Genomic DNA, 72,089 nt, shown 5'->3' with positions numbered 1-72,089 from the left:
CAGTTTACCTGAATCCCAGAGCAGCTGATAAACACTTATTAACACTACTAAACAGCAGCAGGGTATGGTAACAGAACAAGTAGTCAGCACAAAGAACAAGCTAATAGTATAATTGTAGCTGTGTGGTTTGTATTTCCTACAAAATGATAATTTGCATGCACGAGGATACTGTTCCTCTACAATGTATTTTTTGCTGCCAAAAATAAGGATAGTCGATCAAGCTTGCTTTATTTTGATGACTTTACACAGTAGTTGAACATATGTTTGAGGGTTTATCGTAGAGTTTTATTGCGATTTTACTACCATTGCTTGAGGAAAAAGTTTACAAAATTGTGGTAAGCAATTAGTACAGATCACAACAGCGTTTCATTGTCCAAGTTATTTTAGAGATGTGGTGCTATCATAATTTGCTCGATAGGACCTAGCTATTATATTTTTCAAGTGTTTAAACACTGAGTGAGCATTGTGGCAGTCATTTTGAGGGAAATTTTTGGTGGCTAGTCTCATCAACTTCAACAATGCATAGCAAGTTGTGAGCTGAATAAACAAGCTGTTTAATCCATCAAGGAAGAAATACAGATGTAGTGAGTATATATAAGGCTGAACATTAGGCTACATTAAGTGAAAGTTGCTTTTTAGTCCATATATCTCACTTCCGTATCCTGTGAAACGCTATAACCTGTAATCTTAAGGCAGTATTGTAAAACTTTTTCCAGTTTTCACTGTACAATAGACCATTCTTTACTCTCCATAGAAACCGAATTTCAAAGCGCTAGCAGAAGTAATTAGCTCGTTATGTCGAAAAGTGTAAAACCGCAAATAAATCAATTATCATCAAAATGAAACTATTATCGACTGTCCGATACATTTCCATAGATCTATTATCGACTGGTTTAGAAACTTTCTAGTCTAACTTTCTGTGGAATTCATGGATTCCCTAAAGATTTTTACATAATGTGGGGATATCCTTGGGGAGAAAATTACTCGGGTTTGGCTTTGTTGTGCTGTTCTATCATTCTGTAATTACGTTACGGGTTTTTGCAGTTGGTGAAAAACCACCAAACTGTTTGTAATAACTGGGTATCTAGGATCTATGACTAGTAGAAAATATATTACAAGAAATACTTTCTAACACTTACCTGTAAAGAAAGCCACATGTTTTGCTCTTTGTTTAATCCATATACTACTAATCTCATAATATTACTGTTTACGTTACACATGCTGCAATAGTGTCGATACAACTGTCTGTGCAACTGTACGGTCCAACAATGCTAAGATGATCTTGAGGTACTGGGCCCTTCAGGGCTCGGATGATGATAATCCCCTTTTCCCCTAGTAATAGTTTTCCTCCTGTAGCTAGCTGTAGTTTATGTAGTTGTAACAGTTGTTTGTAATTGTAACCTGTGCTCATTAAGTTTCCGTAAAAAAAAAAAAAAATAGTGTCGATAATAGATATGCATCAATGATTGTTCGCTTATGCTAGTATTAACTACATCAGCACCTGATTTTTAGAAGCAGCATAACATCAATTGTTTCTATAATTCCTAACCAAACTTAAAATTCCTAATTTTCCTTATCCTTGTAGCTATATAGTATCACCCTAAAGGGTGTGTATATTTTAATTTAAAAAACAATAATAATACAGTACAGCTTTCAGGTAACGTCGCGAGTATACACATGCGAGTAGTGCTTGTGTCTTCGCGCAAGATCATTCTTTTGCAATGTACAGTACAAGACCTGTGAAAGATCGCGTGGATAAGCACTATCCATGCGAGAAGCTCGCCACGCATGAGAACGCTCGCCACTGAATTTAGTAACTGTGACCGGATCTTCAAGAATCCCATATACTTGTGCAAGCCTACAGTAGCTACAGTAGCTATTATTTTACAGCCAGTAGAATTCAATAAACGCAGGGTTAATTTGCAGGACACAATGAGTGGAATGTTTACAGGATGCAATGGGTGGAATGTTTACAAATTAAATAGAAAAATTTTTTTGTTAATTTTAAAACGCTTGTTTTCCAATGAAGTAAAGTGATAATTCCAAAATCCTTGGTAGCATCGTGATCCCCAAAGCAAGAGGAGTTCCAATATCGTTGTTTCGTGTCAGTACACCAAAGGAGACGGAAGATATGAGCGTTGCTTTAATTTAATTAAATTATTAATTAGCAAAGCTCACCAGGGGCAACACGCTAATGTGCATTACAAATCACAAATTATTTAGCTTATCTACAATGTTCTTAAAAGTGTCAAGGTTAATTGTGTCAATGTTATCAATTTTCAGGTTATTCCAATCAATAATTGTTTTTGGCAGAAAAGAATACTTGTATAAATCAATTCTGGATTGTAGCTGTGCAAATTTGAGGGGATTATTGGCACGAGTTAGTCTGCCTTGCATTGGATGATCAGTTCACTGTCACTTACTGTATTTCTCACGTTTTCGCCTTCGCCGGTTCGCCCTAGTCGTAGGACAGGCCTGGAAGACAAAACTTACCCAGCAATGGATTCGCTTGTTCATGGAGATTCCGATGGTCCAACTTGCATCTTGGTAGAGGACTGCATTCATAAGTCATGATCATTTTATAAAGCGCCTGTAGCTTATTGTCACTGTATACAAAGCGATTTTTGCTGTTGCCACTTTGTAGCACTGTAACTTCGAAAGTTTTTGGCTTATAGAGGGTGGGGACTATTCTACGGAACGGAACGGAATGATGGACTAAACTACGGAACGGAACGCTTCCTCAAATTGAAGTTTGCAACTTACCATTGCTGAAACTGCCCTTACGAGTTATCAGTGGCACCTCCAGTGGGTGATTAAACATAAGATAAAAAGAATTAAAGGATCGATTGTGGGTTCTTGTTGATTGTCATCAGCGGCGGCGGAAGTAGTTGATATGAGGGGGGGCTGGGCTGACCCAGACTTATTTCTATAGTTTGGTAAGGTGAGACCAAAAAAAAAAAAAAAAAAAAAAAAAAAAGGTCGCAACCAACTGACAAGAGCTTTCCACCTCACCAGCTACCATTCCTAGCTGATAAACTACATAAAAATCCTTTCATAGCTCGCTACACACTGACTACTTTATTAGAGTGACTGCTCTATTAGAGTATCTCGATCTTTATCACGGTTTTCAGCCCCACTCCAAGAAAGATAAATAATTTCGGTGTGATATCATTCTGAGGGGGGGCTAAGCCCCCCCTCAGCAGACCGAGGGGGGCCTTTAGCCCCCTAGCCCCCCCCTTTCCGCCGCCTATGGTTGTCATTAGTAATGAAGTATTAATTGTGGGATGAGCTGTATCAGTGATGTTCATCCTTGGTTCATCTACGGATATACCAAGGAGGGCACTTTATGTGAGCTGGTTTGCTCATTTTGACTTTAGAAAACAGTCTGGGCCGCCTTTTCAAGTCATATGTCAGTGTACAAATAAAGCAAGCAGGAAGACACTGGTAACAGGAAAGAGCCAGCTGAATTAAAACTTGAAGAATTTTGTGCAGTGTGAGAGGAGCAAATATTTTGGCAGATCGCAAAGGGCTATATTCTGCGAAAATCACTGAATTGTATGCATGGAGTTATTAACAGCCGGTGCAGTGGACTAATGCTGTATTCAATAGTGAACTGATTTTTTCTGTTGCACAAATTCAAGGATGTGTCTGACTGCTAGCCTTGAATCAGGCTAAATGCCAAAACTCCAAGATCGACCAAATCTCAATTATAAGCCTAGCTATGCATGTGAAACCATGCCCATAGCCACCAGGCAAATGTGATTTGGACCAAGATGTGTGTGTAATTTCAATCTAATCAAAAACAGCCAAGCTGTAAAAAAAGGTGCGGCCCCCATAAAGGCCATGGTGAAAAAAGATGCGAAATCCAAGGTGGCGGCCAAGAAATGGCTGTGATGGTAGGTTAATGGTTACATTTTAATAACAACAATTCAGGTGAATTTGGTGCCAAGACCAAGCGGCACAAAATTCACCTGAATTGCCGTTATTTAAATGTAACCATTAACCTACCATCACAGCCATTTCTTGGCCGCCACCTTGGATTTCGCATCTTTTTTCACCATGGCCTTTATGGGGGCCGCACCTTTTTTTACAGCTTGGCTGTTTTTGATTAGATATCACTTCTTTTTGTATTTGTATACTGCAAAGCCGGCCTATGGCTGGCTTTGGGGCTTTTTTAACCCATGTGTTTTTTTCTTTACCACAGGAAGAAGAAAAGAACTTAAAGAAGAATTTTAGTACTTCAATTATTTTTGATTTTATTAGTAATTATACAAATTATATACATATATTTATTACATGCTCATTATTCCCCACAGGATTTTTTTGCAGCTGATCTCTCTACTGGGTGACTTGAAATGTAGCTGATCTATATACAGGATGGTTTCTTTGTAGCTGAACTCTCTGTAACAGGTGATTTGTTTGCAGCTAAACTCTCTACATGGTGGTGTCTTTATAGCCGAACTCTCTACATGATGGTTTCTTTGTAGCTGAACTCTCTATAAGGTGACTTCGTCTAGCTGAACTCTCTACAGGGTGATTTTTTTGTAGCTGAACTCTCTGCAGGGTGATTTGTTTGCAGCTGAACTCTCTACATGATGGTTTCTTTGTAGCTGAGCTCTCTACAAGGTGACTTCGTCCAGTTGATCTCTCTACGGGGTGATTTGTTTCTAGCTGAACTCTCTACAGGTGAATTGTTTGCAGCTAAACTCTCTACATGGTGGTTTCTTTGTAGCTGAACTCTCTACAAGGTAACTTCTTCTCTACAGGGTGATTTGTTGTAGTTGAATTCTCTACTAGGTGGTTTGTATGAGGCTGAACTCTCTACATGGTGGTTTCTTTGTAGCTGAACTCTCTACAGAGTGATTTGTTTGCAGCTGAACTCTCTACATGATGGTTTCTTTGTAGCTGAACACTCTACAAGGTGACTTCTTCTAGCATGATCTTTCTACAGGGTGAATTGTTGTAGCTGAACTATCTACAAGGTAACTTCTTCTAGCTGATCTCTATACAGGGTGATTTGTTTGTAGTTGAATTCTGTACAGGTGGTTTCTTGTAGCTGAACTCTGTACATGATGGTTTCTTTGTAGCTAAACTCTTTACAAGGTGACTTCTTCTAGCTGAACTCTCTACGGGGTAATTTCTTTGTAGCTGAACTCTCTATATGATGGTTTCTTTGTAAATGAACTCTCTACAAGGTGAATTCTTCTACCTGATCTCTCTACAGGGTGATTTGTTTGTAACTGAACTCTGTACAAGTGCGTTTTTGTAGGTGATCTCACTGTAGGTTGATTTGTTTGTAGCTGAACTCACTAAAGGGTGATTTTGCTTGTAGCTGAACTCCTTGCATTGTATCTAGTTTCTAGCTGATCTCTCTACAGGGTGATTTGTTTGTAGCTGATCTCTCTACAAGTTGATTTGTGTGTAGCTGATCTCTCTGCAGGTTGATTAATTTGCAGCCGATCTCTCTACAAGGTAATTTGTTTGTAGCTGAACTGTCTATAAAGTGATTTATTTGTAGCTGATCTCTCTGCAGGTTGATTTGTTTTAGTTGAACTCTCTACAGGGTGATTTACTTGTAGCTGAACTCCTTACATTGTGTGTAGTTTCTAGCTGATCTCTCTACAGGGTGATTTGTTTGTAGCTGATCTCTCTACAAGTTGATTTGTGTGTAGCTGATCTTTCTACTGGTTGATTTGTTTGTATCCGATCTCTCTACAGGGTAATTTGTTTGTAGCTGAACTCTGTACAAGGTGCTTTTTTGTAGGTGATCTCACTGCAGGTTGATTTGTTTGTAGCTGAACTCACTAAAGGGTGATTTGCTTGTAGCTGAACTCCTTACATTGTGTTCAGTTTCTAGCTGATCTCTCTGCAGACAGAGTGATTTGTTTGTAGCTGAACTCTCTATAAGGTGATTTATTTGTAGCTGAATTCCTTACATTGTGTGTAGTTTCTAGCTGATCTCTCTACAGGGTGATTTGTTTGTAATTGATCTCTCTACAAGTTGATTTGTGTGTAGCTGATCTCTCTGCAGGTTGATTTGTTTGTAGCCGATCTCTCTATAGGGTAATTTGTTTGTAGCTGAACTCTCTATAAGGTGATTTGTTTGTAGTTGATCTCTCTGCAGGTTGATTTGTTTTAGCTGAACTCTCTACAGGCTGATTTGTTTGTAGCCGATCTCTCTACAGGGTAATTTGTTTGTAGCTGAACTCTCTACAAGTTGATTTGTGTGTAGCTGATCTCTCTGCAGGTTGATTTGTTTTTAGCCGATCTCTCTACAGGGCAATTTGTTTGTAGCTGATCTCTCTACAGGGTGATTTTTTTGTAGCTGACCTCTCTTCAGGGTGATTTGTTTCTAGCTGATCTCTCTACAGGATGATTTTTGTAGCTGACTTCTCTTCAGGGTGATTTGTTTCTAGCTGATTGATCTACAGGTTGATTTGTTTGTAGATGAACTCTCTACAGGGTAATTTGCTTGTAGCTGAACTCCTTACTTTGTGTCTAGTTTGTAGCTGATCTCTACAGGGTGAGTTGTTTGTAGCTGAACTCCTTACATTGTGTGTAGTTTCTAGCTGATCTCTCTACAGGGTGATTTGTTTGTAGCTGATCTCTCTACAAGTTGATTTGTGTGTATATAGCTGATCTCTCTGCAGGTTAATTTGTTTGTAGCCGATCTCTCTACAGGTAATCTGTTTGTAGCTGAACTCTCTATAAGGTGATTTGTTTGTAGCTGATCTCTCTACAGGTTGATTTGTTTTAGCTGAACTCTCTACAGGGTGATTGCTTGTAGCTGAACTCCTTAGATTGTGTCTAGTTTCTAGCTGATGTCTCTACAGGGTGATTTTTTGTAGCTGAACTCTCTTCAGGGTGGTTTGTTTCTAGCTGATCTCTCTACAGGTAGATTTGTGTTGATTTGTTCATTGCTGATCGCTCTAAAGGTAATTGATTTGTTGCAGTTGAACACCCTGCAAAGTGTTTTGTTTGTAGCTGATCACTCTAAAGGGTAATTTGTTTGTAGCTGAACTCTCTCCACAGTGACTTGTGTGTAGCGGAATTCTGTGTAACTGAATTCTCTAGAGAGTGACTTAATTGTAGCTGAATTCTCTACACAGTGCATGACTTGTTTATAGCTGAACTTTCTTCAGTGTGACTTGTAATGTTCTGAATCTCTATAGTGGTATATTTGCTTAACTCTCCACATGGTGACTGTCTTCTTGCTGAACTGTCTATAAGATTAACTGTTTGCAGCTGAACTCCTTACAGAATAACTTGTGATGTAATAAAATTCTATAATGGAGTAAATAAATTAGCCGAATGCTCTATTAGGGTGACTGTTCTATTAGAGTATCTCGATCTCGCATTTGCTACACGGAGTTGGCTTTCGAATCATAACTCAGTGGTTTGTAATCCGATTCTTCTGTACTACTGCAAGGACTTTCTATGAAGATTATTCCAGCTATACACCGATTTTCAGCTCATTGCTCTTAGCGGTTTGCCTAGTAGGCGTGAAAACTAATACATTTTTATTCATAAAAATCGATCGCGTAATTGTGACACAGGTTGGGTTTTGTGTCATATCTCCGTGGTCTTTATCTCGATTCCTTTCAAACCACCAAAAGGCACTCCTACGATGGTTACTCCATCTACATAGCAATTTTCAACTCATTCCATGAAGCGGTTTACCCTGTAGGCGTGACAACAAATCGATCTTGTTTTACGCGAATAATCGGTAGAACAGTTTAATAATTGTATTTTTGGACTAGATTTGTTGTAATTAACCCCCTTTTTGTTTTGAGGGTCCCCCCCCCTCCTGGATGTAACCAGCACTGAGTGCTGTCTTTCCAGTATCTAATCATAATCATAATCGGTCATAACTCCTGAACCATTCATCGGATTTGTGCCAAAGTTGATGCTAGGATTCGCCTTTGGACTCCCGTTCTGTGTGCCAAATTTCAAGGCGATCGGAGTACGCGTTTGCTTGTTATAGCAATTTTTGCAAGTGTGCGAAAAGACGAAGAAGAAGAAAAAAAAAAACGAAGAAAAAAAACCAAACTTTGGCAGCTCGTATCTCGGAAATGGCTGGAGCGATTTCCTTCAAATTTGGAATGTAGACTCCCTTGGCTGGCGGGCAACTGTGTAGCAAATTAGGTTCCAATCAGATAAGTGATTACCGAGATACAAAGGTGTGAAAATGACGTTTTCGTTGTTCCTGTCAATATACTCACGGTGTGGCGCGCCGGCTTCTTGGGCTGCACGACACACTACCGTGTGTCTTGATGTATCTAGTCAGACCGGAAATGGAACACTAACATTAATTACATACCACCTAAGAATCCTAGGATTTCTTAAGTGTAACATTTCACATGCTTCACTTCAAACAAAACAAGTTAAATTTGTTCATCTATTTTCAAGTGATTCCCAGTCCAGCTGCATGGTCCATGAAATTATAGTGCGATTGTATTTGTTACAGTGTGGGCTGCTCTGTGTTGGACCTACTCTAGAGTTGAGATTTCAAGGTAGACTGCCAATGTACCAACACTGTTGTAGCATATTTAAGTGGAGGACAAATGAATACAGTATACAATGCTAGATTATTTAAGTATACAATTTTTTCATAATGAAGTTGATATCCCATTTTGATTTGTACCTTCACTTTGCAACATATTCAAGAACAAGAAGTTACCACCCTTTTAATCTCCAACCGCTGTCATTAAATAACCAAGATCTCACCAGTCCTTGTTTTTTTCCATCTACAATTTTGCTTTGGATTTGGAACAATAATTATCTAAAGGCTCTAATTCATATTTAGTATTTAATTCTGTAATTCACCTTGTTGTGGTTTTACTAGTTTTATTCTTCATTTCCTTTGAAGTTGTACAGTATAGGTAAACTAAGATAAACTTTCTCTCCCATCTTATTCTAGGACTGAGAAAAATTTAATTATTTGTATACAGGTTCAAAATTGAGAAAATATAAAGCAAGTAAATTAATATTATACAGTCAGTTTGCTTTTGGATATTTAATGTCTCCAACTGTAACAAAAATTCAATGAATCCATGCATGCATCTCATCGCTGGTTGTCTGAACATTCTGCAAGTGATACCTCACTCAATCAATCATATATTCTGTTTATTAGACTGAATAAAGTCATGATCACCTAGACTTTTCCTGTCACCAGTAACTTTCTGGTTAATTTCTCTGTGGATATTACGCTCTGAAACTGAAGAAATTGAGTGGTCTTCTAAACTATTTATCTTGTCAAGATCACCAGAAGCAACTGACATCCAATCAGATACTGTATTGTAGTAACAAAACTTGCCTTGGTCATGCAATAAATGAATTGAAGAGACTTGCTTGATATATCAGGTAATAGAACAATGCACTGCATGAAACAGCTATTAATATTTTATTATTATCCTATTCCATTTCCTGGAAGTTCCACTGATGAATGCAACTTCAGCAATGATAGCGGCTAGACAAGCTGTAAGTTTTGATTCAGAAAGCATTCCATTCTGTAAAATAGACCCCATCCTGGATTCAACTCACTACTCAGGCTAAGATATCTGACATTATGTAGTCCACTATTCTGTTAATGAATCATTGATGTTCACACAATATAGCCTCCTTGAGGTATCTGAATGTTTGCTCTTCACACACTGCACAAAATTCCTTTAGATTCTGTTTAGCCTGACAGAGTTGATTCAGCTTGTCACCATACTTGTTTCCTTTGTAGTGTAGCTACATACTGCCAGATTTATGCCTATTAGAAAGGCTGAGCCCCAGATTGTACATTCTAAAGTCAAAGTAAGCAAAAACAACTCAAATATTAACAAAAACAAGTCATGCATTAAGTTCCCTACTTGATACATCCGAAGATAAACAGCAAGAACCCACAATCGATCCAGTTCGTTTTATCTTTCTTGGGGTACGTTTGTTTACCAGCTGGAAGTGCCACTGGTAACTTGTACAGTAATGGTAAGCTGCAAGCTTCAATTTGAGAAAGCATTCCGTTCCGTAGTTTAGTCCATCATTCCGTTCCGTTCCGTTCCGTAGAATAGACCCCACCCTTATAGAGCTGTAACTTTGGTTGATCATTAGGTGAGTCCTGTTATATCTCGCCTTGCATGACGTTCTAGAGTAAAGTTTGCCATCATGGAGCATTACTGTAGCCTTGCTGTATCCATGCGGGTCACTCGAGCGCACCTCTCGTGCATCCGGTGCGTGTACATGCGGTGGGGTCTCCATGACATCTTCTAACAAAGCATCTTTACTAGAAGGGGCTACAACTAGTCTAAAGAGATCAATTGAACTAGCTTCTGAAAAGAGAGCTTCAAATTGGTTATCTGTTCTGCCTTTGCAGGAGTACAATTTTTCTCTTCACAAAACTGCCTTCCACGACGCTGTTGCACTTAGATATGGATGGGATCCTGCCAGGCTTCCTCAACATTGCGCCTGTGGAACTAAGCTCACTGTTGAACATTCCTTTACTTGTCACAAGGGTGGCTTCCCTTCTATCCGTCACAACGAGATCCGTGACTTAACAGCAAGCTTACTTACTGAGGTCTACCATGAGGTGGATGTTGAACCACATTTACAATCTATTACTGGTGAGCAGTTGACCTTAGCCTCATCAAACATCGAAGATGGTGCTTGACTAGATATTTCAGCCAATGGTTTTTGGGGTGGCCGTTGTGAGAAAACTTACATTGATGTTAAAGTCTTTAACCCACATGCTCCTAGTAATCGTACCACCAGTGCCAGTGCCATTTACAGAAAACATGAATTGTGTAAGAAGCATTCATACGAAGCTCGCATACGTGAAGTTGAACGGAGTTCCTTTACTCCTTTAATCTTTTCAGCCACAGGAGGAATAGCTAACGAAGCAACCATGTTTTACAAACGCCTTGCTTCCTTGCTATCAGATAAACTATAATTATTTGTAACTATTATATAAATGTATGCATGTATAGTTTTTGTAGTTAAGTAGTTAGTGCTCTAGGCTACCAGTGCAGGACACTGGTAGTCCTTCAGAATTGTATGTCTCTGTAATCACTATAGCCTCTACTGTATGTAATTCCAATTCTGTAAAGCAATTATTAAATTAAATTAAATGGGATTCATATTATGCTGCTGTAATGGGGTGGATCCGGTGCTGCTTGTCCTTTTCATTTCTGAGGTAAGCAATTAGATGTCTGAGGGGTTCTAGATCTTCAAAGGGCTCCTTTTGCCACTCTTTAGGATCAGCACCAATTGGCCTCATTCAAATAGAGTCAAGACTCCCATTAATTAAGCAGTAACTCTTATTGTATTTTTTTCCCCTCCTTTCTTTGTATGTTTAATTTGTTGTTTCTATAATCATTGACTTGAAACTGAGCGTGAAAAAATAATAATAATAATTCTACGGAATGGAACGGAATGGAATGATGGACTAAACTACGGAATGGAATGCTTTCTCAAATTGAAGCTAGCAGGTTACCATTGCTGTACAAGTTATCGGTGGCACTTCCAGCAGGTAATCAAACGCATCCCAAGAAAGATAAAACGAATTTAAGGATCGATTGTGGGTTCTTGTTGGTTGTCATTAGTAACGAAGTACTAATTGTTGGAATAGCTGACTCAATGTGTTCATCTTCGGATGTATCAAGTAGGGAACTTAATGCATGACTTATTTTTACTAGTACGTGAGTTGTTTTTGCTTACTTTGACTTTAGAATGTACAGTCTGGGGCCCAGCCTTTCTAATCGGAATAAATCAGTATGTAGCTACACTAGTACAAAGGAAACAAGTATGGTGACAAGCTGAATCAACTCAGTCTAAGCAGAATCTAAAGGAATTTGTGAGGAGCAAACATTCAGATACCTCAAGGAGGCTATATTGCGTGAACATCAATGATTCATTAACAGAGCAGTGGACTAATGCCAGATATCTCAGCCTGAGCAGTGAGTTGAATCCAGGATGGGGTCTATTTTACAGAATGGAATGCTTTCTGAATCAAAACTTGCAGCTTGGCTAGCCGCTATCATTGCTGAAATTGCATTTTATCAGTGGAGCCTCCAGGAAAATGGAATAGGATAATAATAAAGTATTAATAGCTGTCTCATGCAGTGATTGTTCCACTACCTGATATATCAAGCAGGTCTCTTCAATTCATTTATTGCATGACCAAGGCAAATTTTGTTACTACAATACAGTAGCCGATTGGATGTCAGTTGTTTCTGCTGATCTTGACAAGGTAGTTTAGAAAACCACTCAATTTCTTAAGTTTCAGATCATAATTTCCACAGGGAAATTAACGTGAAAGTTACTGGTGACAGGAAAAGGCTAGGTGATCATGAATTTATTCAGTCTAATAAACAGAATATACCGTATAGTAAAAAACTTTGGCGGTAAAAAAGTGTGACGAAACCCTTCTGTTGAAAAAATTGACGGAATAAACTTTGGCGATTGAAATAATACTCGCCAAAGTTTTTACCGCCAAAAATTTTACTGTACGGTACGTAAGGATATTAAACAACAAGGTATCAACTCATCAGTTAAGTAGTGTAGTCAGTGTATAGGTAGCTAGCGTTGTTGTTGTAGCAGTACTTTTGTAGCTACCGATCTAGCAACGTGGTAGCAAAGGCGCGTGCTTCGCGGCTATCTCCTTCGATTCAGAGAGCGACCGTATTTACTTTTCCAGTGAACTCCAGTAGCAGAGGTTATCACATATATCAAAGCATTTGGCCAAATCCATCGCGAGACGATGAACTAGCTGACATGCGAACGGCCAGGAAGCCGGCCGGAAATTCTATCCCAAGGAGTGCTTACACTGAACAGTGGGACAAATTCCTAGGAATGATCTCATAAGTCAGCTCGATCTTTATTGCGTGGTGGTACGAACTAGCCTTCATCTCAAGTTCTAGTTACTCAATGTGCTCGTAAAATAATTGGCGAAAAAAACTTTGACGAATTGAACGCTATTCGCCAAATTCGTCAAAGTTTTTTATCGCCAAAGTTTTTTACTATACGGTATGGTTGATTGTGTGAGGTATCACTTTCAGAATGTTCAGACGACCAGCGATGAGATGCATGGATTGATTGAATTTTTGTTGCGGTTGGAGACATTAAATATCCAAAAGCAAACTGACTGTATAATATTAATTCACTTTCTTTATATTTTCTCAATTTTGAGCCTGTATACAAATAATTACTAGTAACTTTTTCTTAGTCAATAGAAATCCTAGAATAAGATGGGAGAGAAAATTTATCTTTCTTTACCTATACTGTACAACTTCAAAAGGAAAAAAATGAAGAAAACATACAGACAAATCAATAAAATTAGCACAACTACAATAAGGTGAACTACAGATTTAAATACTTAATATGAATTAGAACCTTTAGGTAATTATTGTTCCAAAGCAAAATTGTAGATGGAAAAAACAAAGATTGGTGAGATCTTGGTTAATTAACGACAGTGGTTGGAGATTAAAAGGGTGGTAACTTCTTGTTCTTGAATATGTTGCAAAGTGGAGGTACAAATCAAAATGGGATATCAATTTCAATATGAAAAATTTGTATACATAAATAATCTAGCATTACTGTATTCATTTGTCCTCCACTTAAATATGCTACAACAGTGTTGGTACATTGGAAGTCTACCTTAAAATCTCAACTCTAGAGTAGATCCAACACAGAGCAGCCCACACTGTAACAAATACATCAGATCCCACTGTAATTTCATGGACCAGCTGGACTGGGAATCACTTGAAATTAGACAAACAAATTTAGCCTATTTTGTTTTAAGTGAAGCATGTGAATTGTTACACTTAAGAAATCCTAGGATTCTTAGGTGGTATGTATTTAATGTGAGTGTTCCATTTCAGGTCTGACTAGATACATTGAAATTACACACACACACACACATCCTGGTCCAAATCACGTTTTCCTGGTGGCTATATGGACCGACATGGTTTCACATGCATAGAAGGCATATAATTGAGATTTGGTTGATCTTGGAGTTTTGGCATTTAGCCTGATTCAAGGCTAACAGTCAGACACATCCTTGAATTTGTGCAACAGAAAAAATCAGCTCACTATTGAACACGGCATTAGTCCACTGCACCAGCTGTTAAAAACTCCATGCATACACTTCAGTGATGTTTGCAGAATATATCCTCCTTGCGGTCTGCCAAAATATTTGCTCCTCACACACTGCACAAAATCCTTCAAGTTTTAATTCAGCTGGCTCTTTCCTGTTACCAGTGTCTTCCTGCTTGCTTTATTTGTACACTGACTTATGACTTGAAAAGCCAGCCCAGACTGTTTTTTAAAGTCAAAATAAGCAAAACAGCCCAAATAAAGTGCCCTTCTTGATATATCTGTAGATGAACCATGGATGAACATCACTGATACAGCTCATTCCACAATTAATACTTCGTTACTAATGACAACCAACAAGAACCCACAATCGATCCTTTAATTCTTTTTATCTTATGTTTAATGACCCACTGGAGGTGCCACTGATAATTTGTAAGGACAGTTTCAGCAATGGTAAGTTGCAAGCTTCAGTTTGAGAAAGCGTTCCGTTCCGTGGTTTAGTCCATCATTCTGTTCCGTTCCGTTCCGTAGAATAGACCCCACCTGTACATGTGACGTTACCCGTGAGCTTTACTGTAGTATGTTATCCCTCGTATATGTATTTAATTGATAGGCAGTGGTGTTGCTGATTTCTATTTGGGATATTATGCTAACTATGATACTACCAACATATCAGTTACATTAACAGTGAGTGAATCACAGCCAGTGTTCTATTCAATTGAGATACCAGGATTGGGATATTCCGATAAAGGAGTTATTGCATCCAATGATAATAATGTTGTGATAAATCTTCCTAATAATGTTATGGTATCATCGATTGATGATCAGAACAAAGGAGTGTACATCATGACTAACAGCAGCACAATGACAGTGTTTGGTCAGAATGATAGGTTTGATTCTAGTGATACATTTCTTGCATTACCAGCATCATATCTACAATGCTCAGAAGAGTGTGTGTATTATGGGATTTCGGTAGCCAGAAGTGTTACAGAACGGGACAGTGATCGGCATCAAAGTTCAATACTAATAGTTGGTATAGAAAATAGCACAGTGATGAATTTAACAGTCACACAATCTGTAAAGGTTCGTGTAAGTGATACCACTTATGACCTCACTCCTGGTACTCAGCACACATTTGTGATCAACTGGTTACAAACAATACTTATCAGATCATTTGAAGACTTAACTGGAACTAAAATTGCTACAGATAAACCAGCTTCTGTGTTTAGTGGTCATCAGTGTGCAATCATGAAACAAGGAGATGGGTCATGTGATCATATAGTAGAACAGATCCCACCTACCACATTGTGGAGCAAAGTGTTTTATATTGCACCATTAGCCACCAGGAAATTATTCACTATCAAAGTTTTGACAACCAATACTTCTACTATAATTGACATATACTGTAATAACTCCAAGACATCTTACTCACTTAATGCAGGAGGTATTGTTTTAAAGAAATACATTCATCAAGAGTACTGTTCTATTCACTCAAACAAGAAAATTTTTGTTGCACAATTTAGTCATGGTCCAGGTGATGATAGTACCAGAGGTGATGTAATGATGACAATGATACCAGCTGTATCTCAGTACACTAACCAGTTTAGCACTTCCACTATTCGAAATCCTCATCGATCACGGTACAATCACTATGTTAACATCATAGTACTGGCACAATATTATCAACCTGACATGATCTATTTGATATCAGGAGGAGTGAACAAGTCACTAGATACGCAGGGATGGGTACCAGTTAAAGTTAACAATGTCACTGAAGCATATGCTACAAAGGTGACTGTATCAGAGGGTGTGGTTGAGGTCATCCATACTAATGCATCAGCTCTGATGACAACAATAGTGTATGGGTTTACTACTGAAGTAGGATATGGTCATCCTGGAGGACTATGTCTATGTAAAGGTAAAGTGTTTTTTGTGTGCTATGCACTGCACATTTCTATAATTGTTATGTCTGTATATCTCTGCATCAACTGGCTAACAAGATGCACATCCACAATTAACTTCTGCATGCTTTGATATAACCACTCCACTATTGCAAATTTTATGTATAAGTGCAATATCAGAATTGCCTATAGAGCCTACGACTTTTGCTATATTGTGCATAGGGATGCAGCGATTATGCTGGCCAGCATAATTTTGGGTATAATAGGTGTGTATAGGAATTGGAAATTATGCTAGCTTTGTAAAGCTTAAACCAGGGGCGGATCCAGGACCTGGCAAGGGGAGGGGCACAAACAAGCCAAGTTGTAGGTGGTTAGGGAGAGTCAGATTCTGTTGTTAGTTACTGCATTTTTGTGCAGCAAATAATACACCTCTTAGTAGTATCTCACTGTTGATTTTTACCATTTTGGCCTTTGTGAAGTCTTAAAAACTGTTTAAATAGCTCTGAATGTCTTAAACAACAGCAACACAATAATTATTTTTAGAGGCGCTTAGTACGCACGAAGGTGCAGGGTGACAATTTCATAGCTAGTTTGAGTTTGGTTCACTTTGGTTTCAGGTGAATTTGTAATAAATGCTAATAAATGTGCATATTTTCATGAGTTATATAAACTGATCTTGGCCTGACATAAAGTTGTAATAGTATGAGAAGTAGCTATGGCTCCTCCACAAGGTCACTGGGGGGGGGGGGCATTTGCCCCAAATGCCCCATCCTGGATCCGCCATTGTAAACAGGAGGAAAATCTGCATATTGCACAATGCCATTAAAAGGATTGAGGTACTTTAATAGAGCAGTCAGATATTCTAACAGAACAATTACACAATATTACTACTCTAATAAATCAGTCACATAAAAATGAAATACTCTAATAATTATAGCAACCAGCTAAAAGAACATAACTATTTGAGCCTGAACATCAATGTAAATGGTCTAATATAGCAAATTATTGGTCATATAATGTGGCTTAATTTTAGGATTTGTCAAAGCATAGCAGGTGATTTTTTAAGTACTGCTCAAATGCATAGTGCTCAATTTTTGGATTGTAATAGCCTCCCATGCCAAATTGTGCAGACATAGCTGTGACTACTGCATTGGGTGTCAGCAATGTATGGGCTGACTTAGCTCTGCAACAACTTGGTAGTGTTCCACCTGTCTTAAAATAATTGTAGCTACTCAAAAACATTATATACATGTGTGTATGAAGGGCTTCATGTTCACTTTAATCTTTTCATGTTGCTAGGCTAATTTTATTTCCTTCTGTACAATTATTAATGGACACACATGGGAAAGTACAAACACTGACAGTGCTTTTGGTTCCTAACTTTAAGCTTTAATCAGTATTGTTAAACATTAGCATAGCTAGCATTTCTGCAACACACCTGTCCATTTGTTTTCATCATTCCTACGTATATACGTATGTTAATGTGACATGTCCCTAAAATAATGCATGTATAGCTGCATATACGTGATGCTTTCAGTTTAATGAACAATCTATTTCATATGTGACCAGATTTTACGAAACCGATCCAAATCGCATATCAGGCAAAATCAAACTACCACCTCCAGTGATAGCTACCAATTAGCACTATAGTTACTGTACTAATAGTTTTGACCCTCACTACTACTTAAACTACTCGAGGTTGGTTTCAACAGACATCTTTTCTGGGTGGTGTGTAGAGCTCGAATGGTGGTTTCTGGTCTTGTGGAGGAACTGGCTTGGCAAGAATCACTGGTTTACTGGTGGACAGCCTCATAATGTTGGCCAGACATTTTTTGTATTGATTTTGCTACATATCAGCCACTAAGGAGCTAGCACAGCCCTGTAATCTCATGTCTGGACTCCAATCGTGGTCTGCCTCCATTTTGAAGTCTACACCTTTCCCATTTCGCCACCCCCACCCTCCACCCCTTTGTGAGCACTCGTGATACTACTTCACTCGTCCAACTGCTCAGATTTTCTATCTTATGCGGTGGGAAACTCTACAAGCAGCTACAAGTACTGGAAGTGGTCTGAAAAGTAATAAATTAATGCATCTTTTGTGTAAATTTCATATGCGTGCTTGCTATCCTTGGCAGGTTATACTGACTTATTCATTAAAACCGTTAATCTCAAAATTTCTAATGTGTGATTTGGATCATTTTCCAAAATCCAGTCACATATTAATTTGTATGCTATTGGTGATATACATGCAAGTTTCTCTAATTCATTGGGCATTGTATTATTTGTCAGATATGATTCCTTGGCACCTTCTCTACCCAAACACTCTATTTTGCAGATAAATAGTATGTCATGTATGATGATACTAAGTCAATGTGTACATAAACACAGTAGTGGAACAGTGTAATTACTGTTTGGTGATATACTGTACACGTCCAAAATTTTATGAGATTCAACAGTTGATCTAGACTCTACCACATGTATTTGGGGATAAAAAACAGTTGCTGTCAATGTGTACATAATGTTTCTAATCAGGTAATTCTGTACAAGTGGTCTGCAAATAAGGTGCTTACCATGGTGGAGAATGTACCTAGTAAGGGAAGTTTCAAAATCCAACTTTCTAATACACAAACCTGTGCCCTGACTAGAAAGAATGTAAACAAGTTGATGATGTAGTATTTCTAAAACCAGGTGCCATGCAGCAAACAAACCTAACTGGAATTTATTAACAGTGCACTAAACTAATATTTATATTGGATTTTGCTTTGTTGCTACATGTACAATTGAATCATCGTATTTAATATTATTTTCGTAATTGATGAAATATTTTGTAATTCTGTAATTATGTTGCTAAGTGCTGCTAAGACTTGAACAAAACGCTTTAACCCACTAATAATGTACTGAAGTATCTTCTTAACTGTTTTATAGTTCGTCTATAACATTTTCTTATGAAAATTCTCCATGCAAAGCCTCAAAGCTGCTCATTATTTCATTTATATATGTACAGGCATGCCCCCTTTTCAACTCAAAGGAATTCATTATACCCAGTAGCCTAGGAGGCTAGCTGTGTTGTTTTTTGGCTGTTTGATGTCCGTAGAGCCCACTGGGAAAGGCCTTCTCCGTGTCCTTATAAACTCGTTTCACCGGTATTTCAAAAACTGGCACGTATTAACCATCTTAAACCATCTTAAACCAAAGCTTACCTGCCCAAAAGTTTAATACAGACTCTATATGGCCTTAATTTATCACATAAAGGCTATTTTCAGCGAACTAAGTTTTGCTCACGTGGGTGCGGAAAGACAAACAAATATACAAACAAACATGCATACATACAAACACACATACACTTTTCGGAAAACAATTTCAATAAACCAGGCTCGCACCCACAGCCAGCCTTTGGCCAGCTGTGGGCGCGCGCCTTGTTTAAAAATGAAATGAAAACCAAAACACCAGTCCAGTGGTCCATTCCAGTGTTTGTACCTTCCCGGGTACACATGGAGGTTTGTACTTTCTCACAATAAAAATATTGTCCAGAAACCAGCCTCACAATACCTTCATGGTGCCTTGATTATATACATTCCCGAGTGCCTTCAATATTACTTGAAACGCTTCCAATAGGTTGCTACATTTTTTTTAAAATTATTAAGTGAAATTTTCTATTGGCTGCCTGATGCCAAGCATAACTGAATATAATGTCCAAGGCTACAGGCTTGATTTTTTTTGCTGTTTGGTGTCGCTTCAGCCCGACATACCACAGTGTGTACAATGCATGCTTCATGGACTTACCTGCATCCTACTCTGTGTCCTATTTATCTTTGCAGATAGAGCAAGGTATTGATTCACAGTTGCACCACACGATGGCTTCCCACATTTGCGATTATTTGTAATAGGAATCATCTGAGTTTTCCATTGTAACTAGTTTGATTGCAGAGGTCTTTTTCGTAGTGTTCTAGTAATGCTGTATAACAGGGTGAGCATAATGGCCACTTTTCTTCTAATGTGGTATGAGTAAGTTCACTGGTCATAATAATGTTGCAAAAAGTAAGCAAATAAATACAAGGAAAAATGTGACTGGATCTGCTACTTGTTAGTGCAAGCCTGGAATGCCACAAACGTAATGGGTAAAATATTTTTAAAATATGAAAAATTGTAAATTTTTGAGCTCTTGTTTTGTGATGAAGGAAGATGTTAATGTCAAAAACCCTAAAGCAAGGGGGGTTTGAAATTTTTCTTTTCATGCCCTATGGACATGGAAGATGTGAATGTTAGTCTTCCTCGTATTGGATGAGCAGTTTACTCGATGATTTACTGTTGCTTTCCTGGTCGCAACAGAGCGTGGAAAAAAAAACTTACCTAGCAATGGATTTGCCTGTTCATAGAGAATAAGTTGCATCTTGCATTTGTACGTAAGTTATGACCTTTAAATTAAGCATATGCAGTTTATTTTCTATATTGTCCCTGTACAAATCAATCTTTCTGTTTTTGCACATGGTAGCACTGTAACTTCAAAAGTTCTTAGCTTCTAGAGCTGAAACTTTGCTTGACCATTCCTTTGGCTATGCCAGTAGATTAAGAAAATGTAATAAAATGGAATATGAAAAATGCGCTAACATTTAGGGCTCTTGCAGATCAGCTCACTAATTAGGAATTGATTTTGACATCAAATTCACTTAAATTGTTGTTATAAAATTTTTACCATTAGCCTACCATTACAGCCATTTCTTGGCTGCCACCTTGGATTTCACATATTTTTTCACCATAGTAGTCTTTTTGAGGGCTGCACTCTTTTTTCATAGCTTGGCTGTTTTGGATTAGAAGATATATCACCTTTTTGTATTTGTATTCCCTGAAGTTGGCCTATGGCCTGCTTTGGGGCTTTTTAAACCTTTTTAAACCTATCCTTTTTTCCATTACCACAGGAAGAAGAAAAAGATTTGAAGCTGATTTTTAATACTTTAACTATTTCTGATTTTATCAGTAAATATACAAATTATAATTATCATACAGTACGATAGTACTGTATGGTAGGGACGACGAAGATGTGGGCATGGTCTACGAAGATAAATCAAGCCAAAATCATCTTTGCAAACCCTTCACGGCCACTTTACAGTATTGGTCAGGTATAACCAAGCCCAAACATGCCTTCAGAACGACCAGAAGCATTTTCAATTAGGTGCTACGAAATTTAAAAAAAAATTATTTTTGCGAATTTTCTACTGCCTGCCTGCCTGCCTGCCTGCCTGCCTGCCTGCCTGCCTGCCTGCCTGCCTGCCTGCCTGCCTGCCTGCCTGCCTGCCTGCCTGCCTGCCTGCCTGCCTGCCTGCCTGCCTGCCTGCCTGCCTGCCTGCCTGCCTGCCTGCCTGCCTGCCTGCCTGCCTGCCTGCCTGCCTGCCTGCCTGCCTGCCTGCCTGCCTGCCTGCCTGCCTGCCTGCCTGCCTGCCTGCCTGCTGCGTTCAGTCAAGCGTAGCGGAAAATTGGCTACAGCTACAGCCTTACTTCTTTGGCAGAAATGCTTCGAATTTCATGGAGATGAAACTTTTAGTATTTTAAATATCCTACAATGTATACGCTATTGCTTACTGATTTTCCTTTGATCCTTCTTTATCGTGGCCATTGCTCAGCAGTAGGGCTTTCATATCAATAGGGCTTTCATATCAATAGGGCTTTCATATCAATAGGGCTTCCATAATCATTGTGAATACACGTGTTATCGCACCAGACTTTTAGAATACGTTTGTGATTTGACGTTTGGTTTATACAGGATCTGTCGTACGTCGTCGACAAGATATACGCGTAAGACATCTAGTTTAGTATTAGTGTGTTTGTTGTTTAGCAGCTAGGTTTAACTGCTGCATTTCTAAATGCATTTCTTTGCAACTAATACATTCTTCGCTACTACAGTATTAACATTTCTTTATGTATCCTTGCATGTGCTTACTATTGTCTACACAGGTCAGCAAAACCATATACATACATGATTGGAATAGTCAAATAACTATCTAAAGCTGTTAACACTATTAAGTGTAAAATGCATATACAAAACTTCTAATTCAATGCATGAATAATAATGTATTAAGTGCATAATCTTATAGAAACCCTGCATATTATGTTTTGTCACAATTCCTTGTCAGTTGTCAGTCGCTCCAGCAGCATCGTCCTTATGTGCAACAATTACTTGTTGTGTTCCACCATATTCCGACTACAATGATCAATGTGTACTGTATAGCTAACCTATGACAGGTACAAAGAAATCATAGTTTATTTGGTAACATCATTGTTAACAAAGTTATAGCTAACGAATGTGTAAAAGGTAGAGTAGGGCTTATCATACAGTACGATGGTAACTGTATAGTAGGGACCACAAAGGAGTAGGCGTGGCCCACAAAATAATATCACTCAAACATCAGCCTCAATTTTCCCTTACAACGATGAGGCAGTATTGGTGAGGTAAAACTAAACCCAAACAAGCTTTCAGATCGACCCGAAATGCTTTCAACAAGTTCTTGATTAAAATGCTGTGTAACAGGTTGAACATAACTGACAACAAAGTGTAATGGTAACTCCACTTTTCACACGATAATTGATATAGCTGGGGCGTGCGGTGCCTTTTCAGATGCGGTATGCGTGGGGCCACCAGCTATAATAAAATTATTTACAAAAAAAGTTAACAAACAAGTACACGAAAAAATTTGGAATTTTCAACTAGAGTAGGGACGACAGTACATTGATAAAACGTACTGAAACAAGTGCATAGGGGTAGTGAACAATACTAAAATACAGTTAAATAATAAGACATGTTATATCCCTACTGTGCTTAAGATGCCATAATGAAATGCACAGTAGGGATATAACACGTCTTATTATTTAACTGTATTTTAGTATTGTTCACTACCCCTATGCACTTGTTTCAGAACTTTTTATCAATGTACTGTCGTCCCTACTCTAGTTGAAAATTCCAAATTTTTTCGTGTACTTGTAATACATATATTTATTACATTCAGTTTATTCCCTACAGGATAACTTGTTTGCAGCTGATCTCTCTACCGAGTAACTTGAAATGTAGCTGAACTATCTACAGGGTGATTTGCTTGTAGCTGAACTCTGTACAGGATTCTCTCTACAGGGTAACTTGTTTCTAGCTGAACTCTCTACAGTATAATCCGTTTAGAGTTGACTCTCTACAGGGTGATTTGTTTGTAGATGAGTCTCTACAGGGTGATTTTGTTTGTAGTTGAACTCTCTACAAGGTGATTTGTTTCTAGCCGATTTCTCTAGAGGGTGACTTGTTTCTAGCTGATCTCTCTACAGAGCAACTTGTTTCTAACTGATCTCTCTACAGGGTAACTTGTTCCTAGCTGAACTCTCTACAGGGTGATTTGTTTGTAGCTGCACTCTCTACATTGCGTCTAGTTTCTAGCTCATCTCTCTATAAGGTGACTTGTTTCTAGCCAATCTCTCTGCAGGTTAACTTGTTTATACGGTAGATGAACTCTCTACAGGGTGGTTTCTTTGTAGCTGAATTCTCTACAAGGTGGTTTGTTTCTATCTGTTCTCTCTACAGGGTTACTATGTCTGGCTGATCCCTCTAAAGGGTGATTTGTTTTTGTAGCTGAACTCTCTACAGGTCACTGGTTTCTAGCAGATCTCTTTACAGGGTTATATATAGTTCGATCAGGATTCAAAGAAATCAAAAGAAGGGAGGTCGCTTATACCTGAAGATATACTAGTGGGCATTTAATCCCCAATTTAGCCATGGGTATAGGCTGAAGTAGGGTTTACATTAAATGTCCACTGCTATATCTTCAGGTGTAGGAGACCTTTCTCATTTATTTCTTTGATCCCTTACATCATATTTTTCCTTAAATTACATCACTAAATAAAATTTGCACAGCACCGAACATGCATTGTTTTATGCAAAATACCATTTTGTTTTACTTTTAACTATTGCCTCTGGAATAAAATGGCCAAATTATATGTATAGCATATCTGTGAAAAAATCAGCTTGCTCAGATTGCATCAGAAGCCATTGGTCAAAAGTTACACAAAATTCTAGATATATTTAGTGCATATAATAGAGCCATAAAGTTTATATTTAAGTGGTATACTAGACCAGCTTACTAGAAATTTAGAGCAAAATCTCAGATCATACAGCTGTATCTATGTATTTATGGATTTTACCCATACATTGATGAATTAGTTATGTGAAGGCACATGCTAAGTTAAACATAAGAGATTACTGTAGCAATAAAAATTTAATCCCATGTGTTTGTTGAAATGTTGAGTTGAACACTTGTTAATCAAAATTATGAATATTATATTTCATTACCCTTCAGTGTACTGCCATTCCACTATCCACTAAATTGCTGATTGGTGTTTAACAAAATTGCTGCCTCAAAGTACCCATTCAAGCTTCACTGCCTTTATTTTGTGCTTTCTACTTACAATTGAGGTGGGACGCAAAAGTTACTGGCCATGCTATTAGGTTATACATCAAAACTGTGTGTGTTATCATTGAGGTTTTCATCTGTTATAGTGTGTCCGTACACATAGTCAGGGCCATTCATAGCTTGTAGTGTCTGTGTTGCAAACCATGACTGTTATGAATGTACATACTTGTGGAGTATCAGTGTAGTATTTATTTAGTTGTGTTTGCATGCTGTGTTTGCTGCAGCCAATGTTGTTGTTGTCTTCAATTTGTGGTTTTGGTGTTACAGAATACATTTGTTATTAATGTTGTTGTGGGTACATGCTTTTTTTGTGCATTAATGTAGTATTCTTCATGTGTGAATGGTGTGCTTTTTGTGGCTGATGTTTCATTGCAAACAATTGTTGCGTATGTACACCTGTTGTGTATGAATGCTATGTTTGCTGTGACCAATACTTGTTGCGTTCAATGTTTGTTGTGTATGAACGTCTGTGGTGTATGAATGTTGCGTCTGTTGCAATCAAAGTTTTTTGCATATGAACATCTGTTGTGTATGGATGTTGCGTTTGCCATGCTCAATGTTGCTGCGTATGAATGATTGTTAGGGACCCGCCGATTATGCTCATAATTTTACCTATTATGCTATGCTGCACTGCTAAAAAATTCACCTATCATGCTTAAATTAATGCTCAATATTTACCTATTATGCTCGATTATGTTCAATGTTCATGCCTTAGTTCATATGCTTTGCTACTAATTTAACACTGTATAGAAAGAATAAAATTAGTGACTGGAACACAAATAATAAATTCTTGCTGCATGTAAGAGAAAATATCGATATACTCTAATAGAACAGTCAGTTTGATGATTGTTCTATTAGAGTTACTGACTGCTCTATTAGAGTATATCGATCTTATTTTGCAATTGTCATTTTTCCAGCAAGAGTTTACACTATCGTACAAATATTTAACCTATTATGCTGGCATTATGCTCAATGCTTTTAGGTATCTATTATGCTCAAAATTATGCTCATAATTTTACCTATTATGCTATGCTGCACTGCTCAAATATATACCTATTATGCTTAAATTTATGCTCAATACTTACCTATTATGCTCAAATTATGCCCAATTATTTATCCCTCAGTTCTCATGCTCTGCTAATAATTTCCAGTTTATGGATAAATAATAAGTGGCTGAAGCACAAACTTACTTGTCAAAATGCATATCACAGAAAATATCGATATACTCTAATAGAACAGTCAGCTATGTGATTGTTCTATTAGAGTTACTGACTGTTCTATTAGAGTATATCGATCTTTCCGTGATAGCTATTTTGATAAGCAAGAATTCATACAAATACTCTACCTATTATGCTAGCATTATGCTCAATGCTTTCAGGCACCTATTATGCTCATAATTATGCCAGCATAATCGGCGGGTCCCTAATGATTGTTGTGAATGAATGTTCAGTTTGTTGCGCTCAATGTTTGCTGCTTATTTATGGTTATAAAATTGTAATATACATGGAGTGCTTGTGTTTATGTGCAATGGTGTTTTATACCAAAGTAAATTCCTTCCAAGTTATGTATACATGATTGTACTATTTGTCTATTAGAATTTTGCAGTGACTGTTCTATTAGAATATCTTGATTTTGCATGTAAAACGTGACAAGTTGCAGTTGCCTTTTATGTTAGAATATGATTTACAGCCTGTCGTCACAAATTTTATTAGCATAGCACTTATTATTATGATTATGATGATGACGATGGTGTGAGTAGTATTGTACTACCCCACCAATCTGTACCAAAATGGCTATAATACCGGCTTTGATTTGATTGAATAATATAGAAGTTGCAATAGTATTGTATTACAGTATTTATTTGATTACTTTTGTGATGCTCTAATAGAGCGCATATTTTTTAAAGGAGATTCATAATAGAACACACATAGAATGTTCTAGAACAATCTATAGACTTTCCATTGGTAGATATATTATGAAATTATGAACTTTTACTATTGAATAGATTTTAGTTTCATTTATAAAGTATAAATTAAGTGAGGTGATTAGCCGTGATAGCAGTGGCTCAGTGGTTAAGGATATAGGTGTTCAGTATTGAGGTCCCTAGTTCAAACGCTGGTAAGTTTTTCATTTTTCATGCACCTTTTACTCCTTGGTGACTGTTCTATTAGAGTATATCAATCCCGCATTTTGCAATTGTTTGGTTTAATTGTAACTGTATAACTGTCAATGTGGTTTCTTTTATATCACAAAAGGTTTGAGCTATGATGGTTGAGCTATGCTGGTTAACCTATGCGCATACCAATTTTTAGGTTATTCCCATAGGCAGTTTACCCTGTAGGTGTGACAACAAGTTGGCCTTTTGTAACGCAATTGTCCACAACTCTATGCCTATTAATCAGATTTGCACCAAACTTGGTATGTGATTGCTGCAATACATTTAAGAAAATCATGTTATGCATTTGCATTTTATAATGGTTTTTGTAAAGTGCACGGAAAAATGAATCTAAGCCCCCTGAGCCCCCTAAACCAGGAGAAAAAACCCAAATAAATTAAGCCAAATTTTGAAGGCTCATATTTCACGGTTGCATTAGGCAGTCTTGCTCAAAATTGGTAAGTGGGGTGCTGAAGTTGGAGGGTGTTTGCAGTATAGAAATAATTCCAATTCAAGAAAGGGGAATGAAGCTATGTACGCATGTGTAAAAACTGTGTTTTGTTTCTTCTTTTAAATATACTCATGGTGTGACATGCCGGCTTTCTTGGCTGCACAACGCTACCATGTGTTTTGATAATATATCTTATGTTGATCAGTGTGTAACATGTATAATATCCTGTATAGTCATGGTGAACATTGAACAGTCCAGTTATGAGACAAGAGAGAACAATAGTGTAGTGACATTAACACTGACACTCAGTCAAGTATCATTTGAATCTTTTGAAGTTGTACTGACTACAATGGACATTACTGCTACTGGTGAGTAACTTTATATTGTTTGTTCAATTTAAATATTTGTATAAGATCCATGTCTTTCTCAAAATACGCTTGGTACATGCATGCGTGTTTTGTATATGTACATTATATGATTGGCTTCTGCTTTTTCATTGATATTTAAACCAATTTCTAGTACATTACTGAAGGTGTGTACCTTGATTGTTAACCAACATGTGCAAGAAAATTTGACTAATTTGCATAACGACAATGAAATTGTACTATCGCTGATTGCTCTATTATAGTAACTAGCTATGTTGATCACATGATTATTGCATGTGATTTTATTAGACTATTTTTTAGTACTCTAATAGAGCACATACTTTTTCTGAGCACTTCTAATACAAAGCAGATAGAATGTCTTAGAATGTCCACTGGTAGATCCACGGGATTATAAAACTTTACAATTCTAGTGTACTATACTAGAACTTCCATAATTATTATAAGGTAGAAATTAAGTGAGGTGTGCAACTTACAGCAGTGGTAGAGTGTTAAAGAGTATGGCATATACATAGATGTGGAGGTCCCTGATTCAAACCTACGTAGACAAACTGTACTTGTTTTGTACATGTTTACTTCTCAGTGACTGTTGTATTAATCATCCTTATATGTTTGGTATTAACTTGATATCTCCTTAGCTAATTTTCTCAGTACTTTAAAATTTGCACAATGATAGTTATTTCATGTACAGACCGATTTTTAAGTGATTCCGTTTCCGTCAAGCACATGACAACAGTATCACTTTGCAGTTTTCAAAATTGTGCATAACTCCTTTGTTTTTAATTTGATGTATATGTATAGCAATTGGACTGTAAATGTGCCACATTATGCTTTTATCACCTTTCAAAAGTGAAGCAAATAGACTAAAGCACATGCGTGTTATTGCAATGTTTGTAAAGTGTGCGAAAAGAAAAAGAAGAAGATTAAAAAGAAAGTACGAAATTAACTTTGAAAGTACATACCTCAGTGATGGCTGGTTGGATCGACTTGAATTAGAAATAGGAAGTTCTCTATCCAGAGAGAGTTTCCACAGTAAAACTTGTTTATTTCCAGTCCAGTATAATTGAGATATATATGAATGTGTGAAAACGACATTTTCTTGGTTCCTGTAAATACACACTTGTATGTAGTGTGCCCACACTAGCTGTACTTGGCTACTATTGTGTGTTCTGATACAAAATACACAAGTGATGTATTTTAATATAATTTATTCACTGCATCAACAGATGTTGAAGATTACAATGGAACAAGGATCACAGTTGTTGTTCCTGCTGGAGTATTAACAAAATTATTTACAATAGACATTATTGATAATGATGTTGTAGAATGTGATGAAGTGTTCAGTGTCACTATAGAGTCTGTTACCACGTGTGGAGTTACTACTGGAGATGTTATCAGTGGTAATGTGACTATAATGGATGATGATGGTAAGTGGAGTGACTACACTGTTGTATCTTGCTATATAAAATTGTCCCCCCCCTCAACAGAAGCAGTATTATCACTGAACCAAACAGAATATTCAGTATCAGAAGACGATGGTCAATTACTAGTGGGTGTTACACTTAGTAGAGTAACATCACAAGATGTAACTGTACTAGTCACTATCACTGATGGGACAACTACTGGTAATATTGTTAACCCAATGACTACATGATACTATTAATGTACTTATCTTTCACAGGTGGAGAAGATTATAATGTAACACAACAACAATCACTACACTTCATACCAGCTGGGTTAATATCATCATTATATAGTGTAGATATTATTAATGATATGATACATGAAGATGATGAGACATTTGATATTACTATAACATTGATGACAACTTGTTTATCAATAAGTGTTGATGATAATTCTACCACTGTGACCATCCTTAATCATGGGGGTGAGTGTGACATTGCTGATGATTCATGTAAAATTATGCAAGGCTCATGAATTGTCATAACCAGTGCATCAGTTGTTTAGTACTAGTATTTAAAAATTAAAATTTAAAAATGAAGTAAGGATCTATACAATAAAAGTAGTTAAACAAGAGATGAATGATGGTATTTCAGCATAGCTCAGTGGGAAAGTCTCTATTTTGGCATTGAGCAAAATAATTGTTATAGCTAATGTGCCAAAGTACAGAATTTACCACTGAGCTACACTGTATACTGTAATACCATCATTCATCTCTTGTTTCACTCCTTTTGTTGCAAAGATCCCTACTTCATTTTTAAATTAACAATTTTTAAAATACTAGTTTGTTTAGTTTTTTGCTGTTAGCTACAATGTAACCTGTGACTGTTCTAATACAATATGACACATGACTGTTGTATTAGAGTATATCTCGAGTCAGCCAAGAAGTGTGCAGCTAGCTAGACCAAGAAGGGGTGAGGTCATCTTGTTTGCTGCTAAGTAAACAGCTAGATTGTTAAGAGGTGTGGTCCCCGTACTCTATCACTATTAATCCATCTAAATCTTTAATTGATGGGCGTGGTCACGAACCTATCATGAACGGAATCCAAATCGTGAACTTGCAGATATCTAGCTAGTATAGTGACTGAAGCACTCCTGAAATTCAATTCTAAAATAATTCTGTGGTGTCTATATGTTGCTGAAAGAGAGTGTTGGTAGAGAATTAATGTCTTGATATGTTTTGGATGAAGAAGAAACAAGCAGAAGATAAAAGAAAAGACAAGGTGTGGAGGACCTACACTCGTCGGAACCCCAAAAGACACATCCCACTGGTGAGTTTGTTATTATGACATAAAATGGTGGCTGTGCACTGCTTCGTTTAGCCTTTAGGTTTATGACTGTGGTTAGTGAGACAGTGAGACTAAAATTCGAGTTTTGGCGATTTTTTAAAAATTCTATATCCCGCCGCCTGTAAGTATTTTATTATATTTATTGCTATTTTATCAAGACACACGGTAGTGTGTCGTGTGGCCCAAGAAGCCAGCGCTTAACACACGTGAGTATATTGACAGGAAGAAAAAAAACGCAATTTTCACACCTCTGTAGCTCTGTGTTGCCTTGATAAAACAAGACCATTTTTGCTGTGGACACTCCCTCCACCTGCAGCACTCCACATTCCAAATTAGAGCGAAATCGCTTCAAGCGTTCCCGAGATATGCAACTTAAACAATTAGCTTAGTTTCTTTGTTTTTTTCTTCTTATTTTTCTTCCTCTTTTCGCACACTTACAAAAACTGCTATAAAACGCGAACGCCATATCCGATTGCCTTGAAATTTGGCACACAGAAGGGGGGATAAAGGCGCATCTCTGTACCAACCTTGGCTAGGATACAATAAACAGGAAAAGAGTTATGATCGATTATTCACGAAAAATAACACCAATATGTTGTCACGCCTACAGGGTAAACCGCGTATGGAAAGAAGCTGAAAATCGGTGGGTGAATAGGTTAACTATTGAACCTCAAATCTTTTGTGGTTTGAAAGAAATCAAGCTAAAAACCAGGAAGATACAACGAAAAAACCAACAGTGTGTAACAATTACGCAATCGAGATTAGCTAATTAAAAAAACGACTACTTGCCACGCCCACCAGATAAACCGCTAGGGGGAATGCTTTGAAAATCGCTGTATGGATGGAGTAATCATCTTAGAAAGGCTCTTCAATGGTGTAGAAGAATCAGACTTAAAGCCACAGAGTTATAACACGAAATCCAACTTGATGCAGCAAGTGCGGGATCAAGATACTCTAATAGAGCAGTCATCCTAATAGAGCAGTCACCCTGAAGAGAATTCAAGAGATCAGCTAGAAACAAGTAACCTGTATAGAGATCAGCTAGAAACAAGTCACCCTGTAGAGAGATCAGCTACAAACAATTCACCCTGTAGAGAGATCAGCTAGAAAAAGTTACCTTGTAGGGAGTTCATGCAACTATGGAAAGGGATAGTTCAGCTAGAAGAAATCAGCTTGTAGAGTTCAGCTACAAAGAAACTACCATATAGAGAGTTCAACTACAAACAAATTTCCCTGTAGAGAGATCAATAGAAGACGTTAGAGTTCAGCTACAAAGAAACCATCATGTAGAGAGTTCAGCTGCAAACAAAATCACCTGTAGAGAGTTCAGCTACAAACAAATCTCCCTGTAGAGAGATCAGCCAGAAGAAGATTCCTTGTAGAGAGTTCAACTACAAACAAATCACCCTGTAGAGAGACTGGCTAGAAGAAGTCACCTTGCAGAGAGTTCAGTTACAAAGAAACCATCATGTAGAAAGTTCAGCTACAAACTAGTGACCTTGTAGAGACATCAGCTAAAAGAAGTTACCTTATAGAGAGTTCCGCTACAGAGAAACTATCATGTAGAGAGTTCAGCTGCAAACAAATCACATGTAGAGAGTTCAGATACAAGCAAACCTCCCTGTAGAGAGATCAGCTAGACGAAGTTTCCTTGTAAAGAGTTCAGCTACAAACAAATCACCCTGTAGAAAGATTAGCTAGAAGAAATTACCTTGTAGAGAGTTCAGCTACAAAGAAACCATCATATAGAGAGTTCAGCTGCAAACAAAACACCTGTAGAGAGTTCAGCTACAAACAAATCTCCCTGTAGAGAGATCAGCTAGAAGAAGTTTCCTTGTAGAGAGTTCAGCTACAAACAAATCACCCTGTAGAAAGATCAGCTATAAGGTGTCACCTTGTGGAGAGTTCAGTTACAAAGAAACCATCATGTAGAGAATTCAGCTACAAACTATTGACCTTGTAGAGACATCAGCTAAAAGAAATTACCTTGTAGAGAGTTCAGCTACAAAGAAACTACCATGTAGAGAGTTCAGCTGCAAACAAATCACCTGTAGAGAGTTCAGCTACAAACAAATCTCCTTGTAGAGAGATCAGCTAGAAGAAGTTTCCTTGTAGAGAGTTCAGCTATAAGGAAATCACCCTGTAGAAAGATCAGTTAGAAGAAGTTACCTTGTGGAGAGTTCAGCAAAGAAACCATATTGTAGAGAGTTCAGCTGCAAACAAATCACCTGTACAGAGTTCAGCTATGAAAAAATCATCCTGTAGATACTTTAGCTACAAAAAGTCACCTTGTAGAGAGTTCAGCTACAAAGAAACCACCATGTAGAGAGTTCAGCTGCAAACAAAGCATCCTGTAGAGAATTCAGCTACAAATACATCACCCTATAGAAAGATCAGCTAGAAGAAGTTACCTTGTAGATAGTTTAGATACAAACAAATCACCCTGTAGAGAGATCAGCTAAAAGAATTCGCCTTGTAGAGTGTTCAGTTACAAAGAAGCCACCATGTAGAGCGTTGAGCTGCAAACAAATCACCTGTAGAGAGTTCAGCTATGAACCGATCATCCTGTAGAGACTTCAGCTACAAAAAATCACCTTGTAGAGAGTTCAGCTACAAAGAAACCACCATGTAGAAAGTTCAGCTGCAAACAAAGCGCCCTATAGAGAATTCAGCTACAAATACATCACCCTATAGAAAGATCAGCTAGAAGAAGTTACCTTGTAGATAGTTTAGATACAAACAAATCACCCTGTAGAGAAATCAGCTAGAAGAATTCACCTTGTAGAGTGTTCAGTTACAAAGACGCCACCATGTAGAGCATTGAGCTGCAAACAAATCATCTGTAGAGAGTTCAGCTATGAACAGATCATCCTGTAGAGACTTCAGCTACTAAAAGTCACCTTGTAGAGAGTTCAGCTACAAAGAAACCACCATGTAGAGAGTTCAGCTGCAAACAAAGTACCCTGTAGAGAATTCAGCTACAAATACATCACCCTATAGAAAGATCAGCTAAAAGAAATTACCATGTAGATAGTTCAGGTACAGCAAATCACCCTGTAGAGAGATCAGCTAGAAGAAGTCACTTTGTAGAGTGTTCAGTTACAAAGAAACCACCACGTAGAGAGTTCTGTAATAAATATATCTATCTATCTATATATATATAATTTGTACATTTAATGATAAAATTAGAAATATTTAAAGTATTCATCTGCTTCATCTTTTCTTTTTCTTGTGATAAAGAAAAAAAGATAGGTTAAAAAACCCAAAGCCGGCCATAGGCCAGCTTTGGTGTATACAAATACAAAAAGTAGTGAAATCTAATTCAAAACAGCCAAGCTGTAAAAAAAAGAGTGCGGCTCTCAGAAAGGCTATGGTGAAAAAAGATGTGAAATCCAAGATGGCAGCCAAGAAATGGCTGTGATGGTAGATTAATGGTAAAAATTTTAATAACGACAATTCAAGTGAATTTTTTTGCCAGGACCAAGTGGCACCAAAATTCACCTGAATTGTCATTATTAAAATTTTTACCATTGACCTACCATCACAGCCATTTCTTGGCCGCCACATTGGATTTCACATTGTTTTTCACCATAGTCTTTTTGAGGGCAGCACTCTTTTTTTACAGCTTGGCTGTTTTGGATTAGATATGTATTAAACAGGTTACTTTTAAAAAGTAATTGCCCCAATACTGACTACACGGAGTTGGCTTTGGAATCATAACTCAGTGGTTTATAATCCGATTGTTCTGTACTACTGCAAGGACTTTCTATGATGAGTTTTCTAGCTACATACTGATTTTCAGCTCACTGCTTTAAGAGGTTTGCCTGATTGGTGTAAAAATTATTGGTATTTTTATACACAAATCTTGATCGTGCATGCAATTGTTACACACCTTCGCTTTTGTGTCATATCTCCAAGATTTTTATTTTGATTGCTTTCAAACCACCACAGGACATTCCTACAATGGTTGATGTATCCAGTAATCGATTTTGAACTTATAAAGCAGTTTACCCTGTAGGCATGACAGCAAATCGATATTGTTTCACGTGAATAATTGATCATAAATCCTGAACTGTTCATTGAAGTTTCACCAAATGTGATGCTAGGATTCTCCTTTGGACACCCTTTATGTTTGCCAAATTTCAAGGTGATCAAATTACGCATTTGTGTTTTATAGCTATTTTCGCAAAATGTGCTAAAAGATGAAAATGAAGGAAAAAAATGAAGAAGAAAAATTGAAATTTTGGCAGCTCATATCTCAGAAATGGCTGGAGTGATTTCCTTCAAATTGGGAATGTTGACTCCCCTAGCTGGCAGACAATTCTGCAGCAAATTTGATTTCAATCGGATAAGGGATTGTCAAGATACAAAAGTGTGAAAATGACGTTTTCTTTCTTCCTGTGAATATACCCACGGTGTGGTTCACCTGCTTTTTGAGCCGCACGACATACTATTGTGTGTCTCGATGCTCACATAATGATTGCCACAAACTAAAGTGTTGCCACAAGAAATACTCAAATGAAGGTGTTTCAGTATCCTTGCCACTCTAAAAGTTGAGAAATGTTACTTCAGTGCATTCGCAAGCGTTCTGCACATTTTTGAATGTGCAATGGTGGATCCAGGATGAGGCATTTGGGGCAAATGCCCCCTCAGTGGAAGAGCTGTACTTCCTTTGATTGAAATACTATACACCTTGTCAGACCAAAATCAATTATAGGGTCCGCAATGAAAAAGACTGATAATCACAAAATTACTCCCCTACTATTTAAACCTGTAGGGCATATCAAAGTATTTTTCTACGTACCAATAAACCTTTTTTATATTTCTCCATACGACCGGAATCACGATTGTTTTGTGCTGGAAATTGTGAAAAATTGTGTTCTCTCTGGATGAAGTATGGGCTCCTTCCCATACTTGGCATATATAGTCCAGGTCTATACCTGATTGTAACTCACAGCAGAAATAAATCGATTTGCTAATGTAGATTTGATATGGAGCTACTCTTTGCCAAAAATCAGCCGAAAAATCACATATTTTTGGATTCGGAGCAACCCAGCAATCAACAAAAGGAAACCCCACAAACCTTCACTATACAGCAATATAGTTTGGGTATCACTTCATGCACAGTGCAAGTTTCATATGGATCTGAGCTTTCCTTCCATCAAACTAAGTGTCATGAAATTTCTTCCTAGTGCCTCTGAGACTAAAATGGGAGGCGTGGCTGCAATGACACCAAATTTTAGTTTCTCCAGTAAGTGATTAAGGGTTCAATATTATGTTGTGACCGCCTAATGGTATTAGTTTCCAACTAAAAATGGATCACATGATTATGGATTGCTTTTTTTGTGCACATAATAGCTATAGTACAGCTCACAGGTAACGTCACGAGTATACACATGCGAGTAGTGTTCGTGTCTTCTCGCAAGATCATTCTTTCGCAATGCACTGTACAAGACCTGTGAAACATTGCGTGGATAAGCACTAGCCATGCGAGAAGCTCACCATGCATGAGAACGCTCGCCACTGAGTTTAGTAACTGTGACCGGATCTGCAAGAATCCCATATGTTTGTGCAAGCCTACAGTAGCTATAATAGCTATAATTTTACAGCCAGTAGAATGCAATAAATGCAGGGTTTGCAGGATGCAATGGGTGGAATGTTTACAGGACGCAATGGGTGGAATGTTTACAGGATGCAATGAGTGGGATGTTTACAAAATTGAAAATAAATTCCGTAAAATTTTTAAATGCTTGTTTCACAATGAAGTAAAGTGATAATACCAGAAACCATGGTAGCATTATGATCTCTAAAGCAAGAGGAGTTCCAATATCTTTGTTTCATGTAAGTACGCCTAAGGAGATGGAAGATATGAACATTAGTCTGCCTTGTGTTGGACGAGCGGTTCACTGTCACTTTATTTCTCACGTTTTTGCTTTCGCCGGTTTGCCCTGGTCGTAGGAAAGGCCTGGAAGACAAAACTTACCCAGCAATGAATTCGCTTGTTCATGGAGAATCCAATGGTCCAATATACGTCTTGGTAGAGCACTGCATTCATAAGTTATGATCATTTTATTAAGCACCTATAGCTTATTATTGCCACAAATCGATTTTTGCTGTTGCTACTTTGTAGTGCTGTAACTTTGAAAGATTTTGGCTTATAAAGCTGAAACTTTGGTTGATCATTAGGTGAGTCCTGTTATAGCTCGCCTTGCATGACGCTCATTTACTATCATGGAGCATTACTGTAACTTTGCTGTATCCGGCCACACAGGTCATTCAAGCGCACCTCATGTGCATCCTGCGTGTACATGCGACGTTACCCATGAGCTGTACTGTATACATGGTTAGCTATGTAGCGGTATAATCCAGGAAAATTTCACTGAGTAGTATTTTATACTACTGATGAAGCTACTAGAGTTAGGATTAGTAAAACTTGGGTCCTACCAAAAATGGCAGGGTTGTTTGCATGCAAGATCGAGATACTCTAATAGAACAGTCATATAAACATTCGTGGTATTTTAACAGATTTGAAGCGGTCAGCTGACAAATAGTATTGCATTTTATATATATTTTAGACCTTTTTTTACAGCAGGCTGCAGGCAGCTAATCTGTGCTATATTATTATATATGTGACTGATTTTGGAAAAGCACCCATATGGGCGTGCGTGAAATAATTAGAGTTTTCATGTTTAGTGGGTTACTAATAAGAGCATAGAACATTTTAAAATATATTTCAAGAATTTTCTTGTAATTTAAGGTATTGACAATGGCTTGAAACCATCAACAAGTAGATTTGCACTATTAAGTTTGTGATTTGGTCATTAAATATTTTAAGTGTCAAATGCACCCATATAGGTGATTTTCCAAAATTCAGTCAAATATCAGCCTTTAACAAACAAGAGATTTAAGGTTTCTCCCATATATCTGAAAGAAAGGTATTGTTTTTTTTTTGGCTTTATCGTGAGTAATACCAAAGACCTGTTGGATAACTGTTATACCAACAGCCGCAATGTATTGAGTGCTCTACAATAATATATGTATAACATGCAACTTGTAGAGCTGTGTATGCATGTGTATGATCATTTTGAATTTATGTGAGGTTTATAAGTCATTGAAGAAATCACATGTACTTCAGAAATCACATTTTAAGTCAATTTAAGATCCATAGTGGGAAGACATAGGCCATTAAAACTGCATGTTATGCCTAGTATCATAAGTCTTCAACTTATGACTCATTATAAAAAGGATAAATGTCTATATACATCTCACATATACAATATATTACTGAATATATACCATACACATTCTATAGTTCAACATAAAATTGCATGCACATCCTACAAGCAAAACAAAAATTTAAAAGCTTGCAAAATTAATTAAATATAATTATATAGTTATCCATTTGCACCATTAAAATTATAACTATATATTGTAGTGTATTGTATTTATTACTGTGCAGAGCCTCTACCAGATAATATAAAGCACAGAAAATTACACTTTGCACAATGGATTGATATTTGTACCATTAAACTTTGACAGCCAGTTTGTGTTGTCTATTTTTGCTTAGCAGTATGATAGAAGGACCTATACACATCATTACAATTATTGATTGTACAAAACTTACAGTTACAGTTTAGTATGAAGGTATAGTTTAAATAAGTGTGCGTTGTGCCATTTAGTAGAGCAAGGTGGCCAATTCATACTGATATTTATTTTTGAAATGCCCCTGCAACTATATATAGAATTATTATTGTAGTGAATTGAAACTCTAGCAGCATAATTATTCTTATTAGCTAATCTTGTCTTCATAAATATTGCCTCTGGGTATAGCCATGCACTCATAATGTGGATTCATTTACGGTGTGCCCCCAACCAGTAATCTGATACTGTTTGGGTTTCTTTCCAATTGCACTTTTACACTAATATTTAATTCTTCCTTTTTATAGGTTCCGCTTTCTTACTAAAGAGAACAGATTAGTAGAGAGACTGGAGACTGTTTGCTTGACTGCTCTATTAGAGTATCTCGATGTTACATACAAACAACCCTGCCATTTTTGGCTGGACCCAAATGTTTCTATGCCTAATTTCATCCTTCATCAGTATTGTCTCAGTCAAATGTTGATAAAATACCAGTGAATTTTGCCTGGGTTATACAACTACATAGCTAACCATGTATAGCTACAATGCACACGAAAAATCAATCCATAATCACGTGATCCATTTCTGGTTGGAAACTAATGTCATAAATCTTGAGCCGGTCTTCTCAGCCAAACTTCAACAACAGTGTCTCCTCACACTTGACTAGTTCACACATTTCACTGTTGTATCATTCTTATTAATGCACACAAAAATTCACGTGATACAGCAAAATAATATGCACGTAATATTACAAAACCTATTACACTCTCTGTGTTTGAGAGTGCTCAATACAACGATCAAACAATTCAAAACATTCTGATCTACAACTTACAACAATTAAAATATCTAGTCTATACCTATCTAACTGTTCAGTTTGCACGTCTCCTCTTAAGTTCTCCAGCTACTACTGCCTCTCTTCATTGTTTAGGCACAACTCCAGTAGATAGACTAGATTCTTCTACAGTCCTGTTTACAGACACCTCTAGAGGATATAAATGTTTAACACTTCATCAGAACAGCTGTCCACACCTTTCAGACCTTTCTACTCTCACAATGGCAGCCCGTACTTGTCCGTCTGATCCTGTAAGCAAATCCTCAACAATGGCAAGTTTCCAGAATACTCTCTTGGAGTCATCCTTCATAACCATGATATCACCAACTGAGATACTAGATCCACCTTTAGCCTTAAATTGTTTTTATGAACTTCTCTCAATCCTAGCAAGTATTCCTTGCGCCACTTATCCTTGCGCCACTGATTGGTGAATTGTTTTATGAATTCTAGCTCTTTTAGTTAAGACCTCATTTGTACTAATAACTTCAAAGTGGGAAGAGTTAGGATTACTGGTGATTCTCCTTCCATAGATAAGATGTGAAGGTGATAACGTGTACCCAACACCCCTGTGTCATCCTCAACATAAGTTAACGGTCTGGAGTTTAAGATACCTTCAATTTCAATCAGCAAGGTGTTAAGTTGATCAAAGTTTAAAATAGTTCAACCCAGCGTCTTCTTCAGGCAACGCTTAACACTCTAAACTGTAGGTGTCCATAGAACCCACCCCACCAAGGGGCCCTTTCTACAATAAATTTCCAAGAGATATGATTTCCCGCCAAAAACTTCTGGACTTCAGTAGAACATATGATTTTGGTTACCTGTTTACTGGAAGACTTAAAATGTCTTGGCATTGTCAGAAACAATGGTAGCTGGAAGTCCTCTGCGACTAGCAAATCGACGTAGGGCCAATAGAAAGGTGTCTACTCCAATGTTTCTGGTCAACTCTAAATGTACTGCACGGGTTGCAGTGCAAGTAAATAAGCAAATAGACCTTTTCTTGCCTTTCATCAGACTGCCCTTTATTAACCACATTAATATACAGGAGCCCTGCAAAATCCACACCAGTATGTGAAAACGGTGGGTCTTCAGATACTCTTTCTGCAGGTAGATCTGGCAAGGGAACTGAACCGTAGGAATGACCTTCCAGTCTTTTGCAAGTCACTAACTACTGTACCTTGTGAGAGGCCTGGCATCCCTTCAATACCCAAAATCTCTCTCTCGTGAAAGTAAGAGTTTGATTCACTCCACTGTGTTTTACTGACTTGTGTGCCTTACGTATCAATAATGCAACAATAGGGTGGTTTGATGGTAAAAGAGCTGGTTGCTTGCCAGATAAAGGAAACTGAGAGTGATTGATCCTACCACGGCATCTCAACACTTGTTTGTCATCAAGAAACAAACCATATTGGTCTATGAGAGGGGGGCGTGGGCCAAGTGGCTTGAGCAAATAACAGAATTCACAATCAAATGACAGTTTCTGGATAGTACGAATCCATAGAGTTTCAGCGTCAGTAATCTCCTTACCATTCTAGGAGGATCCACAATCAGCACAGTCTACGGTTCCTTTTAATCGATTAATGAATCTAAGTACATAGGCGTCACTCTTTACAATTTTCCAATATCACTATACTGAGAACAATTCATCAAATTACTCATACAGGCTACAGGATGCTCCTTTGTCTGGTCTTGGCTGGTTAATGCAGTACCTGAGTGAATGTGGCAGGGTTCCTTAACAATTCAACCTCGGCTTCCTCAGTACAATCATCACCCAATTCAGGGGTGTTAATCATAGCACGAGCAATAAATGAGGGTCCATCCCACCACAACCTGCTCTTCAACAGTTCCTTAGCAGATAAACCATGGGAAGGGAGATCTGTGGGATACTGTCTTCCTGGGCAATGATTCCAAGCACTAGGATTCGTCAACTTCCTGATTTTCTCCACGCTATGCTAAACATATTGTTTCCATCCCTTTCTATTACAAATCCAGTACAGGACTGTCATGAAGTCGATACAGAGTTAAGTGCAATGCAGGACTGGCAACGATGATGTCACAGAATGTACTAGCCTAGCTAATATTAAGGCACCCAAGAGCTCTAGCCGTGGAATGGTTTGCTTCCTTGTAGGGGTAACCTGAGTCTTGGAGCAAAGCAATCTAACTTCAGTGTGAGCATCAGCAGAAGTTGAACTGATGTATAAAACTGCTGCATACGCTCGTTCGGATGCATCACAGAGCCCATGGAGACAAACAGAGGTAGGGTATTGGTCAACAAGGATACAACATCTAGGACACTCTTAATTCAGCAAATTCTCCAGATCGCTCGCTATAAATTCCCATCCTTTCCTCAGTTCTTCAGGTAAGGGCTCATCCCAATTCACTTGGTTAATACATAGGTCTTGAAACATCATCTTTAGTGTGATAACGAATGGACTCAATAGCCCCAAGAGGTCGAACAAACTTGCAGTCACCTTAAGGACAGATCTCTTAGTTTTAGACAGTTTGCTGGCATGTTGCAACAACTCACTAAAATCAAATGCGATCTCATCACTCAAACTGCTCCAATCAATGCCAAGCAGCTTGCACACACTATTTTCTACACAGGTTAATTCAGAAGTCCCTTCTGATTCGTCTTACCCCTTTGGGATGGTAGACAATACTCAGATTGTTGTATTAATTTCAGGAGGTCAATAGAAGTTGAATTCCATTTTCTGAGACCTCCTCGATACATGATGTGCTTAGATACCCTATGTTAATAGCTCAAAGGCTTCTGGAACATTTGCACCTCCAGACACCAGGTCATCAACGTAAAGAGATTGATCAATCAGGTCAACTATTCTAGGATATTCAAAACAATACTTTTCTACATGTAGTGCAATGACAGCCCCTAATACTGCAGGTGATGGCCTTAACCCAAATACTAGTCTTGTAAATCTGTACGAAACTATTTCGCTGTGTGCCTTAAGGGGTTCTTTCAGCTAGAGGAATCGAAGCATGTCTCTATTTTCCTTTGCTCCATAAGAAAGGCCTTTTCTGTATCAGCAACAAGAGCGACTTGGTGACACCGGGATCGACTCATTACGTTAAACATCTTGGGAATAAGATTCGGCCCAACTTGCAAGCGACCATTAAGTGAGAGATTATCAGGAGAAGAAGCGGAACCATCATACAATTTGCACCTTTGTGGTGCTTCTATTCTGTTTCACTACAGGATGATGTGGCATGTAATGCACACAAGTGTCATGGGCCAGTGCATTATTATTCACTACAGGTTTAATAATCAGCTGCTCTGTTGTTAGGGATTGGTATTATCTCAGAATATCAGGTCCTTTAGTCAACCTTCTCTGTAAGTACTTCAGTCGATTGAAACATAAATTGTAATGATCTGGAACGTCACACCTTTCCCTAAGCCATGGCAGGCCTACTTCATATCGTCCCTGTGTGAACTTGACATGGTAAGAAAGAGCTCATTGTTATACAAATCAGTGTCACTTGAATCTAATCCAAAACAACCAAGCTGTAAAAAAAGAGTGCGGCCCTCAGATAGGCTATGGTGAAAAAGATACCATCACAGCCATTTCTTGGCCACCACCTTGTATTTCACATCTTTTTCACCATAGCCTTTCTGAGGGCCACACTCTTTTTTTTTACAGCTTGGCTGTTTTGGATTAGATTTCACTTCTTTTTGTATTTGTATACCCCAAAGCCGGCCTATGGCTGGCTCTAGGGCTTTTTAACCTATCATTTTTTTCTTTACCACAAGAAGAAAAGATGAAGCAGGGTGATTTCTTTGTAGCTGAACTCTCTGCAACGTGATCCTTCTAGCTGATCTCTCTACCGGATGACTTGTTTGTAGCTGAACTCTCTACAGGGTGATTTGTTTGTAACTGAACTCTCTACAAGATAACATCTTCTAGCTGATCTTTCTACAGGGCGATTTGTTTGTAGCTGAATTGCAGCTGAACTCTCTACATGGTAGTTTCTTTGTAGCTGAACTCTCTACAATGTAACTTCTTCTAGCTGAACTCTCTACAGGGTGGTTTGTTTCTAGCTGATCTCTCTACAGGGTGACTTGTTTCTAGCAGAACTCTCTACAGGAGATTTGTTTGCAGCTGAACTCTCTTACATGGTGGTTTCTTTGTAACTGAACTCTCTACAAGGTGACTTGTTCTAGCTGATCTCTCTACAGGGCAATTTGTTAGTAGCTGAATTCTCTACAGGGTGATTTGTCTGCAGCTGAACTCTCTACATGATGGTTTCTTTGTAGCTGAACTCTCTATTAGGTACCTTCTTCTAGCTGATCTGACTACAGGGTGACTTGTTTGTAGCTGAATTCCCTACAGAATAATCTGCAATGTAATATAATCGAGTAAATTATAAACGCAGCTGAATGCTTTATAAGGGTGACTGTTCTATTAGAGTATCTCGATCTCGCATTTGCTACACGTAGTTGCCTTTCGATTCATAACTCAGTGGTTTGTAATCCAATTCTTCTGTACTACTGCAAGGACTTTCTATGATGATTATTCCAGTTACATACTGATTTTCAGCTCATTGCTCTAAGCGGTTTGCCTGGTAGACACGAAAACTAATAGTTTTATATTCATAGAAATCGATCGCGTAATTTTGATACTGGTTGGGTTTTGTGTCATAATCATCTCCATGGTCTTCATCCCGATTCCTTTAAAACCACAAAAAGTCACTCCTACGATGGTTGCTCCATCTACATATCACTTTTCAACTGATTCCTCCAAGGGGTTTTCCCTGTAGGCGTGACAGACCTTCGACCTCATTTTACGCAAACAATCGGTCATAACTCCGTGAATGTTCATCGTATTTCTACCAAAGGTGGCATGGAGATCTGCCGTAATGAGCCCTTTACGTGTGCCAAATTTCAGCCAACTCCGAGCACGAATTCGTGTTTTATGGCGGATTTGCGAAGTATGCGAAATGAAGAAGTAGAAGAAAAAAACGAAGAAATTAAAACGAAATTTTGTTCGCTCGTACATGTATCTCGGAAATGGCTGGAGAAATGTTCTTTAAATTTGGTATGTAGACTTCCCTAACTGGCCGACACTTCTGTAGCAAATTTGGTTCCAATCGGATTAGGGATCACAGAGCTACACAGGTGTGAAAATTGCATTTTCTCCTGTTAATATACTCACGGTGTGGCGCACTGGCTTCTTGGGCCGCACGACACACTACCGTGTGTCTTGATCTTCACGAATTCCTATAGATTCAACCTCCCAAAACCATCTCAGAACATCGGTAAGTTCATCTCGATTATGGTCAGATAACCCCAGCGTGCCGGTTAGCTTACACAAAGACAAATGTGTTATTACAACAGTTAATTTGGCTGTAATAGCATACCATATTTACTTGATTTGTGCTGCACCCTCGAATAGTACTGCAGTGCAGCACAGTACTCTTTATCCTTGTTCTGAAAATAAAATTAATTGTACCACACCCTTGAATAGTACCACACTATACTTTCATAATTGCTCTTTAGTAGAGTTCGCATCCTTTAGTATTAATCTCCATCTTGATTTAAGGAAGGCATTGTCCTGGTAAAACTTAAATGGCTGTCAAATAATCAAAATTCCGGATATTAGTTAGTAAATTTACCATGTAGCATGAGGCGTGACATGATTGTGCTACAAGGACTTGAGTGAAGTGAAAGAAAGGTTTTGTATAGAAGAAGTAAGTATCAACGTGTTGTGATTGTTTTTATAAAACTATAATGTAGAATAGCTATAGTAGTGACAGGTTTAAAATATTTGTATCACACCCTCGAACAATACTGCAGTGCGGCACTACTTGAAGGGTTTTATCCTTATTTTTGGGAAAAATAATAATACCCCTGTGGCACAAATCAAGTAAATACGGTGTAGACGGATAGGGCATTTGTGATTGGCAAATAACATAATAATAAGTATTAGAGGAAACATTGATATTTTCTTTGAATAGCACACCCTCTTGTGGTAACCATATCACCATTGAATATAACAGCTGATAGAGGAAAGCAAGTTACATTTTCATGTTCAGCTACTGGTATAGCTGCAAATAGCTTTACATATGGCTGGTTACTGAATGGAGTTCCTGTTAGTGGGGAAGAAAGCTCAAGTCTTGTTGCTACTGCTTCAGAAGATAACACTGGAGACTATCAGTGTACTGTTAGGAATAAATATGGAGGATTTAACCAATCTAGCGTAGCTACACTGATCCTGAGTAAGTATACACACAATATGGTTTCAGACATTACCTATATTATTTATTCCTTAAGATCAATTCTGTTATCCAGTGACAGTAAACTATACTGGATTCAATGTTACATGGAATGAAACACTTGTTGGTGTTACTGTAGAAACTCCATGTACTGGACCTGGATTAAATGGTATGCCATGCCCAAACAGGCACAAGTCTTTAATACAAGCAATGTATATTCTTTTCTCAACGTGGAAAAGCAAAGGATTATAATAGTTAACCATTGGACAATTAACTTAAAAGAAGGATGGTTTAAATTTGCTTCTTGCTTTGGGTTGCTTCTTGCTTTGTATTGTATACCCTGTATGTACAGATCCCAAGTGTCATCAGTCAATCATTTTGTAGTATTTGTAAACAAAAGTGATTTCAGAGGGTCGTTAAATTCAAGCCCCCAGAAACTGTAAGATTTTTAAAGTGGTGTTATAATTATCACAAAAATACTACAGCCAAAGCAACTATATTGAAAGATTCTCCTAAGTTATTACCACTAGGACTCTAGCCCACATAGCTTTCCCCTCTTCCCCTTCTGCTATGCATCTACTCTCAAATGCATGTGATGTTTTCATTAGATGAGACATAGCCTTACCTCCTCTTCCCCTCACTGCACAAAAAAAAAAGTTTCCTGAGGTTTCATGCATAATGAATTGTGACTTTTCCTGGTGTCAGAAATACCCAAATGTGCTGGATCAAAGAGAATATATTATACAGAATTCTGTACAGAACTGTCACGATTAATTTATCTTTCAGTAATGTATTTAAAGGAATGTGCTAAATTCCTTTCACATTAATTATGACAATTTTGTGATAAATTTATACATTTCCTGAAAATATCAGTAAAGTTTCAAAATAGAAACATTATGGAAACATATATTTTTGTGCAATGCCAAATACTATGCATCTATATGTCTACTCTCAAATGCATCTGATGTTCTCATTAGACCAGAACAAGTGAAGGCTCTAGCCCACATAACCTTCCCCTTCTACACTATGCATCTATATATCTGCACCTGATGTTTTCATTAGAGTACATGAATGCTCTATTAGATTAACTGACTACTGTAGTATCTCAATCTTGAAAAGTGTATCTCTTCTAAAATAAAAGTGGAGAGACTGTAGATCAGCAGATCCCCAGCTAGTCACCTTTACTTCTGCTGAATACACATATATGAAGCTGTGTAGCTTAATAATACTGGTGTTTAGTAAATTTTGATTATAATATTGCTCAGACACCATTCAATTACAGTGGAACCTCAGTTATCTGGACACAAAATATCTGGATTCTTGGTTAACCGAATTATGGAAATGACTGCTCTATTAGAGTAGTGACTGTTCTATTAGGGTTGTTGATAATACTGAAATTTTTAAGATGTTATTTATGCTATTTTAAAGTAATTTATACACCGTTTCAAAGATATAGACTTTTCAGACTTATGGACCACCCCTGGCCCAAGAGGTTCAGGTAACTGAGGCTCCACTGTAGTATGTATGTCCTCCAGGAATAGTGCTATATTAGGAGTGTAAAGTGACCAAATGTCCGGCTAGTACCATACACAAGTAAGGTTATGGTTTGCCAAATACATGCAATTGGAAAGGCTACAAGACCCCTTTTTTGCAGATTCAGTCACAAATTACAATGCGTTTGGCTGAGTTTGTTATTATTGAGAGATGAGTCTCTATATTAAATTTTTGGTTACTATTAAATGCTAGTTTTCATATAACGAATCCGCATAAGAAAAAAATGACAGAAAAAGTGCAAAATAGCTGAGAAGACACTTTATGTGTATTTGTTTTAAAACTGTCACCTTCGTAGTAAACAATTCAGAAACGTGATTACACAACTAGGTACTGTACTAAGAAGATGCAAAGGTGAAGATGATTGGAAGGAAATTGTGAAGTGCTTTAGAGTAACCTTTAAGGAGTTGTTAGATGAGGTAATTTTGTGATGCAATGAGTATCATAAATAGCAAGTGTATTCACTCAAGGTAAAAAACATTTCCACACTAAATGAAACAGAGAAAATAGATGCAGCTACTGGTGTTGTTATGGCCATTTCCAACTTGACCACTCCAGAAGATGATGTTTTTGCAGAGGATATTGACTTAGCAGTTCGTGTTCTTGACACTGTTACAGAGTAAATTGAATGTCATTAATGTACATGTATGATTATATGCAATGTATAGTATTACAAGAACAGTAGTTACCAAGTTGAAACCTAATGATACATTATTTGAGGTAAGTAAACTTTAATACATATTGTAGAGCAGACAGTGTATTATGTTATTCATGTTTATAATATTATACTAACAGGAAACAGCTTCAGTCATTAATAACCTACTTGATAACAGCAACCAAGATAAATGGACACAGTTGCGACAAGTATATACTAATACTTTAATACATTTTAATTGTGGTAAATTCATATACATTAATGTAGACATCACCAGAAGCCAGCCAGTCTTTGGTTAATAGCACTGAACAATTTGGAACACTTTTAGGTGGAACACTAAATGATGAAACACCAGAAGCTATTATAATTAGGAGTAATGTTGGTAAGTATGCTCATTAAGAAGTATTTGAATCTGTTATCATTATTACTATTTTTAGTCATAAAAGCTTCACTAATATCCAATTACAGTGTACAAGCAGGAAAAGATTATGTGTTTCCCAGGGAAATTGATGACTTGAGTAACTTTACTGGTGGAAATACTAAGTTTACATTCCCTAATGATGCATTGAAAGGTGTTTTAAAACAACTTCCGAATTGTAAGTGTGTGTTGTAAAAGCATATCATGTATAGAGAGGTTTGTGTTGTCATATTGCGAATGTCATACACACGTTGATCATGATGATGCAAAATGGCAGTTAGTATAGTTTCGATCAGTCTGGAATGTCTTTACAGTGTGTTTGTTATTCTCCTCACTATGATCTAAGTCTTAAATTTAGTATTATCAATAGGCCGGCTGTGAACACATGCCTGGTTTACTGAAATTGTTTTCCAAAAAAATGTGTGTGTTTTTATTTATGTATGTATGTAGTATACCATATAGCTGGTAATTTTCGAAAGATTTTAGTTTTGGATAATTCAAAGAGGCCCTTCTCTTCGAAAATAAATTCCCATGTCCAGTTGTTCTTCGAAAATAAATTCCCACAAGTGAAAGCAATGATCCAACTTTCGGCAATTCACTTGTGTATTCCTCGAGTTTTAGCTCAGTATTACTAATGATAATGGGTAAGCTGTATCGTTACTGTGCCAATAATCAGTTAGCAGGTGATCCAGAATGAAAATTGATGCCGTCTGCTCTAGAAGCTATGCTATGGCTATAGCTAGCTATGATGAAGCGTGATCGAGCCAGTGAACTTACTCCACTCAAGACTCCCTCAGTCTTCTCCCACAATGCACTGGGATGGGAATTATTCCATCAGTACATCAGTTTTTGGCAAACATTCATGTATCTTCATAATTTGTGATGTGAATTTCTGTTTATTTGAAATCCATCCGGACTTCGAAGTATGCACTCTTTCGAAATTAAAATCCTTTGAAATTCAGATTTTGCTTCTTGCACAAAATTTTCTTTCTCGAAAATAACCCACTTTTCAGTATTTGTTTGTCTTTCCGCACCCACGTGAGCAAAGTGGCTTATGCTAAAAGCAGCCTGTATGTGAGAGATGAAGGCCACACAAAACCTTCCCGGTATGTAAGCTTTTGCTTTGAGGCAGTGTATTGGTGCCATCTTAAAAAATGGGTGAAGCAGGTTCCTGAAGATGTAATGAATGGGTTTCACAATGGGCTATATGCCAAACAAAACCCAGCGTATCTGGCTTCGTAGGCTACCAGAAATAACGAATTCCTTCAAAGAGGAAGGGGGAATGTCCATACTTATGCAAATGAAAATGAAGAACAGCCTCATGGCTTTCTCTAAATAATATGCATGAGAAAGTATGATAGACACTCTATAAAGCAGTTGAGAATTTCCTCCTATTTTTTAATTCTTATAAATTGTTCTTTACTTGTTCCAACAACTTTTTTGACTAACTGATCCATTTACTATCACACATGGTTTATATAAATGATTTGAAATATCTGTCAGTTCCAGAAGTTACTGAGCTATGTATCAATTAATACTTGACTAACTATGTAGGTGTCTGCAAACTAGAACCCACAACATATACATTTTATTTTAACCTTGTAATGTATAGTTTGTCTGATTAATTAAGGACACTAATCAGTTCTTTACTTTGATTTATTAAAATCACTATAGATACTATGGGATTTCCAATTACCAGTACAATACTCAGAGGTGATGTTATACAATTGCCTAACCCTAGCAATGAGTAAGAGAACAGTAGCAAATCATAATAAATATTACTGCTATATATTGTATTTCTTTCATAGAAATGAAACATTTCTTCCAATTTCTCCAATAGTCTCCATTCAAGCTCCTGTACCTGTTAATACTTCTGAAAACAATGCCATCATGGTATCATTTCCTGTGGTGAGTATATACATACACCATACAGAAAACTGCACATTTCATACTACTTTTGTGATACTTTACACGTGATACAATTGAGAAGTAATTTATGTCTGTAGTTCAATTGATATGCATCCGACTTGTTCTTATACTTAGTTGGATAGCACACAATCACCACCATTATTTTTCTTTTATCCCCACCAATATTTCACAGTAACCTTGCTGAACAAACATCAATGACATTGTGCATTTGAACTTTGTGTTCTATTAATACAACATACTATATCTGATCAATTAGTTGAAAGACCTAGCTTGTTTACTAGCTTCATCCATGCACCATTAGCTACATAGCAGCTAATTGCTAAATTTCTGTTTCTTTTACTAGGCTGTATTGGTGCGTAGTTTATACAGAGCTGTAATTGTGTATTTTTACTCCAGTTAGAAAATGGTATACACAATTATCTTTGATCTTTCAGGTTTATATGGTATGCACAGAATCATTTAATCTTTCAAATTTACTGAGGTTTCTAATATCACTAAGAAACCTGTATAAAAAGTGATTGTACATTTACATTTATACAAGATATGATGACATCATGATGTTATATTCAACCTGCAATGAATCTATTTATGCACTAGTATCAATACACCCCCACCATTTTCTTCATCGGTTAGTAACCATGTCCTCAGCTACATGCATTCATGATTTTCGAAACCTCACTTCACTCAGTTTTTAAAACCATTAAGAGTGTCAAGTCTAATAACCTGTACACATCAGCATCTTTGTAATAGTACACAAAAATTGGAATTTTCAACTAGAGTAGGGACTGTAATACATCAATAAAAAGTACTGAAATAAGCTGGAGTAATGCACAATATTAAATCACAGTAAAACAATAAGAAGTGTTATATCCCTACTGTGCTCTTCCTTGTGGTATCTTGAGCACAGTAGGGATATAACACTTCTCATTGTTTTACTGTGATTTAATATTGTGCACTGCTCCAATTTGTTTCAGTAATTTTTATCAGTGTGCTATGGTCCAGTCCCTACTCTAGTTGAAAATTCCATATTTTCTGTGTACTTGTTTGTTAACTTTTTTTGCAAAATAAAATTATTATGACTGGTGAACCCATGCATACCACATGTATTGAAGGAAATGGTGCTGTGTGCCCCAGCTGCCAATTATTGTCTGAAAAGTGAAGTATCCGTTACACTTCATTGTCAGCTATGTTCAACCCATTACACAGCATTACAAATCTAGAACTGTTCGAAAAGCACCTCTGCAATCAAAGTAGCCACTATGAAAAATATGGATGATTTCCATTACGAAGGGAAGCCATCATGTACTACCACCAAATTGACACCTTTCACTGTCATCAAAGATGAATGGGACACAAAGGAGGACACTGGTGAGTCCATGAAGAATGTACTGTATGTACTGCAGTATTCCAAAAGGCATGTGTCTGGCTGAAGCGAAATCGAACAGTGAAAAATTCAAGCCTATAGCCTTAGCCATTATCAAGTTATGCTTGTCTGAAGGAATCATTTACTCAGTCAGTAGAAAATTCTGTTTTAATACTTTTTTTTAAAATTCCGTAGCAACTTGTTGAAAGTGTTTCTGGTCAATCTAAAGGCTTTTTTGGGCTTAGTTTCACCTAACCAATACTGTCATCAGGGAAAACTGAGGCTGGTGTTTAGGTGATTTTTTTCATGGGGCGTGCCCACATCTTTGTGGTCCCAATTCTATACAGTACTATTGCACTGTATGATGGTTACTATCAAATGATTATGATTTACAATAATTACTGCAACTACCTTAAACTTACTGTAGTACCTGTATATTTACTGTGACAATTATGTTGTCTTCTAATAGAAAGATGACTCACAGATATCTGAAAGCTTGGAACTTTCTCACAATTTGCCAACTACTCTGCAGACACTTGCATCAAGACAACTGAGAACAAAATCATGTCAATTTTATGATCACAACTTGCTGGATTTGCAACTGTAAGCACAATATTACTGATTTTACCGATTAAATTCCACTGCTACTTCATGCACATAATAACTTTACTACATGTGGCATAATATAGGCAGTGACCACAGTTGTAAGCTTGCAGCATTTATAGCTATTCTTTTCTGATTGCAATCAACACTTTTGGTCACTCTCTCAAAAATGATAACATAAACCGTTTTGAGTTAATAAACTGTTTAGCAACAAACCCTGTCTAGTTTCTACTTCTAATATGTCTTTTCAGCGTAATTCAATGCAAACCACATTATGTGTTTAAGGGCAGCAACTATGGCTAATGTGGTTACTGAACAAACAGAGATCTCATTTATATAGTAAATCGTTTTTGTAATAATTTGCAAATTGTTTATACTGTCCATAGTAATCAAGCCGGTGGTTGGTCACAGGAAGGATTAAGATTAGATAACAGTTCTACTGACACAAGAATAACTTGTCTTACAACTCATTTGACTAGTTTTGCTGTACTTGTGAGCGTACGTGGCACAAAAGTAAGGAGATATAATTAGGGAGCACGATTAACTATGAGTGTATAATTTTGCTTCCCTCCATAGCCAACCCCAGCTGATGATGCATTGTCAATAATTTCATATATTGGATGTGCAATATCTCTAGTGTGTCTTTGTCTTTCCATTGTGATACTGACATATGTGCTGTTTAGGTAAGTGGTCCTTCTGTATTTACACTCAGTATTTTATGATTCATTGTTATTTTTGATATACTGTAGAACAAAAGATAAGAAGAATAACGTCTTCATCCATCTTAATGTATGCATTGCACTTGCATTGGGTCTGATAGTATTTGTTTCTGGAATAGAAACTGCTACTGAATACCGAGTAGGCATTAATGCATCTGTAGAATAAATTTTGTAAAATGTAACTGTAATTTTTAGACCTCTTGTATAATTGTGGCAGTACTTCTACAATATTTCTTCATATCTGCATTTTGTTGGATGTTATGTGAAGGAGTAATACTCTATATGATGTTGGTGACCGTGTTTGATAATAAACTGAATCGTCGACGTTTCTTCTTTATCTTGGGTTGGGGTGAGCACAAGTGCACAGAAGAAATTGTATTGTGTAATTATACGATAATTTTTACATTAGGCCCAGCAATTCCAATAGTTGCAATATCAGCTGGAATAGTTCACAGATACTATGGGACTGATGACTAGTGAGTGTGAACTATTAGTGTTATGATTCTAATTTTGAGCACTAATAGTTGCTGGATAAAATCAGAGGATGGAGCAATTGCAGCATTTATTGCACCTATTGGGGCTATGATCTTGGTAATAAACTATTCCCTGTGTAATATATAATACATAACAATCAATTGCAGATAAACTGTGTATTTCTTGGAATTACACTAAAAGTTTTATATCAAAATACACGAAACGCTATCCGTGAAAGAGCTTCTATTAACAAAGCCACAACAAAGTAAATTCTATAAGTAATGTATGAACTGTGATGCATTACTACTGGATACCAGGGACCTCCTGAAAGCAACAGTGGTACTACTGCCGTTACTTGGATTGACATGGATAATTGGAGTTCTAGCTGTGAATAATGACACCGTAGCATTTGCATGGATATTTGCAATCCTAAATTCTCTACAGGTAGCTACTAACTACTATCATGTTCTGCTACAGTTAACTTTTGTATATATAATAGTTGTGCTTATTTACAAACCTCCTTGCAGAACTGTGCCTTACTACAAATATTTATGTCTAGGGTGTCTTTATCTTTATATTCCATGTTGTCAAGAACAATCAGGTAGTTATGACCAGAGTTATAGTGCAGTACGTACTTATTGTGGTTATTTTAAGGTTGCTAAAGTATTTAGAGATCGGAACAACTTTTGGAAAGGAAGCAAACTATACAATTTCTACAGTAGAATTCGTTCTGTAAGTTCTAAGCTTATATAAAAATTTAATCTATGTGCTTTGGATTATAGGATCGTAAAAATACAAGCACTATTACCAGTACAATGAAGACAAGAAGTAAGTGTGGATGTGTGTGGATAAGTGTGTGTGTTGTGAGTGTTTGTATGTGTAGTATATATGTATGTATGTACATGTGAAGTGAACAACTGTGATAGTGGCAGCTCAGTGTTTAAGGAATTGGGCGTTCAGTATAGAGGTCCCAAGTTTAAACGCTGGTAAGCTTTTTCAAATTTCAACATTTTTCATGGTTTTTACATTGTGGTGACAGGATATTGGCCTGGTGAATTACAGTTGTTTTTTGTTTCTTTGCTTTGTAACTCTATAGATGTCAATGAGATTTATTTTGAACCACAAACAATTTGAGCTACACATGATGGATAAGCTATACTCATACCAATTTTTAAGTTATTCACATAAGTAGTGTATCCTGTAGGCATGTCAAGTCGACCTTTTTAATGCAAATAATCATCTGTAGCTTATGGCTGGTTATCAGATTTGCACCAAACTTGGTACATGATTATGCTACAATATGTTCTTAAAGTGCACCACAGTCCAAGAAAATTGAGTTGGTTCTTGTAAAGTGTGCAAAAAGAATAATCTAAAAACCTCATGAGCCTCCTAAATGAAGAAAAAACGAAGAAGAAATTATACCAAACTTTGAGGGTTTATATTTTACAATTTGCTACTGCTGCTGTACTTACTTTTGGTGGTTGATTTTTTTAATTAACAATAGTTCCTTGGCATGTAATTCACAGTGCATTGGTGGCTTATAATTAAGCCCAAACATGAATTCATTGTTACTTTGAATATAATTTTTTACTAATTGATTGACTAACAAACTAACCTACGTACATGCTAATACCATACTAATGCCTTCAGACAACATTACTGAGTAACAGCTGAGGCTATGCTATGTATGTATGAGTTAGATTTTTTATTGTTAGATTTTGCTTCAAGGTGCCTTTTGACATACTGCAGTTTGTGTAATACACACATGTGGAGTTACCTTTGTCTTCCTTTGTGCCCCATGTTTGCTTGCAGTGTGAAGTTATCAATTAATCACTAAATTATGTACCATGTCTCATACAGTTGAACTTACTAGATCCTTACTTAACACACTGTTCTCTGTAAGTAGGGCTACAACAAGTATGATATAGACAAAACTACAGAATAGACAAAACTAAGATAAAACGGCTTCTGTAGTTTGTTGTATGATTATAGCTTCATACCGTAGAGTCTGGTTGTTAAGCGCATACGCTTAATAAATGTTAGACGAAAAATTTTTAAATTAACATATACTTGTTAAGCGCATGCGCCTAATAAACACTTTATGATGGATTTGTTCCTCTTGTGGTGGTATGGTTTGCAGTTGCTTCGCAGTTTGGCTCAGTTTGTGTTCAAATCCTTCGTGAATAGCATGAATTTATAGTTTAGATGACACCGTTACTTTCATGGAAGGTACGCTATTAGGCCATATCGATGGCCACACCTCCATATATCGCACTAAATTTCGTGCCTTGCACTGTTAGCGAACCCTTAGCGTTTCTTCTCTTGTACAGCTGCAACTAGCGCTGGATTTTCGTGTTCATCCATACATGCGCTTATCAACCATGGTTAAGTACCAGAACCGAGTGTGCGCTTAACAAACAATATGCGCTTAATAAGTACATGGGCTTAACAACCAGACTCTACGGTATGTCTATCACAGTTCTTTCCCTTAAGCAGTGTTATAAAAGTTCATACTTGTGTATGCATATATTATGTATATGTACATACGTATATGTGCCTGAATGAGCATACACATAATATTACTCTGTCCTTGTATAGCTGTGCAAAGTGATGTTAGTCTTCGTGGTAAGAAAATATCAACCACATCTGTGGGAAGCAGTTCCAGTGGTGGTGAATACTTAAGCACAACACGGGAAAGGAGACGTCCATCAAAAGAAGTGCCAGAGATTGCATTAGGTATGTAGATGTTGTTGTACATTTCTAGAACAATAGTCAGTCATGTCTTTTATGTGCAAGCAGAAGACAATGTGTCTACTGATGAGCCAGTGAAACTGAAAACTTTTAAGCGACTAGAAGAATCAATCATTGAAGAGCAAGATGCTGGCAGTGAGAAAGGGACTAATCTTAATGATGATGAAACTGAGGTCAATGAATCAACACCTGAGAGGCATGAAATAAAAGAAGAATCAACATTTAAAGTTGATATGAAAGTTGATGATGATGCGGCATCAATTAAAGATGAAGATGTTGAGAATATGGAGAATCAAAGCAGCACACTTGCTAAAATAAAGCCAGCTGTTTTACCGCATACCAAGAAGTAAAGAACACATACCACTGCATGACTGTAGTGTTGTTTTAGTAAGGACTTTTAGTTTCAGTTTTAGTTATAGTCATAGTCAGTTTCGTCAATAATTTTAGTTTTAGTTATAGTATTTTTTCTTAATTCCTTTTAGTTATTGATGTAGTCATGGTTATATTCTCTGTGTTACTTTAGTTATAGTATTAGTTTAAAATGTGAATTTTTTAGTTATAGTTTTAGCAACAGTTTTAAAAACGTTTTCTGCTATGGAATTTATCCATATCTGTCTGCACCTAAAGATGTGTCTATACACACAATGAAGTGCATTGGTCTATTCAAAAGGCCTTCATTAGTAACTAATTCATCTACTTGTACAGTATGGCAATATGGCTTAATTCAAGGATACATGTAGTATGCCACTGAAAATGCTCTCAGATTCAATCTTGTGTCATTCAAATTTCCAGTTTCAATTACATTATTATATTCTAACATACACATGTAGTTGTGCAATTGCGTGAGACCTTTTCATTAACAAATGCTGCAGAGCTATTTACCTAATATAAAGGGCAATATATATATAATATTTATAGGAAAATTGATGTGGAAATGTCTCCAAATTGCAGTATTTTAGCAAAACTTTCCTTGGGGAGCATGCCCCCAGAGCCCGCTATAGTGTTTCACATGTGATAGGTGTGCACACTTTCACATGAGAGGTTAGTACTTTGAGTTAGCCCCATTTTGTACATCCTAAATCTGCCCCTGCACTTCAGAATTACTACTAGAATAACATAACAGCAATTTTATTTTGCCTTTGTAGCTTTGATAATTTGTAATCACTGTAACACCCCATTCACATTGTTCCAGTTTACATTCGACTAGGGTTATTGAACTTGAGCCAGCTCTTGTTCACATTACTGCTCAACAAGCAGGCTGGGAATTGCACGTGCTGAATAATAATGAACTAGAATAAGCGCACACTGAATGTATAATTAGCCATTCTTCGCTCACAGATATGCATTTACTGAAATTTCATTGATGACATGAAAATTAGGCTCACAACCCAATATTATAGTACCCTTTTACCAATAAAAGTAGAATTGGGAGTCTTCCAGAGCCTGGCATATCTCATGGTACATTGTAACAGTGATATAATTATAAAGTGTAAAATAAAAGAAGAAAATACTCGCTTTGTTGCTAACAAAGGCAAATTATTATTGTTAACCTGAGTTGATCAGCCTGGAATGCATTCACATTGTATCCTACTAATCCTATACCACGTTACTGCATACAATTATTTTAATTACACGGGGCTGAAATCATTCTTTAAGCAATATTCAAATCAACAATAGCCTTGGCCAACCCATAGATCCTTACCGTGGATCCTTTATACCATGGCCAACTTATGCCAGCCCACCTCATCTTGTAGTGCCATGGTCAATTGATTCACACTGCAATTAACTTCAAGCCATGCCATGCTGTGCTGTACGTGGGTTAGAAGGTACTGTAAATGAGGTGTACGATGCTGCTAGGATGCTTGAAGCTGACTGCGAGTGTTTCACTCACAATAATTAAACAGTACAGTATAGTAGCTAAACATGTAAACATAGCAAGTTGATGTTGTGCAGTTTGTGCTACATCTAAAAACCAGCTAGCTGGAATTAAGCAACAGTGTACAGTAGGACCTCGATTATCCGAACTTCGATTATCCAAACCCTCGATTATCCGAACAGTAGCGGTGACTGTTCTATTAGGGTATTTTGTCAACAGGTTATGTTCTATTAGAGTAGTTCAACAGAGCTCTGTATATAAATCAATGGGCTTCATTTATCCGAACAAATTCACTTATCTGAACACTTTTGTGATTCAACTGACACACAGGTGTTCGGATAATGGAGGTCCTACTGTACTATGCAATTATTCATTTTAGCTAATTAGTTTTTGTTTTGTTGCAATGCTAAATACAGAATTTTCAATGGATAAGTTATGATTATTGTAAGGCCATCATTATTTTATTCCTTGTTTCCTGTCACCAATTTTTAGGTAACTGCATCAAATCTTTAATAATTAGATTATAGATCACATGAATGCACTATTCATGATGGAGGAAGGCACAGATTGACCAATGTCAAGGTAGCTGTGATATAAATATAGCAGAAAGGTAACTAAAGGGTTTGAGTCCCTTCATTCTTGCTCAACAAGGTGCATAGTTTTTGCTCCTTTAAAGATCAAACTATTCTAATAGAGCAGTCACACACAACATACAAATTTAGAGGTCATGCCTTATAATTACATGTACCACTTTCACACCTCAGATCAAAGGAGCTTCCCAGGCTACATTTTGTATGTAGGCTAGCTAGTTGAGCTACAAACGAAATGTACATACTGTATGGGCTGTGATAATATAGACGTTGAGGCTGAAATTGATTGTGGGGATATATAGATTAATACTCATGTGATCAGTATGCACAACTTGGATTTTGCCATGAGAACCAATCAGATGAGAGCACTTTGTTGTGCTCCAGCTTAGTTAATGCTATACAGTATATGTATCATGCATAGTTCAATTATGTATTAGACGAAATATTTAATTGTATTCAATTAGTATAGGTAATCACACACATTTGAGTGCAATTTTGGCTGTTACGAGTACAATTATTCCATAATTGCATGAAAATGTGTGTGATTGCCTACTAATCACATAGTGGTTTGTAGTGCACATCTATCCAGTTCTATATATGTGGCCATTAACTTCTACTAGCTGCAGGTGATTGCACTATCCTTCTTTGTATTACATCATTTGTTGTTGTACTTAAAAGGCTTCACATTTCAGCAATTCTGATTGGCTACTCAAAATAGCTACATATGTTACACTTAAAAGGCTTCTATTGTCAGCCTATTTGATTGGCTATTCATTTTCTTTTGCACTTCTGTTATTCTGCTATTTTATTGGCTACTTTACATTGCAATTCCAGAAACAAGGCCATGTGATTTGGGATTAATTGCACTCCTACTATTGAGACCAATATATAACAAACTAAATCACTATGTGATTAACACATAAAAACTGACTAGATATTTTGAGTGGTCAGATACTTTTATTGATCTGATGTCATATTTAAGTCAGCGATTATCTCTTTCAACTGTATGTGGTAGGCATGTCAAGCTAAGGAGTCTGGGTGCATGCTCCCTCAAGGAAAATTTTGAAATAATATGCTTTGACTTGGGGCTATTTTTTGATTATAACTGCTAATGCATGTAATGCAAGATCAATTAGCTCAATGCAATGCCATGCAGGTGACTCATTGGAACTTGTGAAAGTAATTTAAAGGCAATTAGCATAAATGTAGGTGATATGGACCAAGCAGTGCAATGAGAACAATGGCTATAATCTATACTGAATGTTCTATTAGAGTATATTACGATGACTGTTCTATTAGAGTATCTTGATCTTTTTTCATACAAATTCAAGTAGCTAAAAAGTGGTCCAATCAATGTCAGACTTTGTCACTGTGGACCCTGGCCCTGCTTAGTGCTACAGCCAGATTCTATTATGTGTGGTTCTATTATGTGTGGTACAGTTATGTTGTTTGAGTAGAAAATTTGGGGTGCTAAAACTCAGGCCTGATCAGCCTGATTTGTTGAGCATTTTTTACCAAGGCAGCTGCCTCAGTTGCCTCAATGGTAGTTACACCATTGAACTTTTGATACTACACATGGTTGATTTTCACATTATAAATGAGCAGCTTTTATTCTTCTGTACCATTGAAAGGCCTCATTTTATCTATTACTTACCAATTTTCAGCTCGTTTCCTAAAGCAGTTTGTTAATAAGCACGACAACAAATTAGATTGTGTGCCTGTTACACATTTTGAGTTTTTTTCTTATTTTCATGGCTATTATCCCGATTACTGTTAAACCATAAAAAGTTTGCACTATTATGACTTTACATCATGTGCAGCCTGATTTTTACATAAGTCCTTCCTTTGAGAGCAATACTCTGTTCGCAATTTTTCAAAATTCACTTATGACTTCCTTTTTTTTATCTTCCTTGTTCCAATTTTGAAGTAAATTGATATTGGCTCACACATGACTTTTGTAAATAGAATTAAGAAGTAGGAAATAAAAGAAAGTACAAAGAACAAAATAATAACTTAATGAAAATTTGAAGGTACAGTACATACAGTGATGGCTGGGGCCACAGCCAGTAACCAGTATTATCATACAGTATGATATATAGTACTGTAAATTAGGGATCGTCAAAGCTTGGGCATTACTTGCCAAAAATATCACCCTAAAATCAGCCTCATAATACCTTCATGGAACCTTGGCAGTGTGGGCTGCTTCTGCTGGCACACTGTAGTATCAGGAGCAGGCTAAAGAGTTAAGAAGTGTATATATAGCTACTCTGTATGTGAAGTTTGAAGGATGCAAAAGACATGGATGCAATTCTGGGAATCTGAAGGCATTGCCCCAGAAAAAATTCAGGTCTTAAAATACTCTTTAATTTACTGTGTTGACACACAGTAACTTTTAAAACAATACATAGTTCTATTAGGGTAGTTGACTGCTCTATTAGAGTATTACAAATTTTGATCCAAATCTTTAATACCTTTGCAAATTAATGCAAAATCAATTTTAAATAATATTTTAATTATTTGATCAGTTTCTGGAAACCTCACAAACCGCTGGATCTTCCCCTGGATAGACAGCTTATTAAACAATCACAAGTTAAACATGCATTGTTGTTTGGTGCCTGGGTTATATTGGCGAATTTATGGAGAAATTGTCATGTTAAAAAACTCAGATACTGTAATTCAACAATAAAATTTCCAGTTTTGTAGCTATATAGGCTGTATTTTTGAGTGACGTTGACTTGCACAATACTACTGTGCATAGTGTACACTCAGATCATGTGCATGTTGTCTTGCTATATATCTACAAGATGCTGCACATGCAGCTGTTAGTAAGTTACCTTCTACAGAGGTAACATTTAACTGCACTATAGTATAGCCTATGAACTAAGATGTTTGTATATCACATACCACTGCATGACTGTAGTGTTGTTTTAGTAAGGACTTTTAGTTTCAGTTTTAGTTATAGTCATAGTCAGTTTCGTCAATAATTTTAGTTTTAGTTATAGTATTTTTTCTTAATTCCTTTTAGTTATTGATGTAGTCATGGTTATATTCTCTGTGTTACTTTAGTTATAGTATTAGTTTAAAATGTGAATTTTTTAGTTATAGTTTTAGCAACAGTTTTAAAAACGTTTTCTGCTATGGAATTTATCCATATCTGTCTGCACCTAAAGATGTGTCTATACACACAATGAAGTGCATTGGTCTATTCAAAAGGCCTTCATTAGTAACTAATTCATCTACTTGTACAGTATGGCAATATGGCTTAATTCAAGGATACATGTAGTATGCCACTGAAAATGCTCTCAGATTCAATCTCGTGTCATTCAAATTTCCAGTTTCAATTACATTATTATATTCTAACATACACATGTAGTTGTGCAATTGCGTGAGACCTTTTCATTAACAAATGCTGCAGAGCTATTTACCTAATATAAAGGGCAATATATATATAATATTTATAGGAAAATTGATGTGGAAATGTCTCCAAATTGCAGTATTTTAGCAAAACTTTCCTTGGGGAGCATGCCCCCAGAGCCCGCTATAGTGTTTCACATGTGATAGGTGTGCACACTTTCACATGAGAGGTTAGTACTTTGAGTTAGCCCCATTTTGTACATCCTAAATCTGCCCCTGCACTTCAGAATTACTACTAGAATAACATAACAGCAATTTTATTTTGCCTTTGTAGCTTTGATAATTTGTAATCACTGTAACACCCCATTCACATTGTTCCAGTTTACATTCGACTAGGGTTATTGAACTTGAGCCAGCTCTTGTTCACATTACTGCTCAACAAGCAGGCTGGGAATTGCACGTGCTGAATAATAATGAACTAGAATAAGCGCACACTGAATGTATAATTAGCCATTCTTCGCTCACAGATATGCATTTACTGAAATTTCATTGATGACATGAAAATTAGGCTCACAACCCAATATTATAGTACCCTTTTACCAATAAAAGTAGAATTGGGAGTCTTCCAGAGCCTGGCATATCTCATGGTACATTGTAACATTGATATATAAAGTGTAAAATAAAAGAAGAAAATACTCGCTTTGTTGCTAACAAAGGCAAATTATTATTGTTAACCTGAGTTGATCAGCCTGGAATGCATTCACATTGTATCCTACTAATCCTATACCACGTTACTGCATATAATTATTTTAATTACACGGGGCTGAAAATCATTCTTTAAGCAATATTCAAATCAACAATAGCCTGGGCCAACCCATAGACCCTTACCATGGATCCTTTATACCATGGCCAACTTATGCCAGCCCACCTCATCTTGTAGTGCCATCGTCAATTGATTCACACTGCAATTAACTTCAAGCCATGCCATGCTGTGCTGTACGTGGGTTAGAAGGTACTGTAAATGAGGTGTACGATGCTGCTAGGATGCTTGAAGCTGACTGCGAGTGTTTCACTCACAATAATTAAACAGTACAGTATAGTAGCTAGACATGTAAACATAGCAAGTTGATGTTGTGCAGCTTGTGCTACATCTAAAAACCAGCTAGCTGTAATTAAGCAACAATGTACTATGCAATTATTCATTTTAGCTAATTAGTTTTTGTTTTGTTGCAATGCTAAATACAGAATTTTCAATGGATAAGTTATGATTATTGTAAGGCCATCATTATTTTATTCCTTGTTTCCTGTCACCAATTTTTAGGTAACCGCATCAAATTTTTAATAATTAGATTATAGATCACATGAATGCACTATTCATGATGGAGGAAGGCACAGATTGACCAATGTCAAGGTAGCTGTGATATAAATATAGCAGAAAGGTAACTAAAGGGTTTGAGTCCCTTCATTCTTGCTCAACAAGGTGCATAATTTTTGCTCCTTTAAAGATCAAACTACTCTAATAGAGCAGTCACACACAACATACAAATTTAGAGGTCATACCTTATAATTACATGTACCACTTTCACACCTCAGATCAAAGGAGCTTCCCAGGCTACATTTTGTATGTAGGCTAGCTAGTTGAGCTACATACGAAATGTACATACTGTATGGGCTGTGATAATATAGACGTTGAGGTTGAAATTGATTGTGGGGATATATAGATTAATACTCATGTGATCAGTATGCACAACTTGGATTTTGCCATGAGAACCAATCAGATGAGAGCACTTTGTTGTGCTCCAGCTTAGTTAATGCTATACAGTATATGTACCATGCACAGTTCAATTATGTATTAGACTAAATATTTAATTGTATTCAATTAGTATAGGTAATCACACACATTTGAGTGCAATTTTGGCTGTTACGAGTACAATTATTCCATAATTGCACGAAAATGTGTGTGATTGCCTACTCATCACGTAGTGACCACCCTTCATGGTTTGTAGTGCACATCTATCCAGTTCTATGTGGCCATTAACTTCTACCAGCTGCAGGTGATTGCACTATCCTTCTTTGTATTACATCATTTGTTGTTGTACTTAAAAGGCTTCACATTTCAGCAATTCTGATTGGCTACTCAAAATAGCTACATATGTTACACTTAAAAGGCTTCTATTTTCAGCCTATTTGATTGGCTATTCATTTTCTTTTGCACTTAAAAGGCTTCTGTTATTCTGCTATTTTATTGGCTGCTTTACATTGCAATTACAGAAACAAGGCCATGTGATTTGGGATTAATTGCACTCCTACTATTGAGACCAATGTATGACAAACTAAATTACTATGTGATTAACACAAAAAAACTGACTAGATATTTTGAGTGGTCAGATACTTTTATTGATCTGATGTGATATTTAAGTCAGAGATTATCTCTTTCAACTGTATGTGGTAGGCATGTCAAGCTAAGGAGTCTGGGTGCATGCTCCCTCAAGGAAAATTTTGGAATAATATGCTTTGACTTGGGGCTATTTTTTGATTATAACTGCTAATGCATGTAATGCAAGATCAATTAGCTCAATGCAATGCCATGCAGTTGACTCATTGGAACTTGTGAAAGTAATTTAAAGACAATTAACTTAAATGTAGGTGATATGGACCAAGCAGTGCAATGAGAACAGTGGCTATAATCTATACTGAATGCTCTATTAGAGTATATTACGATGATTGTTCTATTAGAGTATCTTGAATTCTTGATCTTTTTCATACAAATTCAAGTAGCTGAAAAGTGGTCCTACCAATGTCAGACTTTTTCACCATGGACTCTGGCCCTGCTTAGTGCTACAGCCAGATTCTATTATGTGTGGTACAGTTATGTTGTTTAGTGACGTTTGAGTAGAAAATTTGGGGTGCCAAAACTCAGGCCTGATCAGCCTGATTTGTTGAGCATTTTTTACCAAGGCAGCTGCCTCAGTTGCCTCAATGGTAGTTACACCATTGAACTTTTGATACTACACATGGTTGATTTTCACATTATAAATGAGTAGCTTTTATTCTTCTGTACCATTGAAAGGCCTCATTTTATCTATCTACTTACCAATTTTCAGCTCGTTTCCTAAAGCAGTTTGTTAATAAGCACGACAACAAATTAGATTGTGTGCCTGTTACACATTTTGAGTTTTTTTCTTATTTTCATGGCTATTATCCCGATTAGCGTTAAACCATAAAAAGTTTGCACTATTATGACTTTACATCATGTGCAGGCTGATTTTTACATAAGTCCTTCCTTTGAGAGCAATACTCTGTTCGCAATTTTTCAAAATTCACTTATAACTTCCTTTTCTTTATCTTCCTTGTTCCAATTTTGAAGTAAATTGATATTGGCTCACACATGACTTTTGTAAATAGAATTAAGAAGCAGGAAATAAAAAAAGTACAAAGAACAAATAACTTAATGAAATTTGAAGGTACAGTACATACAGTGATGGCTGGGGCCACAGCCAGTAACCAGTATTATCATACAGTATGATATATAGTACTGTAAATTAGGGATCGTGAAGGCTTGGGCATTACTTGCCAAAAATATCACCCTAAAATCAGCCTCATAATACCTTCATGGAACCTTGGCAGTATGGGCTGCTTACACTTGCTTCTGCTGGCACACTGTAGTATCAGGAGCAGGCTAAAGAGTTAAGAAGTGTATATATAGCTACTCTGTATGTGAAGTTTGAAGGATGCAACAGACATGGATGCCATTCTGGGAATCTGAAGGCATTGCCCCAGAAACAATTCAGGTCTTAAAATACTCTTTAATTTACTGTGTTGACACACAGTAACATAGTTCTATATATTAGGGTAGTTGACTGCTCTATTAGAGTATTACAAATTTCGATACAAATCTTTAATACCTTTGCAAATTAATGCAAAATCAATTTTAAATAATATTTTAATTACTTGATCAGTTTCTGGAAACCTCACAAACCCCTGGATCTTCCCCTGGATAGACAGCTTATTGAACAATCACAAGTTAAACATGCATTGTTGTTTGGTGCCTGGGTTATATTGGCGAATTTATGGAGAAATTGTCATGTTGAAAAACTCAGATACTGTAATTCAACAATACCATTTCCAGTTGTGTAGCTATATAGGCTGTATTTTTGATTGAAGTTGACTTGCACAATACTACTGTGCATAGTGTACACTCAGATCACGTGCATGTTGTCTTGCTATATATCTACAAGATGCTGCACATGCAGCTGTTAGTAAGTTACCTTCTACAGAGGTAACATTTAAATGCACTATAGCCTATGAACTAAGATGTTTGTATATCAAAGTACAGAAGTTGAAAATGATTTGTAAAGGTGAGTTATAAACATTTGTTGTACTGTACCATTTTTGTATGAAGAGAGTTTCAAAGTTTTTTTTTAATATTTCAAAGTTTTTCTTGTAATTCAAGATATTTGTAATTGATTCTACTCAGTAATACAGGTAGGTAGACATTCAACAATAACTGCTTTATTTATGAATTTGCACTCATGCACTTATAATATGGTTGATTTCCCAAAATATTCATTGACAGTTTCTATTGTGGCTACATGTACTGTATGCCTACAATTCTGCAAAGCAATTTAAAGAATATTTCCGTATACAGAAATCATTGATGATACTATTATATTGCATAATAATAATAACTAAAGTGCCTTTATACAACTACACTAATCAACATAGCTGTGCACAGGATGCTGTATTTGTATGTAACAGTATGGTGCCATATCTATGTGTATATTGAGAAATCATTTTAGTCCATTATTGCTGTGAAGAAGTAGCTTCACCTTTTCAAAGAGGCCATCTAACTGTGGACAGCATCCTTTTCATGTTGACTACTACAAGTAAAGATAAAAGGTTATTGAATTGTCAATGATATAATGTTATTGTAACTACATAATAAGTTTAGAGCTGTACCGATAATCGGATCGGCCAAAATATCGGCCACCGATAGAGCATTTTTAACCAATATTGGTATAGGTACAGAACAGTAGGAGAACCGATATCACTACCGATATTTATACAGCAATAGTTTGTACATAAACGGATTATATAATGGTTTTCTACGTTATCCATGTGGCTGTTTAGTGGCAATGGCTTATTGTTCACTGTACAGTAAGCGCTACACTATGGGAAGCCATACAAATACACGCGATTCTAGTGTCTGCTGCTGGAAAACTTACAAGTCTTAACAAATGAAGCAGTTACATAGTACCTTTGTAATATAAAAGAACAGTCACTGGATAACCAAGGAAACCTACTGTATCAGCCTTCGCACAAACCAATAAAATGCGGACCAATGCAGAAATATCCGTTTAAGGCTTCATGGGAGTATGCATAAAAATGTTTGTGGGTGCCTAATTGTCTGGATTGCACAATAGAAACCCAAGCCACTATCACCACAGGCATAGAGTGTATATCCAAGTGTTGTTGTAGAGTAGGTAAACGTACACTTTTGCACAGATTATCTATGACTTATTTGTAATGCAAATATCGGATCGACTATCGGTTATCGGCTTCTTTTGGTGGTATCCATATCGGATATCGGTACATGTAAAAAACCCATATCGGTACAGCTCTAAATAAGTTACCAATATAATAAATCTTAGCCTAAGAGAATGCTATCTAAACCAAGCTGTAAAAAATAAGAGTGTGGCCCCCAAAAAGGCCAGGGTGAAAAAAGATGTGAAATCCAAGGTGGCGACCAAGGAATGGCTGTGATGGTAGGTTAATGGCAAAATTTTAATACGAAAATTCAGGTGAATTTGCGTTGCCTCCTTCACTAGGATTTGGCACAAAATTCACCTGAATTATCATAATTAAAATTTTGCCATTAACCTACTATCACAGCCATTTCTTGGCTGCCACCTTGGATTTCACATCTTTTTTCACCCTGGCCTTTTTGGGGGCCGCACTCTTTTTTTACAGCTTGGCTGTTTTGGCTTAGATATCACTTCTTTTTGTATTGCAAGCCACAAAGCCGGCCATAAACTGGCTTTGGTGCTTCCTTTTAACTTTTTATTGTGGAACAAAGGAAGTAATTGTATGTATAGCTTTTGTCTGATTAAATACTTGTATATTTAACACTGAATGATTATCACATACTGTAGTTAATAAGGTGACTTCTTACATAACTGAACTCTAGCTGAAACTGTGACAGTCATTGTTTGTAGCTGAACTCTTTTCACGGTGATTTGTTTCTAGCTGAACTTTCTACAGAATGATTTGTTTCTAGCTGAACTCTCTACAGGGTGATTTGTTTGCAGTTGGATTCTCTACATGGTGGTTTCTTTGTAGCTGAACTCTCTACAAGGTGACTTGTTCTAGCTGAACTCTCTGCAGGGTGGCTGAACTCTTTACAGGGTGATTTGTTTGCAGTTGGATTCTCTACGTAGTGGTTCCTTAGCAGCTGAACTCTCTACAGGATGGCTGAACTCTCTACAGGGTGATTTGTTTGCAGTTGAACTCTCTACATGGTGGTTTCTTTGTAGCTGAACTCTCTACAAGGTTACTTCTTTTAGCTGATCTCTCTACAGGATGACTTGTGTTTAGCTGATCTCTCTACAGTGTGAATTGTTTCTAGTTGAACTCTCTTCAAGGTGATTTGTTTACAGCTGAACTCTCTACATGGTGGTTTCTGTGTAGCTGAACTCTCTACATGACTTCTTCTAGCTAAACTCTCTACAGGGTGATTTGTTTGTAGCTGAACTATCTGCAGGGTGATTTATTTGTAGCGAACTCCCTACAAGGTGATCCTTCTAGCTGATCTCTCTACAGGATGACTTGTTTCTAGCTGAACTCTCTACAGGGTGATCTGTTTGTAGCTGAACTCTCTACAGGGTGATTTGTTTGCAGCTGAACTCTCTACATGATGGTTTCTTTGTAGCTGAACTCACTACAAGGTAACTTCTTCTAGCTGATCTATAGGATGATTTGTTACTAGCTGATCTCTACAGGGTGATCTGTTTGTAGCTGAACACTCTACAAGGTGATCTACTCGTAGCTGAACTCTTCACAGGGTGATTTGTTTGCAGCTGAACTCTCTACATGATGGAATTCTTTAATTTGTAGCTGAACTCTCTACAAGATAACTTCTTCTAGCTGCTCTCTCTACAAGGTGAATTGTTTTTACAGGGTGATCTATTCATAGCTGAACTCTCTACAGGGTGATTTGTTTGCAACTGATCTCTCTATAGGGCGACTTGTTTCTAGCTGATCTCTCTACAGGGTGATTTGTTTCTAGCTGAATTCTCTACAGGGTGATTTTTTTTAGCTGAACTCTCTACCGGGTGATTTGTTTCTAGCTGAACTCTCTACATAATGGTTTCTTTGTAGCTGAACTCTCTACAAGGTAAGTTCTTCTAGCTGATCTCTCTACAGGGTGACCTTTTTGTAGCTGAACTATCTGCAGGGTGATTTGTTTGTATATGGCTGAACTCTCTACATGGTGATCCTTCTAGATGATCTCTCTACAGGATGACTTGTTTCTAGCTGAACTCTCTACAGGGTGATTTGTCTGTAGCTGAACTTTCTACAGGGTGATTTGTATGCAGTTGAACTCTCTACAAGATGATTTGTTTCTAGCTGATCTCTCTATAGTGTAACTTGTTTGTAGCTGAACTCTCTACAGGATGGTTTCTTTGTAGCTGATCTCTCTACAAGGTAACTTCTTCTAGCTGATCTCTCTACAGGGTGATTTGTTTCTAGCTGATCACTCTACAGGCTGACTTGTTTCTAGCTGCACTCTCTACATGGTTATCTGTTTGTAATTGAACTCTCTACAGGGTGATTTGTTTGCAGCTGAACTCTCTACAAGATGATATGTTTCTAACTGATCTCTCTATAGTGTAACTTGTTTGTAGCTGAATTCTCTACAGGATGGTTTCTTTAGAGCTGATCTCACTACAGGGTGACTTGTTTCTAGTTGATCTCACTACAGAGTGACTTGTTTCTAGCTGAACTCTCTACAGGTGATTTGTTTGCAACTGAACTCTCTACATGATTGTTTCTTTGTAGCTGAACTCTCTACAAGGTAACTTCTTCTAGCTGATCTCTCTACAGGGTGACTTTTTTCTAACTGATCACTCTACAGAGTGATCTTATTGCAGCTGAACTCTCCACATGGTAATTTCTTTGTAACTGAACTCTCTACAAGGTGACTTCTTCTAGCTGAATCGGATATCTCCACAGGATGACTTTTTCTAGCTGATCCCTCTGCAGGGTGAATTGTTTCTAGCTGAACTCTCTGCAGGGTTATCTGTTCGTAGCTGAACTCTCTACATGGTAACTTCTTCTAGCTGTTTGCCGCTGAACTATCTGCAGGGTGATTTGTTTGTACATAAACTCTCTACAAGGTGATGTCTTCTATCTGATCTCTCTACTGGATGACTTGTTTCTATAGCTGATCTCTCTACAGTGCGATCTGTTAAGTTTGTAGCTAAGCTCTCTCTTGTTTCTAGCTGATCTCTCTGTAGAGTTTATAACTTGTTTGTATAGCTGAACTCTTTACAGGGTGGTTTTTTTGATTGATTACTGAACTCTCTACGTGGTGACTTACTCGTACTACAGTGTGACTTGTTTGTAGCTGAACTCTGTAATTGTAGCTGAACATTGTATAAAGTAACTTGTTTGTAACTGATCTCTATAGGATAGCTAACTTGTTTATATAAATGAACTCTCTACCGGGTAGTTTCTTTGTAGCTGAACTCTCTACACAGTGACTTGATTGTAGCTGAATTCTCTACAGAGTGACTTGTTGTAGCTGAACTCTCTATAGAGTGACTTGTTTATAGCTGAACTCTCTTCAGTGTGACTTGTAATGTTCTGAACCTCTACAGCGACATATTTGTAGCTGAACAGGCTAGGGTGACTTGCTTGTAGCCAAATTGTCTATAAGATTAACTGCTTGTAGCTGAACTCCCTACAGAATAACTTGCAATGTAATATAATTCTATAATGAAATAAGTTATAAACGTAGCTGAAGGGTGACTGTTCTATTAGAGTATCTCGATCTTGCATTTGCTACGCTCAGCTGGCCTTCGAATCATAACTCAGTGGTTTGTTATCCGATTCTTCTGTACTACTGCAAGGGCTTTCTAAGATAATTTTCCAGCTACACACCGATTTTCAGCTCATTGCTCTAAGAGGTTTGCCTGGTAGGCGTGAAAACTAATAATTTTTTTTTCATAAAAATCGATTGCGTAATTGTGACACAGGTTGGGTTTTGTGTCATATCTCGATGGCCTTTACCTCGATTATTTTCAAACCACAAAAAGGCACTCCTACGATGGTTACTCCATCTACATAGCAATTTTCAGCTCACTCCTTCAATGGGTTTACCCTGTGGGCGTGACAGACCTTCGACCTTTTCTTACGCGAATAATAGGTCATAACTCCAAATATTTATCGGATTCCAACCAAAGTTGGTATTGAGCTCTGCCTTAATGAGCCCTTTTAAGTTTGCCAATTTCAGCCCGTTTGGAGTACGCATTCGTGTTTTATGGCGGATTTTGCAAAGTGTGCGAAAAGAAGAAGAAGAATACGAAGAAAAAACCCAAACTTTGGCCGCTCGTATCTCGGAAATGGCCGGAGCGATTTTCTTCAAATTTGGAATATAGACTCCTACCTGCTCGGCAGTTTTGTAGCAAGTTTGGTTCCAATCTGATAAGGGATCACAGAGCTACATGGGTGTGAAAATCGCATTTTCTTTCTTCTTTTAATACACTCACGGTGTGGCGCGCCGGCTTCTTGGGCCGCACGACACACTACCGTGTGTCTTGATCCCGCTAGGGACCTGTGAGAAGGCTAAAGCCTGTGAATACAGGGAGTCAGAAACATGTAACTGAAACGTTGAAGAATGCAGAAAAAAATCCCAGACCCAGTGGTGACTTGATCCCCCGCAACATTACGAGGCTATGAATGATTACTTTGGGAGTATCAACTGGTCTGAAGTTCTGTCTGGCAATGTTCATGATGATTGGCATGTGTTTAAGGTGACAGTTCAAGATGCCATAGCTAAATACATCCCGACTTCCATTCCTAAAAATAATAAACCTACTCCTTGGTGGTCCAAAAACCTCTCTAAAGCCATTAAAGCTAAGCAACTTTGCTTTACCAAATATAAACATTCCAAATCAAGATCTGATTATGCCACCCATGCAGCAAAACGCAATGATGTCAAATGTAAGATACGATCTGCTAGAAATTCTTATGAACGGTCCCTGTTAGACAAGCTTTGTTCTAATCCAAAAGCACTGTACAGTTACATTAAGTCTAAACAGAAGATTATAAGTCAGACGTTAAAGCGTACACATACATACAGTGTATATATATATGTATGCGTACACGAGTATATGAATCAAACTACCAACAGATGTTTTAAGAAAAACAGCACTTGGAAAGCATAAAAGTTTAGTTAGCAATTTTGCTACGAAAGCATTAATAAAATTAAGGTGCTTGTTTTTAAGTGCTGAATTATCAAGAAGCTTGCAGTGGCTGTTTAGTCTGGTTTAAGACATCAATCTGGCTGTGAAGTGAAAGAAATGTTATGTTCAGAGAGTGTAACAATACATTTAATAATTATGCCCAAACATCTGGTTTATAGTCACTACTACCATATAATTACGTATACACTACAGTGTTATTTTAACAGCAAAAGACACTATTAATTTGCTGTATATGTGCAATTTATAGTAAATGTGCATTTAATCAAAATAATTATTATAATTTAATGTAAATTTCTGATTATTTCTGGTATCAAGAGTTCGTAATCTCGCAAGAAGGTTAAATTGGCCCTTAATGCTGATGGTGGAGTTGACAAAGGAAACAGTGATAATGGTTGAATGACATGCTCTATGAACAAGCACAGTGGGTAATGCCAAACACTTTAAGTGATTGCTGGTCTCCCTTTGATATA

General features: G+C 37.1%; 2 protein-coding genes across 4 annotated transcripts; both read left to right on the top strand.

Annotated features, from left to right (window-relative positions):
• Positions 1-14,446: 14,446 nt before the first annotated feature.
• Positions 14,447-29,061, top strand: LOC136255043 (uncharacterized). The gene is made up of 5 exons (XM_066047763.1): positions 14,447-14,526; positions 14,687-15,991; positions 27,258-27,392; positions 28,634-28,834; positions 28,895-29,061. Exons 1-5 carry the CDS (start codon positions 14,469-14,471, stop codon positions 29,059-29,061), a joined length of 1,866 nt encoding a protein of 621 aa, XP_065903835.1. The 5' UTR covers positions 14,447-14,468.
• A 58-nt stretch (positions 29,062-29,119) lies between these two features.
• On the top strand, positions 29,120-55,852 carry LOC136256635 (latrophilin-like protein LAT-2). Of its 3 annotated transcripts, none has more exons than XM_066049612.1 (25): positions 29,120-29,295; positions 44,592-44,852; positions 44,908-45,018; positions 46,731-46,819; positions 46,871-47,019; positions 47,069-47,120; positions 47,196-47,264; positions 47,323-47,437; positions 47,493-47,651; positions 49,148-49,220; positions 49,282-49,381; positions 51,235-51,368; positions 51,755-51,881; positions 51,945-52,051; positions 52,118-52,226; positions 52,283-52,430; positions 52,497-52,563; positions 52,612-52,678; positions 52,729-52,826; positions 52,879-53,005; positions 53,121-53,162; positions 53,216-53,293; positions 53,344-53,389; positions 55,160-55,297; positions 55,361-55,852. In XM_066049612.1, exons 1-25 carry the CDS (start codon positions 29,184-29,186, stop codon positions 55,660-55,662), a joined length of 2,880 nt encoding a protein of 959 aa, XP_065905684.1. In that variant the 5' UTR covers positions 29,120-29,183; the 3' UTR covers positions 55,663-55,852. The 3 variants fall into 3 exon arrangements, with proteins under 3 accessions (XP_065905684.1, XP_065905683.1, XP_065905682.1); XM_066049611.1 differs by having other exon boundaries at positions 52,283-52,436; XM_066049610.1 differs by having other exon boundaries at positions 52,283-52,563.
• The last annotated feature ends 16,237 nt before the right edge of the window (positions 55,853-72,089 follow it).

This window comes from Dysidea avara, chromosome 5 (genome assembly GCF_963678975.1).
Source record: "Dysidea avara chromosome 5, odDysAvar1.4, whole genome shotgun sequence".
NCBI lineage: Eukaryota > Metazoa > Porifera > Demospongiae > Dictyoceratida > Dysideidae > Dysidea > Dysidea avara.
The sequence above is the reverse complement of the archived record's forward strand: the minus strand, read 5'-3'. Positions and strand labels throughout refer to the sequence as shown.

Excerpts from the sequence above, each read along its gene's own strand:
- LOC136255043 (XM_066047763.1), top strand. The coding sequence starts at position 14,469 with ATGTTTAATGACCCACTGGAGGTGCCACTGATAATTTGTAAGGACAGT. Across the intron at positions 14,527-14,686 it reads TAAGGACAGTTTCAGCAATG|GCAGTGGTGTTGCTGATTTC; the intron begins GTAAGTTGCAAG and ends TTTAATTGATAG. Across the intron at positions 15,992-27,257 it reads AGGACTATGTCTATGTAAAG|TCATGGTGAACATTGAACAG; the intron begins GTAAAGTGTTTT and ends TATCCTGTATAG.
- LOC136256635 (XM_066049610.1), top strand. The coding sequence starts at position 29,184 with ATGATACATGAAGATGATGAGACATTTGATATTACTATAACATTGATG. Across the intron at positions 47,121-47,195 it reads CTAATGATACATTATTTGAG|GAAACAGCTTCAGTCATTAA; the intron begins GTAAGTAAACTT and ends TTATACTAACAG. Across the intron at positions 55,298-55,360 it reads AGTGCCAGAGATTGCATTAG|AAGACAATGTGTCTACTGAT; the intron begins GTATGTAGATGT and ends ATGTGCAAGCAG.